The sequence below is a fragment of the Anopheles nili genome, chromosome 2 (genome assembly GCF_943737925.1).
Source record: "Anopheles nili chromosome 2, idAnoNiliSN_F5_01, whole genome shotgun sequence".
Classification (NCBI taxonomy): Eukaryota; Metazoa; Arthropoda; class Insecta; order Diptera; family Culicidae; genus Anopheles; species Anopheles nili.
The window spans coordinates 43698276-43769194 of record NC_071291.1 but is presented as its reverse complement, the minus strand read 5'-3'; the positions used below and the strand labels follow the sequence as shown (position 1 = coordinate 43769194).

The 70919-nt window shown below is 49.6% G+C and overlaps 3 protein-coding genes across 3 annotated transcripts; 1 reads left to right on the top strand and 2 right to left on the bottom strand.

Annotated features, from left to right (window-relative positions):
- Positions 1-44703: 44703 nt before the first annotated feature.
- Positions 44704-45891, bottom strand: LOC128731418 (putative tRNA (cytidine(32)/guanosine(34)-2'-O)-methyltransferase 1). The gene is made up of 3 exons (XM_053824539.1): positions 45771-45891; positions 45054-45712; positions 44704-44978 (listed from the first exon to the last, which is right to left on the bottom strand). The coding sequence occupies exons 1-3, from the start codon at positions 45889-45891 to the stop codon at positions 44835-44837; spliced, it is 924 nt and encodes a 307-aa protein (XP_053680514.1). The 3' UTR covers positions 44704-44834.
- Positions 45892-46322: 431 nt separating this feature from the next.
- Positions 46323-47174, top strand: LOC128723767 (uncharacterized). The gene is made up of 2 exons (XM_053817536.1): positions 46323-46464; positions 46528-47174. The coding sequence occupies exons 1-2, from the start codon at positions 46368-46370 to the stop codon at positions 47172-47174; spliced, it is 744 nt and encodes a 247-aa protein (XP_053673511.1). The 5' UTR covers positions 46323-46367.
- Positions 47175-49650: 2476 nt separating this feature from the next.
- Positions 49651-57592, bottom strand: LOC128720279 (serine-rich adhesin for platelets). The gene is made up of 8 exons (XM_053813941.1): positions 56535-57592; positions 52146-54090; positions 50989-51323; positions 50816-50912; positions 50533-50739; positions 50044-50462; positions 49781-49964; positions 49651-49701 (listed from the first exon to the last, which is right to left on the bottom strand). Exons 1-8 carry the CDS (start codon positions 57590-57592, stop codon positions 49651-49653), a joined length of 4296 nt encoding a protein of 1431 aa, XP_053669916.1.
- Positions 57593-70919: the final 13327 nt, after the last annotated feature.

Here is a 70919-nt window from a genome sequence, read left to right as displayed (position 1 = left end):
GGTTATCGGATTAATCGAGCTGGTTTCGCTGGCACCGCCATCTCAGAAGGGGGCAAGCGCGCGCTCGTTTTTCGACTCCCGGTGTCGTGATCTTTTGTTCTAAAATTCGCCTCGTGCCAAATAATTCAGCAAATCGCACGGCTCACCACCGGTTGTGGTTGTTTTGTTTGTTTGTTTGTTTCATCGTGTTTCCGTCGTTTCCCTCGAGTACGAGATTTTCGATCTCACGCGATCGGGAAAATCAATCGCACGGGTGGAAAATCGATTTGCATGAAAGTTATCCCCGGTTCCGCAGGTGTAGGTGTTTTTTTTTCTTCCGGGCGGCTTTTCACAACCCACCCGAGTGGGTGCGTGTTTCGGGATCGCTGTTTTTCACTAGCGCTGGGTGGAAAATCGCACCACAATTGCCCCACAATGCTTTTCCCAGCCTCGACACCGCGCATGGGGGGATGCAAAATTGATTTTCGCTTTAAAAAGGATCCAGCCGTGGATTTCCCTTTCTCCACCCACAAACACTCAACAGGGGAAGCTGAAAAATGTCGAATGGACAGAGGATTAGTTTACTGGTGGCAGGAAACGAACCGTATGATTGATATGTGGTGCCTTGGTTTCTATTTTTGCTTCTCTTCCGGATCCATTTTATGGTTCCAGTTAAATCTCACCCCCCACGCGTTATCATCCGAGCTCCGGGCCGATAATAGAGCCATAATTTTGTGCCACCTCAACGCGCGTACGCCCGCGTCTCGAATGGGCTCGGATAAATCACTCGCTACGCCTTGTGTGTCATTGTACGTCTGTCTCGTACCCGGGAAAAAAAACTCGGCCGGTTGAAAGGGAGAAAATTCCTTCACAACCCGTCCCCGGGTCGGGGAAACGTCTCAATCCCCGATCGAGTGTGTGTGGAAAGATATGTTTCGTCCATCCAGCCCAGTCCAGTTCAGGACGTTTGGTCGGTCACAAAGAGCCTTTCCAACGGCCGATCGACGGACTCAACACTTTGTCCTTCTTTTTTTCTCTCGTTTGCGTTGGTGTCAGTGTGGGTGTGTGTGCGGAAACGCTCTGGCGCCTGAAATAGCGAGTGAAAAAGGGGAAAACACTTTCACGCGAATCGTCCACCCTTGGGGGGCGGAGGAGTGACGACCCGAAATTGCTTTCCCCGTTTATCGTTTGTTGCTCGATGGTGGAGGTCCTTTTCTTCTTCTTCTTTTTCTTCTTGTTGTCTTCCGCCCATTCCAGAAAGAAAAACAACGAGAAGACACGCGAATGCGCAACATCGATGAATGATTGAAATCGTCCTCACCGAAGCGGAACCTCGAGAGTGGGTGGTTGTTGAAAGAAATAAAGGGCGCGAAAAGAAGGAGAAGGTGGCAAAAATAAAACAAAGCTCACCCACCACCCATTGCCTTTGAACAATGTGCTGCTGCAGGAAAATCCTGAAGGTCAGCAGGACACTCGGTCAAAAACCGGGACGCGTGGAGGAAAAGCGAGTCGAGCTTTCTTTCCTTTTTCCTTTGCTCCGTTTGACACCTTAGGGAGGAAACAAAAAAAAACATAGCCACCCAGCAGTGGAATGCGCCCCCATTTTCCCTTGCGCAGGATGTTGGGTGAGAAAATCGTTTAAGACACCCACCAACCGCCCCCATGAGGGTGGTTGAGATTGTCAAGGACGAATGCTTGCGATGTAACGGGCAATGGTTTCAACAACCCATTTAGGTCTCCCGTCGGCGATCACCGTCCTCGAAAAAGGGCTCGACCATCTCTCCCCGAGTGGCTTGATTGGATCGAAAGTCATTTCCCGGCTTTTCCGCTGGCTGGGGAAACTAAATCTGGATACGCGCCGGGGATCCGAAACATCTCGTCTGAAAGAAACGAAGCGCCTTTCTCACACCGGGAGGTCCTTTTTTGGCCGGAAGAGCAGCCTACACACACACATCGGTTCTCGGACGACGCGTCCAGTAGATGGATTGCTGGACGACGAGTACGAGATGTCCTTTCGCCTCGGAGCGATGATGATGGCTCGGTCAGTTGGTCACCGGGGCAACGAAACGACCGAATTGGTTGCCCTAATGACGAAGCTTCGTACACTCGTGTATATATATATAGAGCACAGGTTTCGTCCTGACAGGATTTTCCTCACCCGGCGTCACGATAGGGTGGCCGCATCCTGTTCGCTTTCCGGTGGTCCTTTTTGCCGAACGGAAATGCTACGAATGTTCAGATGTTCAGAGGCCCCCTCTATTTTTTCCAAAGGGATTCGATTCGGTAATGGTGTTTCAGTTTCGCTCCCTATTCCGGGCGTAAGTGCGTTTTTATTGGACGATCGGCGATGTCGCCCGGAAATTGCTGGAAAGCCTCGTCGGGTCAGTACGATAGGGGGGGGGACGATGTATGCAACGGCATGTCCTGCTCGTTGCATGAAAATTATTAACCACTCGGTGCCGCTTCGAACGCGACAAAAGGACAGCAGGGGTGGACATGGATCGAACAACGCAATTTATGGGGAGGAGAAATACCTCGAGTGAGGAGAGTAAGCCGGGTTTGTAAAAGGCGACCGACACACACGGGTAAACCGTATTGGAAAACTCGCTTTCCCTGTCTGGGCCTGTGTAGGAAAATCTCTCACGTGTATAGGATCGTCGCTTCGGCAGCAATATCCTGTTTTGAGATATCCTTTTTAGCTTTTTCCTCCCATCGTGGAGGCATAAAAAAGGGAGAGAGAGAGAAAGAATGGAAAAAATGATCCAAAAACCTCCGAATGACAACCATCCGAATGGTACTTTTCCATCCACGACTCGCGAAACCAGCATTTTCCACCACCCGATCCAGAACTGAAAAAATCGGCTCGTACCGACGACGCCGCTCTCTAAAAACGGAAGGTTTTCGGCGTCAATTTTTGCTATCCAAAAACCGACTATAATACTAGGAGAACATGACTCAAGGAGGTTGCTTATTGCCTGGTACCCACGCGGCATCAGTACTCTCTCGTTCACACGCATTTGCTAGCTCCCTCGAGCGTTATCGATATCGTCGTTCTTTCTGGCGCGTCAGTATCCTCGTGCTATCTCGTTCGCCCACGATCGCTTATCGTTCTGTGGCGCACTATGAGATCTTGGCGATCAGGAAAGGTGAGATTATCATCAGGCATAAATATCATAACCGTGTGTGATGCGTTTTGAATCCAAAATAAAGAAATAACACATATTTGGCATATGGCTAGTGAATTAAATCAATGCTTTGCAATTGAGTGTCTTTATTGAGCGAAATTATTTGAAATTACAGCAATAAATGCCGCCGGTATCCGCGTGTTTACGTATTGTCCCATAGTGCAGCGATGATCGATTGGCCCTATCACGGCACATGCTGAGCACAAAAGAAAGCATGTTTTATTCACACCTACGACGTATTTGGCGTTTTCTTTCACACCTACGCGTCGGCGACACTATCGATAGGAATTATTGCTCTTTAAATACGTTAAATCCTATCATACGTCATCAGTAGCACTCCACGTGCCCTTCCGTTATGGACGTTTGCAATGTGCTTGGTTATTTCGCAAATACTCTAAAAAGCAACCGCAAAAAGGTAGCGTGCGTTCGAACTCCTCGGTGAGAGGGTTGTCCTGTTCGCTCTCAGTGGTCATTTCGCACCGCCTCTGATAAGCAATGATCGGTATCGGTTGGCTGTGGTATTTCTTTATATTATGCGAAAAAAAAATGGCACCCTGACCCACGGGTTAGTCTACTTTCGATGGCTGCATGCACCTGTAAGAAAGACAAGGAAATATTGAGCATCAGAATGGTTTATGGAATGGAAAATTCGTGTAAATTCGCGTAAGGATTCAATTAAACCAGACACGATGACGATAAGCAAATGATGCTCAAAAAGCCTGTTGAAGGTTAGCTAGTATGGGACAAATGAGATACTCGTTTAGAGCTATTAAGCTGTTTAGCGCCAAAACAGCAAGCAAGTTTTTAATACCTTTGTATGAGCAGTCCCTTTTCATTACTAAATGGATAGGTTTTAAAGTATATATTGACTATGTAGAGTATTTGCTAAAAGAAGCGTTCAAGTCTTAAGCTAAAATCCAAAAGTCCACGAATGTCCCAAGCCACATATGTGCCGAGTTGGTTGGCAAATCGGCTCGCATTCATTCTTCATTTAATAGATCCGATAAAGTAAACCCATCTGACGGGGTGCTCGAGCCACGAGCAATACTTCAACCAATTTTATATCCCCAACCAGCAGGGCTATTTATAGTACGTCGTAACAATCGAGAACGCATGAATTTATCCTAAATGGAGCTCACCGTCTGTACCGGTGTTTATCGACCTGAGTGGTCCCGGAAAAATGCGCTACTGCCGCTTTTCAGACGCGTTTGCCTTTCTTTGGTACCTAAAACCTTCCCCAAAAAAGAAAACCCTTTCGGGTACATCCCGGTAGAAGATGCACGCAGAAAGGACACCAGACCAACCGACCTGTACGCGCTCAAGAACCACGCAGTGAGGCATTACTCCAGCTTGGCCCCGACACCGGACAATGGGATGGATCCTTTTTTCGCCGGCGAAAAGGCAAAACGGTCGCTCTCGAAACAACCGATCCCGAACAAAGCATGCTCTCTCTCTCTGTCTCTCTCTCTCTCGTTGATCGAGACTGTTTGAGCCGGGAAAAGAAAAGCAAAAAAAGACGAATAAATCGAAGCAAAGTGTGCGCTTTTCCTGGCCAGCATATGACATTTTCCCCCCAATCCCCGGTCGTCATTGGATTGCGTTTTCGGGAATTTTTAAGAGCCTCTCCACCCGACAGATCCGATGGTTTGAATATCAATGAGCACGAGGAGCCAACGCGGTGCTGTTGTCCCTGGAATTTTCGTCTACGTACCAGCAGCAAGAACCAGGAAGACCTAGGCGTGTTCCGAGGCTTTGCCATCAATTCGATTAGCCTCCACGGTAACGTATGGCCAATAATTGAAGCCACCGAGACCTGGGTCACACCAGGTCCAGGGGTTTTGACCGAACGTCCTACGGTAATGGGCTTTTCCCGGAAGAACGGGAACCGAAAACTTTCCCTCCCGATGAAAAAAAAAAAGAAAAGCTCCCGTTCTCTCGTCACTCACCAAAAACGGAGGGTGGTTTTTCCGAGAGGGCTAGAGCCGTTTTTTTTTCTTCTTTCAATTTCCCTGATGCTCGAGCTGTTGCAGTTTGGCCCGCAGAAGAAACGTGCTGAATTCGCGCGTCCGCCAGAAACCTCACCAGTTGGCAGTTTCAACCCGGTGTATCGGTGGCGTTTTGGGAAATTTAGCTCCGCGTTGTATGGCGCACAGTTTGGACAAAAGCTTCGCGTTACTGGCGTTGGGTGGACGAATTGACCGACCGAGTTGGCTTCAAAATTCATCGCTTCGACCTCCGTCCTTTCCGGCTGGTGGCCAGAGGCCCCTTTTTTGAGGTTATGCAAATACGCGCGAGCCACTAATCCGAACCGGCGTGAGAAAGTGTGCGAGCGGGTGAGTGAGCAAAAAAAACGAAAAAAAAAGGTACAACACCCCTTCCGGGAAATGTCCAGCTTGCGCGGAAATTCGCTCGCCTGCACGCGAACAAAAAAACCACCCCCTGAAACCGAAAGGACGATCCTTCTTCCCGGAACGATCCTTTCGTCAGGCAGCGCCACTAGCGCCCTCTAGCGTTGGGTTTTTCTCCAGGGAACGTGTTTTTTTTGTGCACGCCAAGGACTGTCCGGCTCGGGACACAAACAAAAAAAAGCCCTCTCCCGACGCCCCGAGAAGCGCGGCAAAAATTGAAAACTAATCCAATCAGCATTTTTCATCCAACCCTCGCGGGTTTTTTTCTTCTTCTTCTTGTCGTTGTCTCCGCGCACTTGGCTCTCGAGCGCGCGCACGCAAGGATTAGTTGGGGCCGTTTTGGGGACACGGGCCTGTTTTGTTTTTTTGGTTTGGTTTGTTCCCCTTTTTTCTCACCCGTCGTGGCTTTGATTTTTTTTTTCATCCTTTTTCGCTCCTCTCACTTCATATTTTCCAACCACGCGGCGCCTTTCGGGATTCATTTCGGAGTAGCTTTTTTCCCCCAACGCTCCCGTTTTTTGTCTCACAGGCGCGTGTCCTTTCGGCGTGTACGCGCGTAGAGTGAAGCAGAGAAAAAAACCTCCCTCTAGAGGGTTAGAAGGACGCCTTTTGTCATGTTCCAACGCCTTCCAACCGCACCCGGGTGGGCTAAGGATTCGACCCCAGGGGAAAAACGTGGGAGCATCCGTTTATCAGTTCAGCTCCATCGCTTCGGCTTCATCCTAGGACTCGTGCATTTTTTTCTTCGCTTTTCTTCCCCAACAGCCGATTCACCCCCTTTTTTTTTGCTGGCAAAAAAAATTCAACCCCTTTTGCCTTATTAGCACGGTTTCAAAATCAATACCAGGCCGGCCGGCCCATTTTTCCTGACGGCCATGTTTTTCTTCACTTTTCTTTCATTTCGCTTTCATCTTCCCTAACCGCTCCTTCCACCCCAGATGACGTACCTTATCATTTTCCGTGCCAAACCCGTTTCGGTTTTATTTGCGTGTGCTTTTGGCTTTGCTTCACCAACCACAAGCCGTCAGGTTGGGCAAAAGCCTGCCGTGCAAAAAAGGCAGACACAAAAGGATTCTGGTTGGGTCAGCAGAAAAGGGTGCAATCTCTCTCTCTCTCTCTCTCTCTCTCTGTTGGTTTCGATCACTCTTGTCCCCACCATCAATCGGGGTCATATTTTTTAAACCACACGGAAACACCTACGCCCTGCCTTTGCGGATAGATATCGGTTACGGCATGCAAATCGAACGGTTGATTAAAACTCAAACACTGGCCTATGGAAAATGCATCCCGGACGTTTAGAAAGCTGTGCCACACCCCGGGCTCGATCGATTCTTACTGACCATTACGCGGTCCGGCACGATTGGTATATCGCTTTTTCGCCAACCAGAACGAAGGATTCTAATGGCCATTTGATGCTACGGTGGTCGGCTCGAGATATCCCTGGTGCGCCATGTAATGAATAGCCCCGAACCTGGTAGCTGGTTCGTGTTTTAGACAACAAACATATCGGATTGCGATATTTTTCCTCGCGAGCAGCAGATCGGAGAACCAAACCCGAACGGGGTTGTTGGGCTTCAGCAAGAGGCTGCTTTTGGAATGGAATTAACACAAACACACACGCACATTGTGCTGCCACTGAGAAAAAAAGGGTTCGTGTTGTTCAGCCCACTCCCAACAAAAAGCAGAGTTCTAACGAAAAATGAATCCAGTTCGAGCACGGTACACCGAACGCAACCAGCATCCAGGTGGAACGTCAGCATCATTAGACGGTGGTCAAGGATTACGGCAGGATCCTTGAGGTTGAAGGGAAAGGGTTTGCTTTCTCGACCACAAGTCTTATGCCTGCTCTGTGTGTGTGTGTTTTTTTGTTCTAATTTTTGGCTGTTGCTTGCACAAATCTCTCCTGCTAGGCTCCCCGTTCGGTCGGAAAAACCTTGGGCTCTAATTTCCAAATCGACCCTACCGACATCTCCGGCACTGACCGACCAACCGTGTGGTAACCGAAGTGAAACGTACACGCGTTGGATTTATTTGTATCCACTGCTTCCCTTGGCTGCCTGGGGGAATTTTGTTGAGGATCGAATAATCGACGCTCACCGACGTCGGAGCGGGCAAACCTGGCCACCGTACGAGGCACGCAAAAAAAAGGATAACCAGAGCTACACCATTTCCCACCACGCTCGAGAGTTTCGGGGGCCGTCTGTGGGTGGGAGTGGGAGGACAGGCAACAGGAGCAATCGGTGGGAGCAGTCGGCATACAACAAAGAAATAAGGAGGACATACATGGGGCACGATCACCATGGCAATGATGCCGGCATCGGAGTCCCGGTGTGCCAATTTCCACGTCCATTTCCATTTCCATCTGGCGTGTGATGGTGGCGAGTCTGTGGCTTCGTTTTTCGGTGCTGATGTTTTTCCGTTTTTTTCGTTTTTTTTCGTTTTTTTTTGCGCCGAGTAAGTTTTCCCAACCCAAAGTTTCGCCGAAGAGTAGGCACGAGTCGCAGTAGGCCGAGACAAAGAAAAAAGAGGCTCCCCTTTTGAAGAGGGAATGAGAGATGAGGGAAGAAAAAGCGAGAAAAAAGAAGAAACCCAAAAAAAAAGATGGCTTCCCGATGGAAGTCCCAGTGGATCGATAGGGAGATTGATACCACCGGTTCTAGGACGCTCGACCACACTCGCCCTTAATGCTCCTTTCCCTCCGCTCCAACCCCCTCCCAAAACACCCCACAATCCGATACCATCCGATCTCGGCGTGCAAAACTTAGGGGGGGGGGGATTTTCCTCTCTCGGGAAAAGCTCCGGAACTCGAACCGGCGGCAGCTTTCCGGCCGCTTGGCTTGGCTTGTAATGATATGGGTCAACCGCCGGTGGGTGGCATCGTCCTTTCCCCCCCCCCTCCCCCTCTCCACCTTTTCCCCTTTCCCAGCAAACGTATCCTCGGTTGGAGTAAGATTTGGAGATCGAGCTGGCGATTGTGCAGGACGCTGGGACGCCGGGAAGAAGATGGACCGATGCGAGATAAACCGATCCGGACCCGCAGGATTTCACGTTGCCAGGATGCCCCCCCTCCCCTCTCTCCCTTTGGCCACCGTTCCCAAGATCGTTGGGTTGGCTTTGTGCAGCAGCTTCCCGAATGGGCAGAGTGAAGTCATGACGCTCGTTCGGTGGTGATTATTGTTACAAGCACACCCACCCTTTTGGCCGGGAAAAGAGGAAAGGGCCGGGCTGGTTCCGGTTTCCGGTTCGTGTTGCGACGGTTCGATAGTGCGCTTTGTGCGCTTGTCCGAGCGACCTCCGATGTTTGCCCGATCGAGCGTAACATTTATACACATGATTTAACTAATTACGATCGAAAATTTGTCACCTCCCTCACCCCCAATGGATTGCCGACTGGCGGCCTCGGTAACTGGGCTGTTGGCCACACCCGGCGAACGAGGTCACTAGGCCCTAGGAAGAACGAGCGCCAAAAAGGACGAAACGTGGCGCTCCTCTAAAACGAAGGGAAAACTCATCCCCGGGCCCAACCGGGCTGGGTTTTGTGCGAATTTGTGCACGAATTGCTGGAAATGCGTCCTCAGAGTGGCACTCTGAAGGCCGGGTTTGCCGGTTCGTCCTGTCCCGCGAAAACTCAAGCACCCGCAACTGAAGCAACACGATAATGCTATCACACGAGGCGCGTGTTTACGAACGGCATTTAGAGAGAGAGAGAGAGAGTGAGTGCGAATGTGTACAATGGCGAAAGCATTGGTACCATTATCCTTATTCAAGGATAACGAAGAACTTTATCTACCACGCTGCAGACGACAAACGGCCGTCGGATGATGGGACGAGAGAAAGAGACAGAGAGAGAAAGAGAGGATGCTGGTGGGACCTTTGTGGTGGGACCTTTTGCGCCAAGGACGCGCACAATGTTGATCGACAGGCACAGGGAGCATAGCAAAAGGAAGGTCCTTGCAAGGACATGAGCTGCAGAGGCCGGTTTACAGACAGGACGTACACACGCACGCACACGTCCTACTATATCGCGGGTGTTTCTTTGCGCGTGTGTGTGTGTGTGTGTGTTTATGCTTTGCTGCATTAAAGCGCCCCATACAAAGCCCCATTGGGAAAGCAGTGGAACAAAAGGGCGGTTGGAGCAGAGCAGGACCAGGACGGGGTGGGGCATTGCTGGTTGTTTTGGGGGGAAAGCTTGCGGAAGGGCGTGTGTGTGTGTGTGCACACTCCCCGGTTTCGCTCCCGGGTAGACTAATATTATTCCAAACACCTTTACAACGCCGCCTCCATCGCACCACACCGAAAACCCCGGCAAGGATACCAGGCGCCTGCATTAAGCGAAGAGTTTAAGTTCGCTCGCAAGATCCCGTGTGTGTGTGTGTGCCTTTATTGTGTGTGCTTTTGAAGAGGGGAGGAAGCATCCCATGCTAAGGGATGTTGTGGGTGGAGAAGCGAACATAACATGCTCGGGGCAGCACATCCGAGCATATCCATCGTTCCGGTTGGCCGATCACACAAGGACTCGCTGGTGAGGGTGGTCCCGAGCCTCGAGAGTTCGTGCATGTGCATCCTTTTGCGCATCCTTTTCGAACGTTTGCCAAACCCGCAAGCGTGGGGGGGGGGGGTGGGGGGCTTTGAAACAGACCGTGCTGCTTTCGTCTTATCCACCCAGTCGCAAGGACACCCGGTTCCTGTTGGTTCCTCTCAAGGGCGCTGCAATTCGGCCGGCGTAATTGTGTTACCGAACCGAACCGGAGCCCTTTGTGTGATCCGGGTGTTGGTGTTTGTGGTGCGCTGTATGCGTACGGCTTTGCGTGTATTGGCTTTTCCCCCCGAAGGGAGCAACTCAATAGCGACCATCATGAACCATGAACGCCCCGAGATGGCTCCTGGAGGGAGTTATTTTTAGGGGTTTGATTGTTTCTTTTTTACCCCTTTCAATATTGGAGAAAAAAAAACCCATCCATTGACCGGCCCTGAACAAATAGCAACACACAAACGCCCACCAGCGAACGGTGCGTTGGTTGAAAAGTAAAAACCAACCAGGAAGCAGAACCCGAGAAATGCCGGTATTCGAGAACCCTTTTCCAAAGCGCGAGGTGAGGGATACTTTTCCCCCAATTTTAAAGAAATAAAGCAAACACAGTGCCCTTTCTCGGGTTTCGCATGGAGCACGAGCTCCGGTTTCGAAAGGACGTTCCACCAAAAAGGAGGAGACGTCAGGATCTGCAGGATAGGGGAAAAAAAGAGCGGGATAAATGCCATCCCTGAAACGCACGAAATTACACGAAAAACGCTGCTCACCCCCATTCCACAGGGAGCACAGGGAATACCAGAAATGAAGACGTTATGCGTCGGCGGGCGGGAAATGGATTTACAAAAAAGAAGAGCAAAAAAAAAAGGCAAAATAAAAAAGCAAGTAAACAGTGCCACCCTTCCTGGCTGCCCCCGAAACGAAAGCCGATCGGTGACGGAGGGATGCCACCCACACGGAGGAAGATAAAACACGAAGCAGAAGCAAAAGTGGCGACCCTTTGGACAAGGACAAGGGCGATGGCCGCGGGCGTATCTCCTGCGCCGTTTGTGGCCGAGGTGAAAAACTTTTTCCCATAAACGTCCGCGAGGCTGGATAAATTATGATGCGTCGGTTGGTCAGTGGGCGAGCGGTGGTGGTGGTGGTAGGGGGTGGGGGGAGGGTGCGGGGCGAGAACGTGCCGCAAGGGTTGATTCTCGCAGCTGATTGCTTAATTTCCTGCCCGTGTACATCTCCATAAGCCACTCGGTTACAATTTAGGGGCACGTTGTTTTGTTTTTTTTTTTTTGGTGGCTTTATCAATCCTACCCTGCTCGCGCATTACGTTAAATGGTGCGTAGATAAATTATTCACTTACCGCGGTGGTGCGTTGAAATGATTTCGTTTTGGTTGCTAAGCAACAACTAGACGGTGTTGAGGGCGATCGCAGCAAGCGTGCAACGTTTTGAAGATGCCACGTGGTGGATTAGGTGCGTTATATTTCCGTCATTTCGTTGACGGAACATCTGTATCCGGGGCCAAAAGGTTGCTACTTCAATCGTATCGTTCACAATTGGGGATTTCTTGTCCATTTAGTTCGGCGATTTGAGCATCTGGAATGATAAAACCATTTATTAGGTTCTATTTCAAGGGGATGAGAGTTTTTTTCATTCACCAAAAAACAATATCCTATTTGATATTTCACATTGTTTTAGTGTTAAGAATTGTTTCTGTTTTATGCTATGATATAGCGGGCTGACACGCGTGTATTTACAAACATGACTGACACGAGGGAGTGATTAGAACAGCAAGGTGTTTTCTTTTGTTCTGAGTGAGTGACGTGATTGGACTAATCGATCATCGCTGCACTATGGGGCAATGAGTGACAAACCAAGACGCTGTTCATTTATCGGTGGAATACCATTTGGATTCGCTCAATAAAGACACTCAATGCTATCGAGAACATTGATTTACGCAACAAAAATCTATCCCACTCAGCTCTCTACTTTATTTTGTGTTTAAAATGTGACTTGCTTATGTGGGGAAATAATTTCATCTCGTTTATAATCGCCTGATTTATAGCCACCAAGATTCCACAGTGCGTTTTACCGCCTGGTAAGCGATCGTGGGGGAAAGAGATGGAATGCGAATAATCACACGCCGGAAAGTGCGCCGATATCGATTGATAACGCCAGAAGGAGCTAGCACTCGAAAGTTGGCGAATGCGTGGGAGTGAGAGCACTGATTGCGCAATACTTTCGAGGAGGATGCAGCCTCATGATCGCCTGGTATTACTTTTGATTTTTGGTTCATTCGCCCGATTAATGACGTCATTGGGTCTTCCATTCCTTTTACTCGGACGAGGTAAAGAAATTTGGCTTCGTGAGTCGTGGATAACACGTACTACACGGATGCTGCTAAAATTTGAACTTTAAAGAGAGCAATAATGCAATTTTATGCGAATTTTATGGTTTGATTCATTTCAAGCGGCACGATAATAACTCAAACCGCCAGGGTTCGTTGGTAGTATGGGTTTTCGTAAATTGCCAGAAACATAAAATAAAGAAGTAACTAGTGATAGTAAATACTTTACGCATAGATTATTTAACCTTTTTTCTTTTCAATAATAAAGGTTTAAGTTTTACTCCCGTCTGTATTACATTCTCAACATTTACAAGGCTATAAAAAGGACTATAAAAGGACACCACGGAAGACGGCACGGTTCAATAGCGATTGAGATTATTTGCCGCAATTAGAAGCATCATCAAAACTCAAGCAAAAGCACACAAAAACCCAACCGTACGCAATTGCGTAATTAATCGACGCTTTCTCGTCAGACTGTTTCGCTGTCTCTTGGTATCGAAAAAGCTGCTTTATCTTAACTCCACAGTGCTCCTGCTATGGACGCGAAAGCATGGGGTTTGTTTTGCGTTTCTCTGCTGAAACCAAGCATTCTCGTTAAAATGTTGCCCGCTTTGTTATTCCCGCTCGGTTGAGCGCTCAAACACTCGTGCATCACTCGAATCGATTGGCAAAGTTGGCCAGAATGGAGTGGCACCTCCCACTTCAACCCCACGGCACCTAAGAAAACTCCCAACGCCAGGAGTCCACCCAAACCTTCTTCCGAGAGTCGCCGGAAGTCAGTGTTTTGTCATTGCCATTTCCGTTTGTTTCGGGGCTCGAAAGTTTTACATTGTACGAAACTTGGAGCCCGCCGTACCCTTCTACGTTCGTCTCGTTCCAACGCCCAGTTTGGCACTTCCGGTAGCCTCCGTAGCCCTTCGGCGACGCGCCACCATTCACGCTGACGAGTTTTCACGATAAAGCACCGCACCATGGAGCTTGTTTTTCCGACGAAAACTCACTCACTGCCGGGTTGGGGGATGATGCTGGAACGGATGGCAAGAATGCGCAAGGTTTGGGCCAAAGAAGCAGAAACAGCAGCAGCAGAGGAAGAAGAAGAAGAAGAAAGCACGGAAAACCTTCCTTTTGGTCGAACCCGACCGGACGAAGGGATTGATTTATGTTCGCGCGACGAGCGCACCACCGGGAACGCGTTTCGGTAAAACAAATGGCGCACGGCGATGCGCCCGTTGCCACTTTTCCCGATCGCCCGTTCGCACTTACAGGACCAAGGTGGTATGGAAAAATGGCCGTCCAATGCGGGAGAAAAATGGCGCGCCACTGACGGAGAAGGAGTGCAAAAAAAAAGAGAAAAAAGAAACACAGTAAGCCATGACTCAAGCGCCTCGTGTACAAATGTTCACGCGAAATCTCGTCGCTGGCGAGGTGCATTGGCGTGTTACCTTGTGTGTGTGTGTGTGTTCCTTTGGAAGGGAAACAAACTTACTCCCGATGGTGCAGATTTTTGTTCGTTCCCTTTTTCCGGTGCAACCCAACACAAAGGTCTGCCCGCAAGCGACTCCTGCTGATGGATCCTTGGAGCTTGAGAAATGGCACCGCGAACGCGCAGTTCTGCAGGACGAATGCAACCACGGCGGTCACCACGGAATGCAATGCTCTTGGGTCCGGTCGTTTCAAAAGAGGGTGTCCAACGCGTGGGTGGCAAGAAAAATGTCCACCACACCAAGAAACCGCCAGGACGACGTAAGAACGTAGACCCACGAATGGAAACACGAGTTCGCGCATTTCAGGTGCTTGGGAAGCGAGGGAACTCAAAAAAAAAAAAAAAACACCGGAGCAAAAGAAAAATGGCGATCGCTTCGAAAGGAGCTTCGATGTGAGCGCACCTTTGGGCAGGCAGACTTCAAGCGGACCGGACGTGAAGTGACTTTTACGCTTACCGAAGTACCACATCACGATCAGGGGCGCGTAAAACATCATCAGCACGCCGCGCATAAATTAGCCAATTCAAAAGGTGACCCTCCCCCCTCCCACCACTACTCCCCCATGGCCCCCGGGTGGAAGTGATTCTCATTAAAATGGAATTCAATTTATCGTCCGAGATGCAAATCAGCGCGGCACCGAAAGGCGACACTGGCCGAAAGGTGGATGGTGGAGAAAATGGCCATACGGAGCGGAAGCGGAATCGGAAACCGTTTGAAGCTGTCCCGCCTGGGAAAACGAAGTGGAAAATGAAGGAAGCACACGGGCCGAATGCGAGAATGTCCTTTGGGCAGCTCGTCCGGGTGATGGGTCGTCGCGGAGAGCATTCGATTTGATTGAATTTTTCCCCCACACCGGAACTCTTGCTCCTGAAGGACGACGGTAAAAGCGTCACCCCACCACGCTCGGTCCGTTTCATGTTTCTGCCCGGATTTTTTCGGGCTATTTTTTCAATTTTTCCTCCACGGCTTTCTTTTTCGGTCGTCCCGAACGCCACTCGGCCGGATATCGCTGGCGTGCCGCGTTGGGAATTTGACCACCCACGATGGGGGGAGAGATGGTCGCAGCATGCCAAAAGAGAGGATCCTCCCCCACCCCCCCAATACGGATTTTCCCTCCCCCAAAAACGGGGGGTGCGAAACGGCGCACCGGGACATAAAAATAATGTTTGATTATTTGCTGCCCATCGGCTCCGGGACCGATGGAAATCGAAATCGATGGGCCCTTGCAACCCCCACTGCCACTTCCCTCTTCCCGCACATCACTCGCAGTGTGTGGGGGGAGGTGGGGTGCAAAAAAAAAGCGAAAGTGTAATTCACAACATATTTGCTAAATCTGTTTTTGAGTAGCGTAAAATTGTTGTTTACCTTCTTCATTCGCATCCGTGCGGGTGGACGGGTGGGAGGGGTGCGAGGGGGGATTGGCGGAAGCGGGAAGGCTCCTCGTCGAGGGTCGTCGACTTTGCACCGTACCTTGCGCCACAATATATGGCTCCCAACACTCCCGCGCCCCACCGAGCCGCGATTTGCCATTGTGTTGTGGTTATGTTGGCGCGAAGAGTTTCCTTTTCCCAGGCAAAAGGGCATGTGGAAGGACCGGAGACGACAGGGGGACCTGATGGGCTGTGCGTGAGAAGTCAGTTTTCCGGGGTTTTCCACCCCCACTGCAAAGCCCAATGGTTGGAATATTTATTTCCCTACCCCCAAATAGCGCCACCATCGCCACGCGTCACGCTCGTCAAACCGCCCAAGGATCTGGGTTGGAGGTCGACTTTACGGTGACCTTTGTTGGCCCAGGAAAGGTGGGTGGGTGTGGGTGGTTCAAAATGGAGAATCGTTCAACAGCAAACACATTTGGGGCGACTGGGGGATTTTTTTTTCTCGTCGAGGAAGAACAACGCACAACGCTCGAGATGCCAGGACTTTTCTTCTTTCCATTCTCTCTCTCTCTCTCTCTATCTCTCCTATCTCCATCTCGTTTTCTCTCTCTCCCACTGAGTGAGGAGGCGCATTGTCAATAAATCAAACAAATGATTTAACACCACCCCCTTTGTCGGGCCCGCGCCCATCGCTCCCAGCGATTGATTATCGATTGCAAGGATAACGGTTACGGCGGGCTTTGCCAGCGCGGAAGAAAAAAGGAAGCGAGCGAGCAGAAAAGCAGGAAAAATCGGCGCTCATCATTATCATTTGCCGATCGGTATCGCTTCCCACGGTGGCGCGTGCCACCGCGTGACTTTCAACTCAGGCAAGAATGGAAAGCCACAAACAAATGAATGTAGGCAACAACGAAGAAAAAAACAAACGAAAACACACACACTGATGCCTTCGTGCAGAGTGGGGGAAAAATCACCACCGTGAAGTTTATCATCGTCATAATCATCAGCAGCAGCAGCATCATCGCCGCCACCGGCAGAGTGCTTTTCTTTTCGCTCACCGGGAAACTGATTGGAAAAGCCGCCTCCCCTGGCTGCATCACCCCTTTTTTTCTTGCGCCCACGCAACCGTCGACCAGATCCCTCGGCTAACGCGATTGGAAATGATCGATTTCCTTCCATGGTGGTAGACTCGGGCAGCGCTCTAAAAGAATGTAGGAGAGAACTTCCGGTTTCGCGTTTCCCCGTTTCAGGCTGGCAAATGGCAGCCGCCTTCCTGGGGGTAAAGAAGGATGGCCACGAACGCGGGGCCGAGTTTTGATTGATGAGAAGCTTCCTTGGGGCTTGCCGCTTCATCACGGCTGGGTTTGGAATCTTATCCTGCTGGTTCTTCGATCGCTATCGACGCGATAAGACTCACCCTGGGGTGGGTGGCAATGAAGATGCTGTCGATAGGGCTTTCGCCATTCTATCTCTCTCTCCCTCTCTTCTAAAGGGAAGCCCTCCTGGCGAGTCCTTGCGGATTGCCTTTCACGCGCCGATGGTTCCGAACAACCACGACGGCGAGATCGACGCTGCAGGATAAGAAAGCCAATCAGCGGAACAACTCGAAACCCGACGTCTGCGAGGGTGTGTTAGTGTTTTTGGGGTGGGGGGAGGGGGTCGGTTGGGAAAATAGTTTTCCCTGCCCACCCACCCACGTGATTGAGAGATGATGATCTACCGAAGCGAAAGGGTGGCAAGTTTTGCGCCTGTCTTGCCTTCGTCGTTTACAGCTGAAAGTAAATCGCTAGGCGTATGTGTGGGTGTGTGGGGGGATGTGCTCCGGGCAGGGGGGGGGGAGAAGCTTATCCGGGTTTCGTCACCCTTGCCATATCCTTCCATCACCCACTCGGAAGTGGTACCCGTTTTGCAAGGTCGAAGTAGAGTGAAATTGGATGTCAAATTAGCTGTCAAAGTTTGACGTTTCTGGTGTGACGTGGGAAAGGTGTGAAACTTTGTTTACCTGCGTACAGTGGGCCGGAAGATGATCCTTGAAAGGACAACGGTAGGGATGAGCCTTCGCCCCACCCGTCGCCGACGGTGGGCGTTGGTTTTGCAAATTTTAACACGTCCAAACTCAACCAACGACCTTGACGAGCTCTGTCATCGTGTCCCACTACGTAGGGTTTAATTTAAATAACTCATCCAATGCATCACCTTCTTTCCATTGCAGCACACAATGTATGCGTGTGCAGTTGTACCGGAGGGGTTTTAATTAACAGTGCACCCCCAGCAGGGTTATCAAAATGCCAATGCCAAGCAAATAAATTCACGTGCCGCTGCTCGAGCAAGACGTTCCACGCCCAATGTGACTCCCTTCGGCGATTAAACGAGGAATTGAAAACGAAAAAAAAATGCGAGGAAGTCGATCGGACACGAAAAATGCACGCCCGTTCACAAGTGCAGCAACATGCATTCGCCGCATGAAATTCCATTCCCAAAAGTGCAGTGCGTTCGGCTGGCTGGAAGCGGCTTTTCGATTCCCTTTCGCACTCGGCCCTAAACGAGCGACAGATCCCGCAATACCGCAATGCGCCCGTTCCCGTTGGAATGGGGCTATGCTGGACACAAAGGAGGGTTTTCACTCGAATTTAGAGTACCTCATTAGCGTTCGGCATTTATGATCGCGATCGCGTTGCCGGCAAATTCATCTCATTAAATTGATTTCCCGTAGCCCCCGGGCAAGGACTCATCCGTTCGCGCACTCGAACCCCGCTCGGTGGCGAACCCAAACGGTTTTTAGGATTTTAAAATCAGACAAGGCAAGAAGAATAAAAATTGTTGCTAAAATCCACCCCTCGACGAGGGCGACCGATGGGGGTAGGTTAACATTTGCATACCCACCAGGGGCGCGCGCGAGTTTTCCGGCGGCACTTTTCGGGGTTTGGTGAATGGCGAAACCACCGCCGTTGGGGGGGTTTTCCACCCGAGTTTGACCGGGAAAGCGAATCGATGGCAACAACCACGAACGTGCTCGGATCGGGCGGAGGTCGAACGGTGGCCCCAAGTTGACTAGATTTCGTGGTTCATTCGCAAACACACACACACAACCTGCGAGGGACGCGGTTTTTCCCGGTAGCGACGGGTGAGCTCAGGCGGGAAAAACCCGCCGGAAGCAAGACGCGCGCGAGCGCTTACTCAATGATCAAAGGGATTGGGACGGTTGGTTCGTTGGTGTTCTGCTTTTCCCAGACCGCTGATTGGTGGGAGTGTGAGAGCGAGGGAGGGGGGGGGGGGGGTTGGGAGAAGGAGCAAAAGAAAAAAGGAAATGCGACCTAATGCGAGGGATGTGGTTGAGTGTGGTGGGTTGATTTTTTTCCCGCACCCCGAAAAAAAAGGGAATAAAAACTCAACTGAACGGGAAAAATATCTTCCAAAAACCCACCAAAACTAATGCACTCCGTGGCCCCAAGCGAACCATTTGCGTGCGGCTCGCATGGAAACGGGCGAGCTTTTCCGTGCGACCGAAGCGTGGTGTGGTGGTGTAGCCGTGTAGGCCAAGGCACAAAAAACACCACGCGTCTCCATCGAGCCGGGTGGTCGACGAATTCGAGCTGCATTTTAATCGATCCACACGCTTTTGTGTTGACGCGTTAGAGCGGCTTGGGACCAGCGGGTTGTGTCAACACTCCCACCCAACACCCTCCCGATCCTCCCCGTGCTGCATTAGAACGCATCGCAGGACATCATCGCACCGATGAGGCTATCCTTTGAAGTGCTGCATTATCAAACTGCACCGATCCCGGTTGCTTGGTTGGGGACTAAGTGAATAAGTGAAACCATGGCAACGAAACCACGGGACGGCTCGGCACCTGCCCACCCATTGGGGTGGGGTGAAAAGGGTTGGAAAAGCACACCCCCCACCATACAGTGGGTGACGAAATTAATGGTGCGGTTGCGTGCATTGAAATAGGTGAAATATTAAATTATCACACGAGAGAGAGAGAGAGAGAGAGAGAGAGAGAGCATAAAAAAAACTTTTTGCCGTTTGCAAAATGAAAATTTCAAAATGCGTTCCATCGGAAAACAAATCAAAGCGTTAGCAAAACGCAACCAAACGAACAATCCACCTCGCGAACGTCACGACGATGGGGATTTGTAATGCCGCATTACAACAGCACCCAAAGCCTGGTCCAGGCCCTTGGGTTAGGGCGTGTAATGACACCGACACCCCCACACGCGCGCTCGTTTGCGGGTGTGGAAAATTTGCCGGCGCGTGAAAACACAATCCCTTTGAGCAATCAACCGCGTGTTCAGCCCCACGGCATTGATTACAGGCCACGTGGAACCGGTGCTGTAATGGAGAACGGACCAGTTTTACAACACACGCTCGAATCCCATGCCCGCAAGGAGACAAAGCACCAGTAGGTACATCATAACGCGAATCCTGCCCGTAAATCGGCAGATCCCAGTGCAAATGCTTGTTTATTTCGGCGCGCGAGTGGAACTAACTACCAACTTCGGGGGTGGATTATTATTACCGATGTCTTTTTTTCCCACTCGCTCGCTCGCTCTCTCTCTCTTTCGTGCCTTGCGCCAAAAAGGACACGCTTTCCGGTGACCGAGAAACAAAAAAAACCAGGAGAACCTCCGTGACACTCCGAGGAAGGATGCATTCCATCGGTGCATGGGAATGCTTCGGTTGGTGGAAAATAAAAACTGCACTGTCGCGGCTGCCACAAACAGGTGGTCCACCGATTCCTAGCTGTGTTTTTTTCGTCCTTCCCGCGGATGGAACCGTATCACCGAGACCAGGGAACCGAACGATAATGGTACAGAATGCTTTCACCGGCAAACCGAGGGGTCGAAATTCATTCTCGTGGGAGGACGGCGGTTGCAATGGGTGAAGGCGAAAAGAAATTAAAGAAAGGATTGTGAAAAAAATACTCCCTCACTCACATGCAGCTTATGCCACAAAATCCTCCACCCCGAAATGGCGAGGTGGGAGTAGAATACGTTGGTTAGGGTAGAAGAATTGCATCTCTAGCTGCAGTGGGAACTCTAGATAAAGAGAGAGATAGAGAGCGAGAAAGAGAGAATGTGTGGTTGCATTTCCTCCCCAGGTTCATGTTTCTATATTTGCGTATTTTAACAAGAAAATGCTATCCTCGTTTTTTTTTATTCTGTTTTTTTTCCCCATCCATCCCGACTCTTGGGTGGATGTAACGAAGAAGAAAAAAAAACGCACCTCCCACACGGATTGCAGCTTGGCTCGGGGGATGTTCGTGTTCCGGTTGCGACCACAAGCATGCCACGGAACAAGCGAGCGTGGCAAAAATAAAATAAAAATAGGTTCCCTCATAAAAAACCACGCACTCCTTCCGTTCTCCGTGCATTCTCTTCATTAGGGCCGCGAGCTGCGGCGCAAAGCTTGAATTCTCAAAGGATGCAGGCCATCCCACAGCTCGCGCGAGCTTTGAAATATTACGGTTGGCATAATTTCGTTTTCCCGCTTTTCCCGTCCACCTAAATGCATTTCCGTGCTGCCATGCTTTTCATTGTACGACGACGGTGCATGAAGGTCATAACGCACGGAGGGAAAGTTTTCGTTGCGGTTGTAGTTTTTTTTTCTTGCTCCTCCTCCTTCAGATGCACTTTTTAACTCGCCGGTGCAACACGCTTCGCAAAAGGACGCATTCTGGTGCATTGTTTGCCAGCAGAACACTTGCATTGTACCGATTCGGTGGTGTTGGTGCATTGGTTTTTGTTTTTCCTTCCCGCTTGCTAGTGAACTAGTTGTTATTGTTTTGTTTTTGTTTCATTAAATTTTCTCCTTTTCAAACCCGTTTCCTGGACCCGTTTGGTTTTTTTTTTTCGTTTGCGTTTGCCGCTGAACATCCCGCCGAAAAAAACAAAACTTTTGTTTTACTTCTTGTTTTCCGTTCACATGAATGCGCCTTAACATGGTGTCTCCTACCGGTACTACTTCGCTTTACTTGAACACTGTTAGAGAAAGCTATTCACATTTTCATCCGTACAACTGACTCGAAACAAACCAAAGACTTAGTTGGGCTTCCACAAGAATGGGGGTGTCGTCTGTTTGGGTTCCTTTTATTCGTACAATCATTATGTCAATAATATTAGTTCATGTCGGGGACCTTATGGCAACCAGTAGACAATTATGGTGCTCTGATTTTAGTAGTAGCTAACTGTTAAAGCCCCTTTGCAGATCCTTCTCTTAATATATTGGAAGAGTGGTGCATTAAACGAGTTTTCTTCCAAGAAAACGAACCTTAGCAAATATTCATTGGCAACCTAGGTGTGCCTAAGATTATCCAAAACTGGACAATTGTGTCAGTCACTACTTTGCACAGTATCTTAGGACGGGATTTAATTTCACTCCAGGTGCATCCATACGTATCTGAAGGTGTTAATAATGTCAGCTTGCCCTCCAGCTCTCCCTTTCGTATAGATACCACACAGAGCTTTTAAATTACTACTATCCCTGTTAGCCTTCGCTGGCCAACGGATTCTAGCATTTCCGTGAAAACCCAGATTCATCCTAGCAACTATCCCGCTTCAGTGTTTATAACAATAATCACGTTCACGTAGTATTGTAGTTCTGTGTGATAAAGTTTCACAAATGCACAAACAAATTCTCTTTCAAAGGAACGAAAGAGCTTATCAGTGTGCTTTTCTTTTTCATAGAACTTCCCTGTTTCGTTTCAGTCAAGCACCCTGCAAGCTGCAGCCCAGGAAACCCGAGCGACGAGCTGACCGAATCATATCGTATCAACAGAATAGCTGAAGCACCGAAAACCGACACCGTAGGTTCCTTTTTTACTTGCGTGCGATTTCCCATCGCACCGAGCATTACGCCCTAGCTGTAGATAGTCGAGAGCGAGTGAAATTAATTAAAACACTGACGGGATGCTGCCCAGGCTGGATGGTCGGATCGGAACAGATGCATTGTGTGTTTAATTTGAAATGTAATGCCACTGCTTTGCTGAAGTGGAAGGGTCGTGAGGCTCGGGATTCCCGATTCCCATACCACTCAAAGGACCACACATACACACACACACACACACACATACATACGAACACAAGGGGCGGTCAAATCAACGTGCCATGCGCGGTTTTCGAGTCGCTCATTTGGCTCAAAGAAATTCTGACCCGAGACTTCGCCGCCGTCAGGTGGTAGAGGTTTAAAAAATCGCAACGAAATAAAGCAAAATGAAAATGAAAAAAAAATACACACCCAAAACATAGACGCAAAGCTTCCGCCCGAATGTTGATTGCCGTTTGGATAATTTCGGCATCGCGCGGATGCTTCCCGAGATGCTTTCTCGCGATCGATCGCAGGGAGGACAAGGGAAAAATGCCACATTTTTTTTTCTCGCTCTCGATTGCTCCTTGTGCGTTCTTAATTTGCAATTACAGCCGTTCGCTTGCGCTTCCGCAGTGGCATTCGGGGAACTGCAATTAGATAACCGGCCGAGGCCGTTCGCCGCGTTAATCCGCGTCCCATTGATCATCGATACAATTCGTGGAATTGCTTAAACGGGCGCATGAAACAAAGAGTTACCCTCTGTAAAACGATCGCATGGAGGGCAAGCTGAAATTGTTTGGAAGAAAAAATGCACCCTAAGAACATGGCCCCGCGGGCCGGAATAATTTCTTTTTTGGGCTTCGAGAGTGCCAACCTAAAGGAGCGCCTTTTCTCTACCCATTGGAGCCCGAACCGTCGCTGTCGCTGCCCTTTGCGGTGAGATTTTGGGGTCGTATTTATGACAGGACGGAGAAGAAAATCGCGGTGCAATGGCTTCATCGATGCACCTGCTTCCCGGGATGGGCTCTCACGACCTGCTTCGACACGGTTTGTAGGGTTGAAAAGGGCACCAAAAAAGGGAGCCACAGAAAGAAGGAAGCGCACACACAAAAAAAAAAACAGCGCAATAGTCGCTTCATTCCAGTGCGTCGGTTTGCACAACTCCTGGCCATCGTGTTCCGCTCATTAGCGGGCTCTGTCCGGCGCCAAATGGCGCCAAACACGTTGGCAACGCGAATTCCCTCCGGTGGGACGCTAATGATAATTCTTCGATAAATTAGGCATCAACTTGAAACGCGTCCGTAACGAGCCTGTCGTCGAATGGCGAAAGGAGCGAGGGAACTTTTCCACGGTTGCATTCACATTTCGGGACGGGAAGCGGCAAACAAACCGAACGCAAGAAAAAGAAAAGAGGAAATGCTACATTCGCGTGCGTAAGGAAGCGTTTTGCCAAACTTAATCCCAACGTACGCTTCGCGCACGGACGACACCGGGAGGCTTAAATACGCCAGGATAATCACCGCACAAGGAATCGCGCGACATTAGACGATGCTCGCAGGACGAAATGAAGCGAGTCACGAGCTCTTGTCCCACCACCACCACCACCACCACGCTACACGCTATCCTTAAAAAAAAAAAGGAGTTCAACAAAAAGTATCGCGGATGAATTCACAAGGAAGGATAATTTTATTTTTCCACCACCACGACGACCGCCAACCCCCCCGACGTTGGCTTAAAATGCTGCTTTTCTACCCTCGTTAAGACACATTCAGCTTTCTTCCCCTCGCGTCCTGGCTCGCGTGACTCCCACCCACCCATCCACCCACACGTGCTCATGTCCCGTTCGCAGGATGGGCTCCTTTCCGGGGGCTGACTTTCGCGGGCGCAGCCACCGTGGCGTGGCTTAAAGCCGTGATTAATTGTGCCCTCGGTGCGGTGGGGTGGTGAGGTGGGGAGGGGTGGGTTGGGGAGTGGGGTGTGTGCGGGGGTTGGTACAACCGAGACACGACTCCCTCTTGATGGATGGAACTGAAAATGAGGAATGTGGGCGGTTTTTTTTCTGCAGCCCACTTGTTTTTTTTTGTGTATGTGTCTCTTTCTCTCTCTCTCTCTCGCTCTCTTTCCCTTCGTCACGTGGAGCCCCCGGGGAGAGATGTGGGTTGTGGGGGGATTAAGAAAACGAAAAGAAAAAAAAAGCTCATTCGATCATCTTTTCTCCGCCGCGCGATGCGCCAATCGTGGGAAAAACGATTTTCGGAAGGAAATTTATTTATCTTTCTTTTTTTTTGTTCTTCTTCGTTCCGCTCCCCCCAAGCTCTCCTTTCGCTCCTTGTGTGCTTCCTCTTTTCAGGAGCACTAAGAAACGTGTGTGTGTGTCGGGTTCTGGTGGGGAAGATTCTGTTTTTTTTCGTCGCCGAAAGTGAAAGTGATAGGGTGAGAGAGAAATGAGGCGGATGGAGCAGGAACACACACACACATACAAAAACACCCGCACATGTACGTACAAAACGAAGAGCGCACAAAAGTTCGAGCATAAGCGTAAAATAAATTACATCCTATTCATCGCAGAAAAATTGTGGGATATAGAAATAATAATACGCCGGCGTGATGGGTAGCTCGTTTCCCTTCGAGCGGCTGATAAGGCATGTGGCGCTCGATAACGGGCTGTGGGGGAGCGATCGGTGGGCGGGGTGGGGGTGGGGGAGCATCCCCCACTGGGCCCCTCCATTTTCGCGCCGAGTGCGTGGAAAATCCGAAGAGAAAAGCGCACACCAAAACGAATTAAATCGTCCGGGAAAGTGTGCAGACATCCGGGAAAAAGGAAAAACAGCTCGCGCTCGTCTCCTTAAAACCACCCACCCACCAACCCATTTCGTACTTCCGGCAAAGGGAAGCTGCTGTTTAAACGGTCGAATGATCGCAACGAAGGGTGCGATCCAAAAAATGGGGGAGCAAAATGGGAACGAAATCTGTAACCGATCGGGCGGACGAAGTCGGAATATGGATTTGCAATTTAGCGATTTGTAAACGAGCAGGAAAAGCGAAAAAGAAAATCCCTACTCCCCGCAAAATCGTAACTTTGCGTCGGGTGGTGACGAAAGCAGCATAATATTCTGCATGCGAATGGAGCTGGCCGGGAAATGGCACGGAAACGGTTTCATCATCGGCATCATAATCCATTTACGGCGGAGCATGCCAAGATAGAAGCAATAGAAGCGCTTCGATTGAGATTTAATCAGCACTGGTGTGGCGTACCTTTCGTCTGGGGGATATAAAAAGAGAGCCAACCAACAAAGGCAGGTGCTGAAAACAAACACGATCGAGGCGGATCTTTATTAACGAAACGGTGCGGGAAGAAAAATTCCAGCACGCGCAAGAAAAACGGTCTTCATTGGGCAACAGTTCAAAGGCAGTAATCGCGTTCGATCGAAGCCGAACAAACAAACAAACGCCGGTCGAGTGAAACCTTCTGGTGTCTTTTAGGAAGAAGAAAAAAATATCATCCTCTTGAATGCCGAAGGGTGGGGCTGGGAAAAAAAAGTGTAAAGAAAATACTTCTAAACTCGCCTCGACCAACGACTTTGAGTTCGTTAGGATGGCTACTACAAACAGAAATAGCTCCCTGCTCGATTGGTTGCTGCAGTGGAATAAATAAATAGTCGCTTTAAAGTGCGTGCAAAAACCGAGGCTGATTGCACCGTACGGATTCTTTTGGTCGCGCGAACGTGGGCAAACAAAAAAAAACCCGTCGGAACGATAACTGCTTCAACGCACCACCGATAGATGGCGCTTTCGCATGCGATCGCACTGTGGATTGCTGCGCGGCATGGAAAATGTGCGCCTTTCGCTTAAATCGCCACTCAAGCGCGGAGGCGACTACCCTGAGGGAAAAGAAATAGAAACCCCCTCGTAAGGGCTTGTCCTTTGATTCGTAAATCGATCCCACCACGGTCCCGTGCTGTGGCGCAATGCGAACTTCGGCACCTTTGGAATGCACTCGGCGGGCCCTAAAGAATTTTTCATTTGCTCGTAACAAAGAGCGAGGAGACGGAAAAAAGCAAAACGAAGTGGAAACAGAGCGTAAGGCGTGCTCACACACACACACACAGAATGCCCACGATACCCGCGAGAAGGTCGCAAGAATTTTCTGATTTACAAACTTTACCCGTAATCGCGCCGTCGATCGTGCGCCATGGATTTTTCGCGATCTAATTGAGTGCGGAAGAAGAGGCGACCGATGGCGAAGGAAATGCACGCTTTTCTTTGGCTAGTGGAAGAAAAACCTGCGCATCGGTGAGGCTTCTCAGGAACTGTTCACCAATGGTCCGGTTGGTGGAATTCAGCGAATGCAGTTGAATTCGCGACCGGCAGGTTGGAAAATATTTATTGAGTGAAAAATGGCAGGAAAAACTCGACTTGAAAGGTACTTTTGAAGTGCTGCATTACGTCTAGTTGCTGCACGTGGCAGCACAGGAATTCTGTTTTTAAATCACGCTCTCAAAGCGGTTAGCAAAATATACATTCCCGATGCGAAATTGATCGGTTCTTCGCCTATTGGTAATGTTCGCAAATTACGTTAAACATACTTAAGATAACTTACAACTGTGGGAGTGTTTGTAAAGATTCGATCAACAACAACAAAAAAACACTCTCTGTCCGAAGCCAAGTAGGCCATGAAACGCATCTCGTTAGCGACATCAAAAGAAGGACTATTCGACAACACACGGCTAACTGTACTTTTACCCTGGGCTACCTTTACGGGGCACGTTCGATTCAATTCTTCGCACAAAATTCGAACGCATCCTTCGGACGCAGACGGGTCGTGCCTTTGACAGGGATACGCGAACAATGGCCCGAGTGGCAACAGAATCGAGCCGCCAATCCTCGAGCGCACACAACTGGGTCACCATCCGTCGATTGAAGCTTCAGATGATGCGCCCTTAAATCGGCCCTAGTGACTTATTGTGATTTTTTAGTTCGGTGGGCATTTTTCCCACCCAACCCGCTCATGTGAAACAGGCCAATTCCTCGCCATGGCCAGGGAAACGTTGACGGTGCCGTCAGAATCCGTACCGATGAATAACCATGCCGACCACTGCCAGGGGGTTTGGGCCGGAATAATCGAGATATTCTTAAGGAACGGAAGGTACCTAAGGAACGGAAAAGAGAAGATGATGGAGAAGGCGCACTTGAAGCGGGAAAGTTCCAGTTCCTGTCGCATTCCGTCGGGTGACATGCAAACTCGCACCAATTCCGTTCGCCACCGGGGAAGTTTCGCTTTATCTGCTTTGGTTTATTCGTTCCGCGGACCTCGAAAGCTTTGTGATCCCGCCTGTGAACCACGGCCAACACCCGCATGGTGATAGTATCGTCCCTTCGCGAAGGGAAAACGCGGCATCCTTCATCCCGCTTTCGGTGAGCCTTCAACCTTGGCGACGGGAGAATTTTCGCGAGAAAAGTTTCTCGGCCCCAGACGGTCGGCTTCTGATGGCCAAACTACGGTCCAACTACGACCTAACTATGGTTTAACTGATAGCGCGAAAGAGACGGAAAGAGAGAGAGAGAGAGAAATGATGACCCCGACGGTTGGAGACAAACGGCACAAAACTCGAGCGTCCCGGAAAACCAGAGCCGTCCCTTTTGCGACCGGTTCGGATTTCAAGTTATTTCTTCTGCCATTCGTACTTGCCAGGTTCCATTTGGTGCGCTTCTTTCGCGTACATCTTTTTTTTTGTGTATTACTGGCCCCCTTTAGCTCCCATCTCTCTCACTCTCTCTCTCTCTCTCTCTCGCGTGTTCTCTCGAGAAGCTTTTGTTTTTGTCTCTCAATGCGCCCCCACCCGGGGGCTGAAAGTGTCACCCCTCTACGGCCCACCGTCCACCATTTGTCCAGCCCCCAAGTGTCCATTTTCCCCCTCCCAGTAACGTCACTTCCGCCCGTCCGCCGGTGACTCTCCCGACCGCGGCAACATCCAGAGCTTTTGTTTTATTTTTCTCCACCCTGTCGAGCCTCGGAGTGCTGCTTTTTCGATTGTTTCTTGGTTGCGTTGGTTTTTTCCTCTTCCTTCCCATTCGCTCCTTCTTCATTTGCTTTCTTCATTCTGTTTTGGCACTACTCTTCTCCCCCCCTCCCTCTGCCACCTTCACCAACCCCCCGTTGTGAGTGTGCAATTTATTTCCGCTTCGATTCTTTTATTGCGAGCCTCCAACGCGACTCCACGAAAACGAGGCGCAATGGGCGGACATCATGGAGGAGTTACAGTGCCGGTTTCGTTGCTCGAACTGCACTTTTTCGCCACCTCCCACAGCCTTGACTCTTCGAGTTCTCGAGTTCTGTGTCTCCGTTCGCGTTTTATCGCATCGCTTCTTTTGGGAAGTTGCTTTCCGTTTGGCGTTTTCGTGGTGCCACTCCGGTTTTCCGTCGTGGGGACTTTAAGTTTTATTATTTCGCTGCATTTCTTTTGCGCTTTCCGTTTTCGCGGCTGCCCCTTAGCAGAAGGCTTCTTTGGAGGTTATCTTTCGATATATGTGTTTTTTTTGTTTCATTTCATTACACTCAGCTGCGTGTTTTTCTTTTTGCGCTCGGCCCGTTTTAATGCACACTTTCTCTCTTTCTTTCCGCCATCGGCCGAATGGTGTGGCTTGGTAAAAAAAAAAAAATACACCCCAAGATGCAGCCCGATCTCCCACGGCTATAGTGTGTGGCGACGCTTTCATTCCGACGCTCTTAATTTCGTTTTTATGGTGCATTTTTACTGCGTCCATCCCAAGCGCCAGCCACGGCGGCCCGATGGATTGACAGTGCCAGAATTAGGTCCTCGTTGGCAACGGTTTTTCGCTTCGATTTGCAGCCACCAACGAGCTGGAGAGACCCGAGATGGGGAGCCTATTTGTACCTTCTTCCTTCTTGCGTAAGCCGTCATTTGCGAACGCCACCTCAATTGCCCATTCGCTCGGTTGCAAGCCATCGCAAGAGTAATTTACCGTCGTCCTGTTGTTCCTGTTTGTAGTTTGTGACGGGGTGCATGTGAGTAACTGACTCGGCTTCAGATCATCCCAAAGTTTAATCCTAGTTCCAGTTACAGCTCAGGCACTTCTCACTTACACGCAGAACACGCAATTTCGGTACGTTCCAATAACGCTTCCGTGCGACAATATTGACCTACGTACGTCGAACCGGGCCCGACAAACACGGGATTTTCCGGGACTCGCTAATGAAGCACCCGGCCCGAGTGTCCGTTGCAATGCGTGCACGGAAATAGCACTGCCAAGTGGTAATTGAGAGCGACATCAGAACGAGCCACCATCACTGGCCTGGTCCTTTTGCGAATATCCGCGTAGAGTGTAAAAAGCACATCAAAACGTGGAAAAAAATCAGGACCCTGTGAAACCGAGGAGCGCTAGCGAACTCGCCAATTTCATTCCGCGTAGAGAAGTGGACGAAAAACGGATCCCTCCTATCGGCAGTACGGCTTTACGGTCGAGAAGTGTACAAACGAAAAAAAACAGGCTTGATGCTGCATTTATGGATTTTATGAGATTCGCATCCTGACTCGCAACGAGCAATAGCATAAATGAAGTCTCGAAGCAAACGCTCGCAGAGTTCCTGTTTTCAAATATTCGTCTTTTGCGGGGCGAAACAAAACTCTCCGTCTACGCATCGATTTTGGGATCTGAGTTTGTGCACGAGTAAGGTCATGGGAAAAAGCGTACAGCTCAGTGCAAAGGACGAACTTGCCCGGGTACTAGCATCCAAACACGGTGGCACGTGCGTTCGAAAACCCGGAACCCAATTCTGACGAGAATTCCCCGAATCGTGCGCAAAAGGGAAGCAGTTTTAATTGCATTTCGCATTTCCTGCCCTGTTGGGTAAAAATTTAATAACCCATTCGTAGAACCAAGCTACACAGCACTGTATTACTGCAAGGTGCAAGGTATTGTTTGCTGTTCCGGCTCGCGCAGGTATCCCCTTTTTCGTTACTGTTTTACTAAATTTGAATCCAATTTTTCGGAAGGTTTTTTTATGCCATTTTATTTCGTGTGGGGTGTTTCCCTCGCACGGCCGGCTGCGATGAATCATAGTAGTGTACGGCTGGAGCACTAAACACACGCACACACACACTCACAAACACACCTGTCATCATCGGCGCCTGTCGCTGACGGGTGGACTGTCAAACAGTGGTCCTAGTTTTTCCACGATGGAGACGCACGAGTCAAGTTATTCGCGACTGTAATTGATTTAACTATTTTTTTTTCAACACACCTAGCTGTGCGTGTGTTTACACTTGCTCTCGCGCCCTTTTTGCTGTACCTGTTTGTTGTTTTTTTTTTCCCCAACCACCCATGAATAGCGAAAACAGAAAACACCCCGGCGCCGAATGGACAAGCTCCCCCGGGTTGGCACAAGAGCCATTTGGCCCGTTTGGCCAATCAAAAACAATAAACCGGCTAACATATCGCGAGGAAAATTTTTCATCGCGCACGCCATCGCACCCAACCGGAAAGCGCGCTAGCGAGAACGTAGTTTTCCGTCGCTCCCTGTGTATCTTCAGCGACCGCCAGACAACGGATAGAGGCACAGGATTAGCTCGCGTGTGGAAGGGTTGCGCGTCCACCACCCAGAATTTCCCTCCCAAGGCTTAACCGAACCCACCCGCTTAAGGCACGTGAACAAGAGAAAATGGAATCATCAACCGAAACCGAAGCACAATCGACCGCGTGGCTCGATGGTGTTGTGAGAGTGCTGTGGGAGCGAAATCAACGAAAAATTAGACCAAACTTGATTGCGAAAAGCAAAAGGAATGCCACACATACTCACCCGCAGGCAAATAATCTCCGCCGGAAGGATCGCTGCTCGGTGGCTCGGTGGCCCCCTGTACACCCGGTCGGATTGGTGTGGAAACGCCCGAAGGCATTGTCAAGGGAAAAGCGTGCGTGCTGCACGCACGACCGAACGCGGCACAAAAGCGCAAAGCCCCTAGCGCCAGGTGGTCGGAGAGACAAAAGGACACCTTTATCGTCTGTCGTGCTACCGTGGGGGTGCGGTGCGGGTTGAGAAAGGACGTGCAAGAAGACGGGGCCGGAGTTGTTGATTCGCTGATTTGCCTCCACCTCGGGTGCGCCGGGTTTGAGCGCGCAAAATATTTGCCCGTGGTAAAACAAAGTCCGCACACTCCGTGTGGCGGGGCCTGTTCGTGGGGACCGAAAAGGACACGAGGGAGGCGGGGTTTCCCGCTAATCGGGGACGATTTTTCCTCGACAACGTACGGGCTTCTTTCGGTGGTTTCTTACCCCCATGCGTTCGCCTTCGCAACGAGTCATCGCGTTTTCGTCCTTGCGTCCTTCGATGCTTTCTTTTTCTTTTTGTTCCTTTTGCTCGATGCCCAAAACCGAAGGGTTCCGGATCCGTAACGATCCCTTCCAGCGCAAGGGGTTGCGGAAATTGCGAAGGGAAATGAACACACATGATGTTGCGTCCCAGCGCTGGGACGACGTACCGTGTGCGAAGGCGCGATTTCCAAAGGACTCGCTTGTCGCTTGGCGTCTGTGTGTTTGAAGGGATTTCTTTTCCCTGTTTTTGCTGCCCGTTTCCACACCGAGCATCGGGTGCCTTCTCGGAGCCCAATCACGTCTCATCGATGCCCGGGTGTGTGTGTACACCGATTTCAATTTCGCTTTAATATCTCCCACGGGAATTGGGCGCTCGCAATGGCGTCCGGGACACACGTTGCCCTTGTAAGCGGCGGCCAAGCCCTTCGAAGGGCATTATGTTGCGGTGCGATTGGAAAATGGAGCCCACGATTGGACGACGAGTGGAGCAGACGAGATACCGGACCGGATACCGTCGTAGTGTCACCCACGACGAGGTGCAGCACTTCGTCGTCATCGTCATCATCATCATCATCGTTCTCGTTATGATCGTTAGGAGGCCCTTTGCCGGTAGCCAGCACTAGTGCCAGTGGTATTATACCTTTTCATGGGCGTCTTTTCGCGTTTACGTAAGGCTCTCGTCGAAGGATATCACTGGCTAGACGGCAAAAGCATCATGACCGTCCATCATCGGATGCATTAGAATGCGCTGGTTCTGTTTTTTCTTTTTACTACATAATTGGGATTTTTACCATCAATCCATGTCTGTGTAACGTTACGAGATCGAAGAATTTTCATTATATACCTTATGGCTGCTGGAGGTCATTTTCCATTCACAGCGTCCCTATCCCTCGTGCCTCGTGCGAAAACCCCACCCAAATGACATTTCCGTCGAAGGATTTCCCGCAGGAGTTTCGTTACAGTGCAGCTGCGAAAGGAAATTGTACATCAAATCCATCCCATTCTCGCGCATCCGGCAAACCCACCACCACACCAAATCAACATCCCGGAGGCCGGTTTAATGGCACCGGTAGCGGGCATAAAACTGCACCCCCTTTTTTTCCCCACTCACCGGGCGCATTTTCCAACCGCCAGAACTGTCGGAAGTTGCGAGGCAAACGATACCGGAACAATGTGCTCCGGCGTCGTCGCACACGGCATCGACCGCTGTAAAACACTGCACGTGGCGTGGGAAAGCACCCACGCCCGAAGATGGACTGCGGAAGGAGCAGGAAAAATTATTATCCCGTCCACGTCCTGTTTTCTCCGTCGCGCGTGTATTAAACCCCTTTCTTTTTGCGGTGGGTTGCCGTTTTGCGGCATGTTGGAAGCATGATGAGGGAAAAAAAACCCCGACTGGGCGTCGGGAAAAGCGTCGTTTTTCCTATACGGCTTGCCATAAGCGTGCTACACTTTTTTTTTCGCTTCTTTTTCTTGTGTTCATCTCTCATCTCTTAAGCCCGCCCCGGATTAGCGGCCTTCTCGAAATCGTGTGAAACAAGCAATGGCAGAAAAAAAAAAATCTGCCCCCTGGACGCCCAGCTGAGGCGGGATTTGGAAAGATTTTCCCATTTTCCTTTAGGTTTAGTCTCCGCTCCCACCCAAACCATTACCGTTTCGTCCTTAGCCAGCGGCACTGTGTCTGAAGTTCTGTTCATTCAATTTTCCACCCAACCCAAGGAGATGCGGTATTAATCGATGGATCAGGAGTGAATCCTTGCTGTGAGGACCGAACTCTCCGTATGTGTGTGTGTGTGTGTGTGTTGCCATCGTACGGACACAAAGAATCCCCCAAACCCACTGCTCCAGTCAGCCCGGCCAGAAGCAGTGTTGTGGATGAATTTTTCCTCCCTATCCACCCAGCGCCCAGGACTATTTATGACCGGTGCATGATTAAGCCACATTGATTCACCAGCATCGTTTCCGTTCCATGTCGCGACCACGACGGGCACACACGGACCCTGCAAATCAGTTAACTGTGTTAGCTGATACCCCGCCAGCAGAACCACCATTGTCTATCGCGTTCCACCCTCACGGGGATTACTGCGAATCGCCGGAGAGAAGCCTCGCAACTCGCCAGGACTCGCAACTCGTGCCCGGTGTGTCCATCAAGGGCTCGTGTGTGCGTCCGTTCCAGGACGCACCGTGTCTACCGGGACGCGCTACGTACGTGGAATTATTAGGGCGATAATAACGAGAAAAAGCAATTAAAAGCGTCCGGCAACAAGCGACGGAACTGTTCGGTAAGCCGACGCTCGCTTGTTCGAGCGGCTGGGGTTTAGGGAAAAAGAAAGCACTAAGAGAAGAAAAGCGTGGCATGAGGGACAGACCAGCGATGGGATGGAAGAAAAGCTGCATTGGAAGCAACAGCAAAAAATGCATCACTGGAAATGCCCGTTGTTTGAGAATCGGTTCTGGTATTAAAAACCGCGGGCTCCGTTCTGTGCTAAGCCCCATCTCTCGCTGGGAAGGGCATTGAAATTAAATCGATTGATGCAGCGATGTTTGCTCTCTCCACTCGCTTTCTGAATGGTGGCGAGTTTTTAAAACGCTTCTCTCCAGGAATGCGCTCGTCCGTCGAGGACCCACGAGTCCTTCCGGTTTTCGCAGGAACCAACCACGAACCGATGCAACAAGCGGTTATACTCAGCCTACCCAGCAGGGCCTAACGTGTGGTCACATAAAAAAGGGATGTTAACCGAGCGCGCCCATCTCGACCGTTAAAAACGGCACGCGTGCCATAATTCGCCCATTTCACATTAATCACATGAGGGTGATAAAATTTAAACGTCACTCAAATTTACTTCATTTACAACCGAATGTGTGTTTGCGGAGGTAACAGTGCGGTGCTTGCTTCTTTCTTTTTTTTCTTTTTTCTTCTTCTTTTATTCCATTTTTTTTTCTCCACCTCCACCAACACACACACACACAGACGTCGAGACCGTCGAGCAGCGAAAAGAACGTTAAATCGCACACAAACAATGGACCCGGCGAAACGGGGGTAATCTGCGCCACTGAAGTGCTTGTAATTGTTTTTTAGCCTTGTTCTGTAACCTTTTTTTGTTTTTGCACTCCCGCTCACAGTCCTTTCTTTGGCTCCGTGGCTTTTTTTACTAGTCGTGGAGGGATGTCCTCGCGAATGTGGCTGAGTAGGCGAGGTTTTAAACCGCGGCTCTATCCGGGCTCCTAATCTTCGCCTACTGCCTTGCGCCGTTGTGGGCAAAGCCTGCTTAAAAGTGCGGCTTCTCGTTCGGTGCTAGGTTGTTGGTTCATTTTTTTCTTTCGTTTTTTTTGTTACACCATTGTGCTTACCCAAGTGCCGCCACACAGGGATGAACCTGTGGGACAGTTTCGCAACACGCGACCAGACGCAAGGTCCTTGATGGGTTCCCGCTCGCGACGTTGGGTGGAGTTTCGCTTTTATAGTCTCCCTAGAATGTCCTTGTTATCCTTTTTCATGTTTCTTACACATTCTCTCTCTCTCTTTCTTGCTCTCTCGTTTGCTCTATCGCAATCCTAAACCTTCCCGCACCTTGCCAAAACGTGCGCGTTTTACACGTAAAGTTGTTTTTTCCCTTCTTTTTTCACTCTCTCTCTCTCTCTCTCTTTCTCTCCGCAGGATGCGAATACATGACTATCAAGCGAGCTTCCTCGCATCCTGGCCGCCCTCCTTTTATATCCTATCCCGCACCCTTCTAGATGTGTGTGTGTTTTTTTACGATCGCCCATTGAGCTGCGTACAATAAAAAATGCATTCGGCTCACATTTCCATCATTTACGCCCTTCCGTGTGGGAAATTGTTCCTCGCGCGCGCGCACGTGTGTGTGTGTGTGTGGCTGTGGGTTTGTTTCTTTTTTTCCTTCTTCACTACGTGATCAGTAGCGCTCAACGCGTGCCTACCCATTACGAGTGCCGGGGCGAAACGGGCCGCTTTTGGTGCATTTTATGCATTTATTAAGATATTCGTATGCGAGCGTTTCACTGCTGTCCTTCTTTAAGTTGTCCTTTTTTTATTGTTGTTATCTCCTTAGCGCACCTCGAGTGGTTAGCAACGACTGGCAACGGGGATTGCTATTCAAACGTACAGAACAGAATACGTCTCCGTGTGGCAAGCAACCCTGAGCTGGAAGCTCGCGTAAGTGGTGGAAATGGTGGACGAGATTACAAAAAAAAAAGAATAATCCACACCGACGGATAGACATCGATGGAGCGGATTGGCGAGCGCAAGATGCCTGACGAAAATTGTTTCACACTGGCATTGGACTTTTCTTTTCCCTCCGAGGCTTTGGCCTAGTTTTGTCGCGTCGCTCGGAGGCACGGAAAAGGCACTGGGTGATGACGGCGAGCCGATGGAAATTCAGTTTTTAATCATCGCCATCATCGTTAATTGACACTCCACACCGAAGCGAACGGCCGGAGCTGGCGGGCGTGGAAAGCGTTCTTGGCGCATTCGCACAAAAACAAAAACCAAAGCAAAAAAAATACGCGAAAAAAAGGAAAATGGTGTTCGAAACAGTGTTGCAAGTGCAGCGCCTTTCTCCGGTGGATAAGAAATTTGCGCGAGAAGGAAACAGCGTTGCATCGCAACCAAACTGCAGGCAACTTTCGAGTGCCTTAAAAGGACACGCTTCCTGGGGGTTGCAATTAAACGCGCGCGGAAAAACGAGCCCGAAGCGCGTCGGAAAATCCGTCTCGAACGAGAACGAAAAATCCCTTGGGTCCCTTGGGTGGGGGATTCACAATAAGACGATCGCTTATTGGCGTCCGGGAAAGTACGCGAAAATGGTGAGCGAAGAAAAACTAGCCCGATGGGCTGAGAACGGCACGATCGGTACGGTCCTCGGGGCCGATTAGAGAGGAAATTAAAGCACGAAAACAAAGTGAAACGACACGGTAACGGCGAATGACCCACTTCCCGATGCGAAGGACTAAAGGGAAGCCGTCCCGAGGCGCGACAAAGTTGGCGGTGAAATGATCCTTCCGTGTGCCGTTCGTGCGTTGCATTTCCTGCAGCTCGGATTGGTGCCACCGAGCGAGCGTGGATGGGAAATTGAAAAGAAATCCGATTCGGATCCCACTCCAGGATGTTCTGCCCTTCTTGCAACCTTCCCCACCCCGTCCAGTGCACATCAACTTTGTCGTCCTTCCTCGCAGGATGAAATGACGGAATTGAGCGCAAACTCGCTCGGAACAAAATCTGGGATGGAAAAGCCGGACGGGAAAATCCCAATCCTCCACCCGGCTGAAGGGCGTGGAAAAAGGGACATGCAGCTCAAACGAGCCAACGTGGAGGAGCATTTTCTTCCAACGTTGTCGCAGAAACAACAAACCCGAACACAAGCGGCAATGCAATCCAGCACGGGTTCGGTTCGAGGTTCTTATTAGCGCATTAATGCCACCGGTCGGTCTCGGGCTTAATTTCATCTACCATCTCCTCCCCACTCGGGTAGGATGAAAAAGCTTCGGAAAAGCAGCAAAAACACCTCCCGGGACAACCGGAATTGGAGAAACGCTGAAGCTCACCGCCCCCGGGGATGTGTTCTGTTCGCGTGCCGTGCCGTCCGGTAAATTGGGATCCTTTTCGCAAATTTGGGGTGAACTTTAAAGTGGCAATAATTGCGAATGCAACTACTCACCTTGGGGCCTTTTTGTATGCCGAAGGTCGCGAGTTTCCGTTTTCCTCTTCATTACGTCCTGTCCGGCAACTCGGTGTTGGTTTGTTTCGTTCAAAATTCCGCTTCCAAAATGTGGGGCCCCTTCGCGTCGATTCACCATGGCAACCGTGTTCGGTGCGTTCGGTTGCTACGGTTGCTCTGTTGCCAAGCATCCTTGCAGGTCAACTCATCGGGAACATCAGGGGGTGACTGCTTTGTTTCGACTTCCAGCGAAGTTAAACATTTCAGTTCTCCCCATCCCAGACCGGGGATTCGATGGCGATTCGATGGAATAACTTTCATCATCTGCTTTTCTTTTTTTTTCGTTTTATTTTTGGTAGACGGTAGCGGACGATAAACTGGACAGCTTGGAGGATAAACTAAAACGCAAATCAGCCCGGTAGTGGAAAATCGAATGAAAGTCAGATTCAGATTTTTTTTCCGTTGCTTACCTCCCGTCCCTGGCACTGCAGTTGCTCGAGGGGACAATTTATTTCCCAGACACGGGCCACTTTACAGTAAGCGAATCACTTCAAAACTGGGAAAGCGCGTTGAAATGGAATTCAGCAATCGTTCAGGTGTAGGGTAGACTAGGTAAGCCCACAAGTTTCCACGTGCCCGCGTGTATGTGGGTGTGGTGCTTGTGCGTATGTATTTTATTTTACTGCCAGTATTATATTGGCCCGTTTTTCTCTTGAATTCGTTTTTTATCGGGAAATCGATGATGCGAAAGTGAGTAATTTCTCTTCCCCATTTCTGCCCACGCTGACCATTTGTGGCAATGAGATTCAAAAGAATGTCAAACGGGGAATTAACATGTCTTTTTTTTTTGGAGCGAAAAGGAGAACAAACCAAAACTCACGCACAAAAAAAACCTCTCTGGTGTTGGGGAAGGTGCGGGTGGCAGCAATCGACCCGCTGGGGTGGGCTGTAAAAAGGATTAAAAAAAGGACATTGCTGCATTACAAAGGAGAGAAATGATGAAACAAAAACAAATAATATACGAAAAAAACCCCAATGAAATATGGCACAAAGAAGCTCTGGCACGCGGGAATTAATTGAACGCTTGTCAAACACATCAGCAAAACAGACGCAATGAAACGCAAGGGCGAATGCCAGCGAGGATGATCAATTTAAAGCCTTTTCACACACTCACGCGCGCGCACGCACACACACACCCACACACAGGGCAAATAAAATAGGGGAAAAAACACAAAGTGATTAATATGAGCGATCCGCATAAATTATGTAAACACGCGTGATGGAAGCAATCGAATCGGTATGTTAAAAATGCACGTCCGAGAGAGAGTGAAGGAAGAAACAAAACGCAACAACAACAACCAAAAAAAAACCACACCAGTAGAGAAAACAAAAGCCCCAAACATGTAAATGAGCGTAAACTATCATGTCCTTGGGGGTTGCTTTTTGTTGAATTTTGTGTCTGTTTTTTGTTCTCGTCCGTGGTTCAATCGAAGAGCATATGCCACAATAATTGAGCCACTTGATAGGACGCCGCATTTAGTCGATCCATTCTGTCGAAATCCTTCCAGCAGGAGGAGGTATGAACTACACAATACCTGAAATGTATCATAATTGTTAGAGAACACAGGTTTAAGCTATCATTTAAAAAGGTGTATTACAAGTGCAATTGAAGTTGTACGTTAACTTGAGCTTAGTAACGAACCACAATCAGTGCACGCTGTTCTAAATGGAAGATGGCCACAAGGTCAAGAACGCAATTAAAATAAAACAAAGGACATGTCATGAGCACGGCCCACACGACGCTAACGGACAGAAAAGCGCATATGTTTTCGGTGCTTTTTGACAGCTTTCCATGGGTTGCGTTTTTCGTTCTACCTTATGCGTTCGAACGTGAAACCGATCCATTGGCCGTATCCCAACATGCACAGCCGCACGCAAATCGCAAACCGGGAAGGAGAATACGTCGACGAGCTTTCCACCGCACGGGTGGGTCGTCCGTTACCGATCATATCGGGCTCGCCGTTTTGAAGCCTTCCGTCCGGAGGATAATCAACGGCGACATGATCGAACGGGTGGCGGCAGATGCTTTTGAGCATCGGGAGTCCATTGCGAATCCCTGGGTTGAAAAAAAAAAAGGGATTAGCGTGCAAAAAAAAGGGCAAAACGCCAAAGGCCCGGGAACGGGTTCTTTCGCGAGCGAGTGAAAAGCTCCCGGCATGGTCGGGAAAGACGCAAAGGTGCTGTTTTCGATCTCGTTTTTATGCGAGTTCTTGCGCTTATCGCACACCGACCGCAAGAAGAGGAGTCTTAAAGCCTGTGGAAAAGAATCCACCATCGTGTGTGAGAGAGAGCGAGAGATCGCATAAAACATTGGGGCGACTATTCGGAGCGATTCGTCACCGTGTCCTGTACCGCGGCCACGGATATGGCAGAAAACCGAAGAACGGACCGATGTGATCAGACCGGTGCGATTTCCAGGAAGCCTGTGGCTCTCGCGGGCTTCGCTTACGGGGAGCCTCCGTGTGCGGCGTGCGTGCGCTAATGTGTGTGGAAAATACAGCCCCCAAGGCGTACGCCGATACTCCAAACCGAGAATCGAGCAGCGGGACGAGTGAGAACGGCGCACAGCCCCAAAATGGCAGCTTCGCCGAGCCCGAGAACCGGTTACACCGAGGGCAATGCAGCCAGGCTTGGTTGGTGGGAAGGTGGAGTGTGGAGTGAGAGAGAGAGAGGAAAGAGAGGTCAATCCATGGGTCAGAAACCCAGAACGGTGTTAGGCAATGGTCTGATTGTATCACTTAATCGCACGAGCTAGGACGGTCCACTTCAGAGGACATATTTGATCAAAGCTTTCTGGTGATGGGGATTCGAACCATAATAGCTTGCATAATGTGGTGCAGCTAATGCATCTGCTCCCTGATAGTGCAGCGCAAAATGCATTGTATGAAATCTCGTATCACGAGACCGTAGCCTAAGCGTAGCTAATGCATACACAGGTGAGATGACACACAGGTGAGTTGTCGATGGTGAGTTGGCGATGGTGAGTCAATACAGTGAGCAAACGCGCTGAGTTGACGTAGTGAATCTCACCATGCCATGAGCGGTGAGTTTCTTCTCGCAATCGAGTGCGATCGAGACGCTCACTCACTCGACTGCATCGACTCTCACAATCGTCCACGCGTGTGTCCTTCCTCCGGACCGAAACTGCCCTAGTTCACCAGCTTAAACCAGTTACACGGATCGCCAAAGCAACCAAGCCGATTCTTGCCCCCAAGGGAAGTCGCTGTTTTCAGGCGATGGCAGAATGGAAGGAAATAGCAGGGCCAAGGGAATTGCAAATGCACCCTCTTCGATGGATGCAACGGATGGGCGCATCAGGGTGCACCCGGGGAAGGTGCTTTTGCATTTCCTCCGTCGGTCTGTGTGTGTGTGTGTGTGTGTGTGTGCTGCATTATGTTGCCGTCTTTAACCGCCCAACCAAGGGAGGAGGGATCAGAAAGGGCTCCATGCGTCCACGACGGCACCGAATGCGTGCTGGAGGCGCACGCGGCATTAGCCCTGAAAGGCCCGCCCGCCTGGAGTGAACTATCAGTGGTCATTAGGGGCTGAGTAGGGGAATAATTTCTCGTTTTGTCTTTCGCGCTTTCTCTCTCACTCTCTCGATCTTTCTTGCCCCATCGCGTTATTCGTTCTCTCGCATCTTCACGCTTGTGAGCCAACCTTCAGAGATGTTCTCGGGAATTCGGAAAAGTTTCCGGAGGGTTGGAGACGCGACGCGCATGACGACAATTCCTGCCTCCCCACCCGGTGGGTTGGCCAAGTTTTCTTACTTCGATCCGATCGGAGTTTGGTCTTTGCTTTTTGTTCTTTCACTACACTCTCCCCCTTTTTCGCATCCCATCTCCCAATTCCGTTTTCCTCACACGCGACTCACCTTTTTTCAAGCCTCGCAGTGGGCAGAGCGATTCAATGAACCCAATGGCACGGACAGCAGACAGAGGCTGGGATGGGATCGATCTGGCCAGCCGGCAGATTCGTTCTAAAAGAATGGAACAGGGATGATCGCTTGCGCCAATACATCTGCATCTGCTTCGCCCACCCGCTGGGGGTTCGTTTTTGCGCGATGCATCAATTAATTAGCCGCATCTCGAGTTTTCGGGGAAGCATGAGCTACGTAATGGAGCAATGAAGAAGAAGAAAAAAGAAAACGGCACGATATAATCCACCCCCGGGCGGAGTGAAGGAAAAAAAACGCTATTTGGCCGGCAAATGGAATCTGTGAACAAACAGAAAAGCGAGTAGCTGATGAGAAACGCAATTAATTGCACATAGAGACAAAACTTAAGGAAATAAAATAAGAAACCATTCAATGAAAGGGTCGCGTGATTGCTATTAGGAAATAGGATATTAAATTTAAACAAAAAAAAACAAAACGAAAGAATAAACACAATACAAACGACCCTCTCCCCCATTGCTCTCTGTGTACGTGAGTAGATACATTAGGTTATAGGTCAAGCTGTGGCGTTTTGTAACATAGCGATCGGTGCAAAAACTGCGGCACAATTGAAGTGGCAGCACATGTAACAGGGTGGTGATTTTGATGTTGAGAAGACAACCCACTTCTGCAATGGAAACGCCTGCAGAATCGCATGTAAATCGGTGTTTGTGTCCCACCCACCGGCGAGCGCTTGGCGAGCTTTGAGGGTTGCAATAAAAGCGAATGATAAACAAAATGTCAAATACCAAAAAGCACGATACAATCCAATCACATCTGAACCGATAAACGAACGCCAAGCTGTTTCATGGGGTAATATGACCCAAGCACCAGGGTGGAGATTCTTCGCACCCCTCCCTGTGAAGCCGGAGAAGCTGCAACGCAATAATAATAAGGATGTAATCTAGATAAGCACCGCGGATTCGCAAACTTTACCCTTAGAGGATGGGTGAGTGTGTGAAAGCGAGAAAGAGCAAGAGAGAGTGAATAAAAGCACAAATGAATGGGTGGGGTGGCCGGGAATGTGTGTGAAAAAGTTAAATCCTTTTTATTTTGGCTCAACTCCGCGTCTGCCTGCCGTTTTCCGCCAGACCGTTCATACCCAAATGGCTGTTTTAAACGTACATTTCCATGTAGGTGTGTGTGTGTGTATCTGTGCATGCATATGACTGTGTATAGTGTGATAGATAATGTAGGGATCGGGGAAAAAAGCCCCAAAATCAAGCAGAAAAAGTAAGGAAAGGAATGTGTATAGCGAAAAAGGCACAAACGGAGCAAAAGGCGAGCTAAAGGGTCCGAAATCAAAAGGATCGCTCTGGCGTTGGTAGGAAGCACCCGGTGGGCGACGGGAGAAGGTTAAATGATCTGGAATCGCAAGAAAAAGCTCAAGGCGCCCAGAGGTGGGTAGAAGACACCAGGCATCGCCAGATGAAAACAACTGTTAAGGGTAATTAGCACCACGTTCCTGGTGGTTTCTTCGTTCCTTGCGGGCGCCTCAGACATCCAGGAAAGAGGCACACTACAAAAAAAAACAAGATGAAAACGGCTCTCTGATGGCATCATAGTAAGCGCAGAGCCGAAAATCGTTACCACGTAGATGTTGAAATTGTGACACGAAAGTTTTCCTAAGAAGGTACCCGAAATGGGTGAACTATGAAACGCCCGAGTGAACGAGCGTCTATCATGGATGCTGCGAATTTAATTGCAAACGAGATGAAGTATTTAACTAATAGAGAGAACACAATAAAAATAGAGCAAAAGAAAACACGGAAAAATATGGAAAAAACATGATGAAATCCTGGATGATGTAGTAAAGATAGGAATCAAATGGGCGCAAGACCTCCGGGCCAAAGCGCCCGGGGCAGTAGTTTATATACATATAAAAATGAATGATTTATTATGTAACGTAGGGCAATAAGGGTCATTTTAATATGAATCATTATTTTATTGATTATCGTTATTATTTCTGAGAATGCAGAATGCGATGAACGAAACGCCACGCCACGGGATGGGTGGAAAATAAAGCGAAGCGCAAAAGAGAAACGCCACCGTGTGTATGAAATGTTATATTCTCGGCTTACCGCCTTTCGATCATTATTGCCTCGTGTTTCGCTCTTAGTTGGTGTGCTTTTATTTTATTTTGCACTTTTTTTTTGTTTTCAACGTTTCGTTTACCCCACCAACGGGATTTTCACCTGTTTCTTTTTTTTTGTTTATTATGATTTTTGCTTTTCACCTGTATCATGTTAATCGGGATGATGGCATTCGCGTACTGGAAACAGAGGAATATTTTCACATTCACAGTATCTTTGCACTAATTTATGCACTTTTATTTTGGCCGGTATAGTATCCGAAACGATTTTTTTTCGAGCCATCCATCCTTTCTCTCCACTTTGTTCACTGTCGTGCACGTAGCATTTGCTTAAAATTACCATTCGCACGCATGCTGTGAGCCAAATTTGCCCGCTCGTCCTGCTGCCTGGGAAGTTTGCATTTTCCCTTACATCAAAACCCATTAACCACGCATCAAATCACTTGCGAAATTTTGCATAACGAGCAAACGCCCGGGCCGGCTCGGGCTCGGGTGGCGTATGCCTTCTGGTGCGGCGATTGGAATGTCGTGTTTTATAGGTGTTAATTGGTTGTTTTTATCACGAGACTGCCTGCCGAGTGATCCTTCGCAACCAGGAGTGTCAGTTACAACAACGGTGGAAGGGGACCAACATCCCGTGCAACAGTCGCTGTCCATGAGGAAAGGGACGAACGAAAGAAAAAAAAACATATCAAATAAAGGATATATCATTCCCATGAACGTGGGGTAAATGTGGCTGCAACCGATGGACAATTGCAGGCAAACGGAAACATTATCTCCCACAGAAAAACTAGCCAATTAAATTGGCTGGGTGGCAAAAAAAATCGTTACACGTGACCATAGGGTATGTACTTTAATTATGATACAAAAGGAATGTATACCGTTGTTCGATCGTTTCGAATATTAAAACGTTTCTTCCGCTGATGCGTATTTTATGTGTGCTGTAGGTAAACAATATTTGCTGGTTTCCAAGGGGTTTTCGAATCATTTCATGACATCAGATTGCTCGCGTGAAACTCATTATTGGTTTCAAACGGGTTTTCTGGTAAAATACAGCAAAAATTAAACGGACCCCTTCGAGAACGTAACATTGAGCGCAATTATGCAAATATAATCGTTCGAGCGCCCTAAAGTTAATCGAAAACGTATGTAAATAGTGTGAAATAACGAGCGCAATTAGCCATCAAGCGCATTTCGGTACGTTTAACGCGTTCGGGTGCTATGATTCTTGTCAATCGCAGTTCCTATCAATCCATCGGTAACAATCAAGTTAATCATGTGAACACAATTGGTATCCCACCCTCATTTACAACAACTAGCAGTTAACCGATTGGCTCGCCTAGTAATGATTATTTGAATGCATTATTTAAATGGTTTAATTCACAATACTTGAGCACGAATCGTGTAGACTAGCATGGAGAAGTTTTTTTTTTTCATCGTTTTATGAAAACTTGATCACTATTCGGATGAAAGCATCTGTTAAAGAACTTTTTTACCCGGTTATGTGAAAGTTAGCTTCACTTCGGCGTGACTGCCAGTTTATTCATTTATATTCGGGTGAAGTATCTGTTATAGAATTTTATAAGCGTTTATGTGAAAATTAGCTTCGCTTCGACGTTCCTCAAAGTTTTTTTAGTCCTTCTTTTTGTCAGCTTCCACCTTGATACTGCCGTGCTTTAGAGAAGTCGTCTTCAGGCGCTCCAGCACTTCACTGTAGGCTGGTGCAAGCGGTTTTTGCATTACGTCTCGGTACTCATAGTCTCTTTCGGGATCAATCTGTACAGAACGTAAAAAACGAAAGATTTAACGGAAAATCCCACGAAATGAATGCTATATGTTTGGTGAACTAACGTTCAAGCTGTACGACATATCCGAATCGAACTCACGCAGATCCCCACAGACCACGAAAGGAATGATTGCCCGATTAACTGGCGAATCCGTTGCACGTGCGATCGTCTGCACGTCGTCCAGCATTGGATTGATATGCTGCGGCACGTAGCCTTCCGGAGGCATGTAGTTCTGACACACCACAAACGCCTCGATGCTGGAGTTTCTCGAGCTGGGTGGTTTGGCAATCGAAACGCTTTGATAAAATATTCGCAACTGCGAATACAACAGCGAAGTGTCTTTTCCGCGGAAAATTTTTGCCACAAACGTGCCACCCAGGGCGAGTACGTGTGTGGTGATGTTTAGCGCAGCCAACAGCAGCTGCGATTGGATGTATTCGTCGATATCGTGCAATCCGGTAACGTCCGGAGCACCGTCACATATGACGAGCTGAGCCTTCTGTTGATCGCCAAAGTGCTGAATGATAGCTTCGGCCGTGCTGAGCATGGTTATGTCGCCCTGCAGTTGAATAATACCCGGAAGAGGCCCCATGGCCTGGAGATCTACGGCGATGATTTTCACCTCATCGCGGTCTTTAGGATCACGGCTTTCGTACAGGCGCTTGGACAATACCTGGCTCCAGCTCCCTGGAGCCGCGCAAAGATCGACAGCCCGGGTTACCCCTGAAATCGTTACATGTCAGTGAACTGTGTTTACAACAATTACATACGGCACAACTACCTTCGAAAATGTTGTACACCTCGTCGATTTGTATCAGCTTGAAAGCACTCCTAGCACGCCATCCTTCTTCCTTGGCTAAACGGTAATAGATGTCGCGCTTATCTTTGCTAGTTTTACCCATTTCACACGGATTTAATATACCACAAGCTCTCGGTAACCAATCGCAAACAAAATGAACGCTGCAATAGTCAATTACCTTGAGTAACGTCAAACTGACGTTTTATTCGCGAATGCTTGGGCCGTGTACACACCGAGCATGTTTTGTTTGTAGAGATTGTTTTCGATCTCTCGGAAAGTTAGTGAGACGTAGAAAAATAATTTGTTATCCAAATTGAAAATTTGTTGTATATTCCAAGGTTTATAAATATTATCGGAAGGATTTTGATCCATTGATTTATTTCAAGATTTGATTCGTGCTCGTGTATACATGACTTTGGCTTCCAATGACTTCTTTGTTTTGCCGGTTGCAGAAGATAAGGCCAACTGCACCGCGTAGAAGAACAGCTGATTCTTTGTTATTGTTCTTTAGCAAAGCATTACCGATGCATCATCCGTGTGGAATAGTGACATTCTTGGATTGAAACAGACTCTCCAAATATGGACCAAAGTGTACCATTTTCCAAACAATTACGTGTGGCAACACGGGACATCCACAGTGTAAGCGATGCGCTCGTCAACGCTAAGCTTGCATTCGGTAAGTAAGATATGTTAACCTCACTGGCTTGTGTTTGGATTACTCATTCCACCTTTGTTTTAGCTCTCTACGACAGCCACGTGTGGGCCGAAGGTTTGCTGATATTCTACGACGTCTTTAAATACCTCGAACAGCGTGTTCCACATGATTTTCTGCCACCCGAACTACATCGGACAGCGCACTTTGAGCGAGATCTACTGTTCTACCTTGGCGATGGGTGGCAAGACCGGCACACCCCCAAGCCGGAAGTTCGTGCTTATCTCGATCACCTGCGTAAAATCGAACAGGAGAATGCCAACCTTCTGCTAGCTTACGTGTACCATCTCTACATGGGTCTGCTGTCTGGTGGGCAAATTCTCCAGAAAAGGCGAGCACTGGGCCAACAAATGAATTTATTCCGTCCCCGGACCGATGGGCAGCAGGAAGGCGCTGCTCTGACAACGTTCGAAGATCACAGCATCTACGAGCTGAAGCAGCGTTTGCGCAAAATTGTGGACGATTTCGGGGCCCGGTTGGACGATGAGACGCGCCAACGGATGTTAGATGAAAGTAGAAAGGTATTTGAGCTTAACAACACCATCATTCGTACGGTGAAAGGTGTTGGAACAGCAAACCTGCGCGTTCTCAAGTACATTGCTATGGCAATTGCAGCGATCGTTCTAATGCAAGTTTTAATTAAAAGTCGTGTAGATACCCAACAGGAACCATAGTATTAGAAATGCTTTGTTGTTACATTATAAACTGATTTTATTTTTCGGATATTAAATATAACTGATTCGAGCATAATGTTAAATGGAATAAATACACAAGAGTAACCTTTTTTACTTTCCGAATAATATTTTTCTTCTAATATTGCGTTTCCTATCTAGCCGATAGGCTCGGTAATTATAACAATGAAATAGACTCAGAAGAGGTACCCAAACGGTGCAGGCCCTTACAAAATGTCGCGTTTATCAACACGATCATTTTATTCTTTTTGAAGTAATAGCACCCAAACGTTAGCGAATATAATAGTAGTTTCGTAACCCCTCATCCTTACAGCATTGAAACAAGATCTCTGCTCCAATCTAAACATAATAGTCTCCATCCAAATACAATACCGCCGATGAGAGCGAGGAAAGAAATCTCTTCAATTGCTTTCGATTATTTTAGCCCCGTTTCAGCGGGAGATTGGGATTTGTGCATTGGCTTGAGCATGTTCCTCACCGTGTTGTGCATCGAACAGGAATGATTTTTTTTTCTCTGTGAAAACCCGAAAATCGTGTTCGGTGTAGTTCAAAACGGTTGCTAAATGAAAGGAAAACAACATAGTATAGAATTATGGTTGCACACGGAGCAGTGTACCAATGCACGAAGCAAAATAACATTAACTCAAATATCAGGTATTGGGTGTATTGTATAAATACGTAACACGCGATCGTGATAATGTACAAATCGAAAAACGAACCTATTTACCATAGCCTTTGAAATCGGTACCCATTTTTCCTATCCTTGCGATATGCGTTTGAGTGCGAATAATTCATTTTGCGTACACGCGCACTTCAGACGAAACTGCGTGACATGCTGCAGTTCTCGCTGTTGCACCGCCCTCCAATTCGCATCCTTTTCTCATTCGCAAGCGATGTACATAGCATTTCTTTACGTTGTAATATCTATAAATCGTCCTATAACCTATCCGTGTATATAGTAAGTGTGTCTCTCATTCGGTGTAAATATCGCCGTTTGCTAAAGTATCACATTTCTAATCAAATCTTTCTGTCAGTTAGTTCAACTCATTTCGATTTTAGACTGTAGGAAGGGCGAGCGCACTTCAGCTCTTGGGCCGAGAATTCCGCGAAAAGGCCTGAAATCTTCGAACCAAAGCACAAACCACACAGCGGGTGTTTCCGAGCGGAGGGACGGTGGGGCTTTTCCTATTCCTAAGACCTTACGTAGCTAACAGTGTCATAAAGATGATAAATGTATGAGTTCAACCGCTCCTTTACGTCCTATATTGCAACAAAACAAAGTCCCTGCCCGGTCCACTCTGCTCGGGGATCTCCCGGTGCGGTTACGGCTTCATCTAGGCTTTGCCAGTTCCTCATCCATCGCAAGACCATCGTATCGTCTTCTTCTCACACTGCCTTCTACGACCTCCCGGAGAAACGTGAGATCGTTTGACGATCTACTTATACTGTTCGCATTTTGTTTCTTTCCCTTTCTCTTTAAGCTGTACAAGCTAACACTAATTCAAACGGAACAACGGACGACAAAACCATCCTCCGCATATCGTTCGTATTGATCTCACAAGACACAAACAAACAAAAGGATAACGATACACCGTGGATCTAAGCATGTGCCACAAACCCGCAGCCGCGTTCAGTGGACACAGTGGAAAAAAGAGGAAGTGCTGCTAAGTATGATGAGATTTTGATAGGAATCCGATTGCGCCAAACCAGCGCCAGATCGAACGTCTACCATCCGATCGACAGCGCACGTGTTTTGGAAGTAAAACTATCTGCTGGTTGCTTCCTTTCGCTAGGAATGCTGTCAAGGAATTGTCGCGATGTCCTCTAGGCCCTGCTAGAGCTTAAAATCAAGTATTATGAGTAATCCCGACACCGTGGTGCAAGGTGGGCGGGATGGTCGTGCTGGCTGGCTGGCTGGTCGGTGCCGGATCTGGATGCACCCGAGTCATCGCGACAGTCAGCGCCACCATTCCGGGCAACCACCCAAGGGGGTGTTCCGGGCCAGTGTCGATCCGCAATCCCAAATACGTGACGGGGAGAGATGTTAGGGGAAGAGACAGACAGACGAGAGGACCTTCAGGACCTTCGTGCAGTGAAAAACGCATCCACAAACGGATGGTCGATAGGTAGATCCAACACTGTCACAAGTTCCTAGGTGTCTATTGAGCATGTTGAACGACTGTAAGCTTCTTCCGTTGTCAAGTGGGACTGACAGGGTCTCGTTTCATTCTGCTCCCAAGCTGGACACTTGCAAGATGTAGCTGAGTTCAGGTTCCACTTTTATCCGCGGATCTCATGAAGGGCACGGATTACAGGACGCAACTAGCCCTCCCCGGATCAAAAGCAGATCGAGTCGCCAAAGGATCGAGCACGGGAAAGAGTGACTCATGCCCTTTTAGGGATGAGTGTATATGTGTGTCGAACGTACTCACAATACTTGATTTTAAATGAGTCTTTCCTATGTTTCTATGGTCGGTCCCGTCAGCTTGGTGGCGTACACGTTGGCTACCTATAATAAGGACGAAGGATCAACGATTTAGTTGCTGTCTTTATGCCTCAAATCTAGCCATAATGTAATGTCCGCTTACCCTGTAAACCAGCTCGTACTGTTCCCGTGTTCGGACAGCACTGGCACGGCCTCGTCGCACGTAGTACACGATCTGCGGTAGGTCCACCGTCCGTGGAGGAACCTCAAGCAGGCGTAGTGCGATATCGCATGCCACCAGTGTCCCGGTGCGGCCGGTTCCCGGTGAGCAATGTACGGTGAGCGGTCTGCAAAAAAGACGATTACGCGAGAATTACCCACCATCCGGATCGTTGAAGGGCCCTTAATAATCCCAAAGACTCTTACCCCTGAGTTCGCTGCAACGACTTGTGCTTGTCCATCGTGTTCGTGCCACCATTGCTGACGATACTAATCGGTTCCTTACCCGCACCGGCCGTACCATTGGCGGTGTTGTTGTTATTATTGTTGTTATTGTTAGCGCCATTTTCGGCTCCACCTGGCGCGGTCTGCGGCTCGGCTTTGGGCGATTCTTCCGGTTCCTCCGCGATGGTGGCGAATTCGGCCAACTCCGAGGGAGACAGCTTGAGGTAGGTGCGTGCCTCTAACAGCATGCCAATGATAGAAGACTCGTCGATCGGGACACCCGTGTCCGGCCACTGATACCAGAAGTGCATGATCTCCCGCAGATTGTTGCTAGGCGTGTGGCGCATGTGCACCGTCGAGATTGTGTACTTCTCCTTGTTTTCGCGATTTTTCAATGTGAGCTGGAATCAATCGGAAGCGTTTTGGTTAGAAAGATTGCCGGTGACCTTCATTCTCCGATAGACGGCTCACCTGGAAATCACCAAACGTACGGCTGTTGTCCAGAACCACCGACGGAGGCAGATATTCCGCGCACTTCTCAACACCGTTCTCGCTCAGATCCGTCGCCATGATGATCACCTTCGAGTTCTGCTCCCAGATCAAGCGCCAGAAGTCGTTGATCGTGTTCTCCATCGGCGCCTGGCAGGCGATGTAGTAGTTGGCAGAATCCTTCGGGCCCTGTCATCAAGAAAGGGACCAAATGGAGTGTCTTAGTACCGTGTGAATCACAGGATCGTGTGGTTCATGAGCTTACCTTTACGAAGTTGGCATTGATGTACTCCGTCTTTTCGTCGTCGTTTAAACGCTTCAGGTGAACACGCGTTTCCGGTAGTGGAACCACATTGGCATACCTTAAAAGTGACAAACGATCGAACAATGTACTCGACCAGCACTTAGCTTTGAGCATCCTCTCTGTGCCATCCTTACCTATTCTTGTCCTCGCAACCTTCCGGCACCTCATCGGCACGGGCCGTCACGTTGGGGATCTCCTTGAACTCGTCGTAGATGGCCGTTTTGTTGTGGATGATGTTGGCCAACTCGGCCACCGTCAGCGGGTTTGTCTTGAAGTTCGGATCCTCAAATGCGGAGTTGCCATACGAGCGCTTGGACATCCGTGCCGTGTTGCCCTTCCGGCGTACACTGTTATACACGGACACATTGTCGAGACTGTACGCGTCCAACCCGACCGGGCGGCACCTCTGGCCGTACGAAACCTGGTTCTGGCGCTTACGGAACACGATCTGCAACGGCGGATAGTACATCTAGATCAGCGCAAGCGTGCACCTGTCTGCTCACGGATCGGCGGGGTTAGGAACCGGTATTTACACTATGTGCACTCGTTCATACACGCGCTCGCACAACACTCAAACCTCGAAACCACGGAGGAACCCCCAGTTAGAACCCAATGCCATGGAAAACACACGTTTAGGAAAATAATTAGTCATAAGGTCTTGTTGGGACGCTGGGTTGGTATTCGATTACGAGAAAATCAGATTGATAGTAAAGTGTGAAAACTATTTGATGGTTTAAAATGTTGCTAGTGATGTAACGTCAATCACCTAAAGTCAATGTCTGCAGTGTTGTTGTGCAATGTGTGTTGTTTGTGGGTAGATTGAAGATTTGGTAGATTTTTACATGGTTGATGTTGTTAGTATTATCATAATAGCATAGCTTTGATGCATTTGAGAAAACTTGGCAAATATTTAATTAGGAAAATGTTTAAGTTTATAAAAAGTATATAGATTTATCCATTTTTCTAAAAAAAAGGATTCAATTTTCTAAACATAGCAAAACTGTTATCCACTCATAACATGTGTATAGCTATTCTAAATCTAAAACAGGCTGTACAAGGACAATTTAGATGAAGGAATAGCGACACTTCTCGTTAGAGCCCCGCAACATCTTTCTGAGGATCCCAAAACAACTCAAACATAGAAAGATGAATAACAGGATAGAAGAAATAGCATCATTCGCTCACACACACACACACACACACGATCTCGATCATTCTTCTGCGCCCTCAAAGACGCAGTTTCCAACATTAAATGGTTCCACGGTAGCACACACCACCCCGGGCTACTTACGAAAGCCGCAATCAACAGCAGCACCACGATCACGCTCACGATACTGGCCACCACGGCTACAACGACACTGTTGTCCTCTTCAGCGGCAGGTTCTCCCTGCGACTGCTCCGTCGTTCCGTTGGTCTGTCGTGGCACTTCTTGCTCCGTGCGACCGGTCTGATTTTGGTCGCCCTGTCCACTGGAAGATCCGGGTGCGTTGTTCAGCTCGATGTAGTCCTCCTCGGTGACCGACTCTTCCTCCGACAGCTCCGTCGTTGTCATTGACCGATCGATCGTCCGGCGAGTGGTAAACGCCTCTGACATTGCTCCAGCGATTGACCCAGCGTTGAAGGTGGTCTGTGCTTGCGTGCTAGTTGTCACCATCCGCGTAGTCGTCGGTGTAGGAACCGTTGTCGTGGTTGTCTCGAAGACGCGCTTGTCTTCCATCACAATCGGTACCCTGGCATCTTCGGTGTTCTCCTCGGTGGTTGTCTGATCCGAACGATCCGTAGTGACACTGGCCTGTCCTATCAGGTTCTCACCAGGAGAGGAGTCACCACTATCCACCGAGTTCGTCAGTGTCACGCTCGATGACAGGTGGTTCGGTACCATCGTTGTCACACTTGCTCCCGGAGCAACAGTCGTCACCGGAAGCGGTCTTTCGTCGGTCCGGTTCAACAGATTGCGGTTCACTTCGGACGAATCTGTGGATTCCTCCAGATCCAACGCCTTCGTGGCTACATCCTCTCGGAGTGCCGCACCGGCAGTCGTCGTTGGTGAAAGCGTCGTAGTGATGTCCCTCATCGGAACGTCCGTTGTGGTCACGAGACGTCTCACAAAAGGCACCATAGTGGTAAGAGGCACAGGTCGGGTCGTCTGCTCAGTTCTCCGCAAGATCCCGGATGCCGCGGGTGAGTACGTCGTCACCGGAACGTCCTCGAAGATGCCAGTGTTCACGTCCGATCGCTGAGTAGTGGTCGTCGACGTGACACGCAACTCCGGTGTGTTCCGGATCCGAGTTCCACCTGCCGTTAGTTCACTCTCGTCGACGTTCTCGCTCACTGCGTACGTGCGTCGAGTCGTGGTAGCCAACATATTTGACCCAACGTTTTCTCTGGTGGCAGTTCCAGCAGAAGGACGATCCTCAAACTTGAAGTCCTCCAGCTCCAAACTGCCCCGGCCCGGTTGTTCAGTCGATGGCACAAACGTCGTATCGAGAACGTTCGCATCTTCCGCCTCAGTAACTGGAGCGGCTTCTTCTCCAATTCGAGGTACCTCCGTCGCCACGCCCGGCAGCCGGTTCTCCTCACCTAGACCATCCTCAGCATCGGCCATCCCTGATGGGGCCTTGTTGGCGTACGTACGCCTATCCTTCGCCGTGCCAGGCTCATCTGACGCCACCGTCGATCGCACGAACGTGCTGTTGGCGAAGTCTGCCTCCTGCATGATCATGGCCCAGTCCATCAGCTGCTTGAGCGTGTTGTTTGCGACCACGTTCTCGCTGTCGTCACGCGTCACCGACTCAGCCGTCACTTCCGTAGCGTCGGGTTGCTTCCGGTCAACCATGCGCATACCGGCCAGAGCCCAAGCCGCACCGTTTGGCAGGTTGATGTCGTTGTCTTCGGTCGTTTCCTCGTTAAACTGGTCCAGGAACTTGCCCTTCTTGGTACGGCTCACCAGCGTACCGGCGTTGGTTGCGTTGACGGCACGTTGTGTTTGGTTGCGTTCGAGCTCGTTTGAGGCCACTTCGAAGGTGTTAATTTCAAGTTGTGACCGTTCAGCAGATCGCTCGGGTGCGATTCCATTGGAAGCATCTTCTGATTCGGCAACAACCGCTGGTATTGTCACGCCCGTCGATGAAACGTCCTCCGTAGTGAGATCCTTAGCGGACAACGAGTCCTTGGCAGCGGAGGCATCGATCGAGGAATCTGCGCCATCCTCGGAAGTGTTTGCTGGTGCCGTGTACCTAGCGTCGTAAAGAAAATTGTAAAACGCACAAAATGGGGTTACAAACACGATCACATGTTGGCGATATGTTTATAAAGGTGGTTACGGTGGAGTCGATGTTATTAAAAGCTACAGCTCTTCCAGCGCAACGTAACGATCGATCATAAATGGTAATGTCTTTTGATGAGCGACCGGTTAAAAAGACGAGAGAAAGCGAACCCATTCCAACAGGGGATATCGTGTGCATATCTGTTCCGTGATTAACAGTTTGTTTTCTATACTTCGTGCTATACGGAGAGGGCCGAATCCGTTAACAAGGAGGGCATCAGACACAAAAGCTTAAAGCAACCTGCAATAGCTTCGTAATGTGCAATATTTTTTTAAGATATTCGTAATGGCATATTACTTAGCCCTTTTCTATTCTCATCGGTTCAAAACTAATCCAATTAGGCAGATAATAACGCACACGCTTCGTATCTGCCCCGAATCAAGGGCAGATCGATAATTGCTGGCCCACATTGGTGGCCAAGTGCGTCAATCACAGCATTGGAAAGCCACAAAAAAAAAAGATGAATGCCCCAACTAAAATCTAGTTCAGTGAGCCACCGAAAAAAAAACAACAACAGGCTAATGCTTGTGAAATAAAAACTAACGCGTCAATCCTCTCTCCGCACGATATCGGTGCGATTGATCGACCGATCGATATAAAACAAATCGCGCTTTTCCCCTCAAAAAAAAAAAAGGCACAACTCACGGTCGCCAGTGGAAAGTTCCGCGGGCTCTTTTTGGAGGCTTTTCCCACTCGTTGCTGCCCAAACGCAGCCGGACCCGCCCAGAACGAAAAGCACAGTGTGAAGTGTGCCACAAAACGAGCGACGAAACAACTAACAAACCCCAAACACACACGCAGATTGGAACGGGAACACAAAGAAGCGAAGGAAAACGCACGCGGGCAGATGCTCCCGGGTCCAGGCGCGCAGACTCCTGTACGTTGTGCGCTAAATTTTAACATCTTTCCTATTCAATTACAGCCCACATTAGTGGCCGAGTGGAAGCAGCGAGGCAACATGCACCACATGCATGTGCTGATCATGGCGCGAACCGGTGTTGATTGCACGCGTGCACCATCAGATCGAACGTCCGGTGTTGTTGAAGTGGTTAGAGGAGAGAAACAAAATAAGTGAAGAAAAAAATTAAACAAAAAACCAAATCCAAAGGAGAAGGAATCGGCGCCTCCCGCCACACCGTCACGAACCGCAAACAATAGCGACGCAATGGGGCGGGCAAAACAACACAAGAAGCGAAAAAGAAAGAAACAGTGAAAAATTGAGATCGAACCGATCTCACCTCGAACCGATCATCGATCGAGGGAAAATGGAAACAACGACGCAAAAACAACACACTCGAATGCGCGCACATACACACACACACACCCGTCGATCACATAAAAAGCTCTTCCTTCCATTCGGCGCGAAAAAACACTTCACGATCGCCCTCAAAAGAAAGCTCCAGCTCGAGGCCCCACAGGAGCAGCAAAAGAAAAAAAAAAAGGAGAGCGTGTGGTGAAAATTGGTTTGGAAAATCGGCGCGTGATTGAGAAATTGGGTGCCAGATAACGCACGTGGGAGGGGGTGGGCAGGGGGCTTTTGCCTGCATTAGGGGGTTGATCGGAAAGCACTCCCCACAAATCGTAGACCTTGGCGGGTTGCGGCCCAAAGAAAGGGGTGAGTAAATTTGGGGGTACCGTAAATTTCGAGCCCCGGTTGGTTAGGTCCGGACGCGCGGGTTCCAAGCGGAACGGCACACAACAGCAAGGGAAAATTGAAAAGCCCAACGTACGCCCCAGTTCCACCACGGTGGCCAACAGATGGTTCGTCTGGAGCGGCGCCAGAGCAGACACCTGTACTCCCGCGTACACGGTGGCGCTCATTTTGGGAGGTGTTAGTTTTCCTCCACAGTGCCACGCCAATCATGGGAGGGTGTGAGAGCCCGACGAGGTGGAGGAGGTTTATTTTTCCAACCACACGTGAAACAAAATAGGCAAAAGGGATGATCTATCGATGATACAGAGAGAAAGAGAGAAAGAGAGAGAGAGATCAAGTAATGGTGATCGGTTTCGGGAAGGAAATGAAATTAGACGATCATTGTTGTTGCCCGCGATCAAGCCAGGATCGGGTCCATCAGCACGCAGGTTGCTGCGCCCGAAAGTTGAAGCCTGGAGTGGAGTTAATAACGGTGGTCGGTGTTTAATCGCGAACCGTAAGTGCCGCTGCAAGCCCACACGAGGCCTACCGAAAACGAGGCCGCACTGAATTAGTGAGCCATCTGGCGGTGGTTAAGAGAAACCCCATCCACACACACACACACACACACGGTCTCTTGCCTGCCCGATCATTAGCGGAGCCGACCAAACGAGGCCTTATTGTTATCTCCCGGTACCGGGCCGCATCATGCTGCACTTACCTACTTAAGCCTAAAGGCTCGCGGTCGGGACGTTCCGGATCCGATGGACCACTGTTGGAATCGCTGGGAGCTGATGTGTCGGTTTCGGGTTCGGCCTGGGCACTGGCAGGAACCGTTGTGGGTTCGTCCGCATCTCCAGTGGCTGTAGCAATGGCCGTAGCATCTTCATCAGCAACTCTGACCTCAGGGTTAGTTTTTTCTGGCTCCGGTGCTCCATCCTGCTCGGCTGTGGAGCTACTTTCACTCTGTTCCTGCGCACTGCTGACGGATGAGGACGACAGTTGAGATTCGTCCGACGAGCGCAGCTCAGAAGATGAGCTTAGATTTCCACTTCCAGAATCGGACACTTGATCCGGAGGGGCAACCGTTGGTGCTGGCGTCGTAATGGCACTAGCAACGACGATGGAAGGCTCCGACGAAGCTACACCATTTCCGACGGGTGTCTCCGTGGAGTCCTCGCTGGTGGCCGATTCGTCCGGTTCCGATTGTTGCCTGCTAGCGGAGATTTCCGATTCGTTCGTACTCAACGACGAGCCACTTAGGGCCGCACTGCTGTCTTCGTCCGTGCTGGACGTGTCTCGCGACATTGATTCTTCGCCAGATGGCGCCACCGTCGTTACTGAGGCGCTATCATCTTCGTCCACACTGCCGCTTGATTGCCGTTCGGCGGTGTCTAAAAGGGACGAACCGGAACTGACGTCACTTTCGTCGGCAGATGTGGATCCCGCGGAAAGAAGCGAACCATCGGAACCGTCTGAGGCCAATCCGTCAGCTGGAAACTGTTCGAAGCGATCATTCGGTCGAGGTGGAGTCGTCGCCACCTTGTTGTTTGCATTCTCATCCGCACTCGGGATGATGGTTGTCAGATCATCCACCGGATCCACTGTTGCCGTTGGTAAAACCTCCGTGGCATCCTCCACGGCCTGTCGCCTGACGATTACGCGTGCCTGCACCAGGTATGACTGTCCAAGGAAGGTTAAACACGCGGCTAGCGCAAAGAGCGCTACCATACGAGCCATTCTTGGCGTTCTACGACGAGTAGTCTTTAGCTCTAACATTGATTTATTCTATCACAGCCTCCCACGAGAGGCCTCACGCACAGGTGACGCGGGCTGTTGCGCTTACTGAAACACTAATCTACAGGTCGATCCGGTAGCACTCGCTGTGAGGTGCTAGACATTCTTCTACGGCTTTGCGAAGACTCCCTCGTGCTGGGCGGTGTACTGTTCGAGGCAAGAAGCTGTCGAAACCTGCAAGAAAAGGCAAACAAAAACCCACAATTAGTTCTACATCCACTAAGCAACGTAATCGCGCAGTAATCGAACGTAAACGTGACAACACATTCACTCCCCACACGCGATCGTCAGCCATTTTCTCTTATGTCAATTTCCTGCTCCCATGACGATCGTTTCGTTTGGCTGTTTCACATCACCATCGCCATAACTAGGCGGCTCGGTGCGAAAGTAAAAACCCACCCCGTCAGGAAACCCATCCACGGTACCTTCGCCTTGGCGCATCTCATCATCGAGATCGACATGGCATGGTAATGGATCCTCGAGTTCACCAGCACTGGCTACTCACTTTCACTATCATCTTCGTTGGGGTAGTCATCAGCTTGCGACCAGGCGACAATAATGGTCAACAACGATTCGATCACCACCAACAGCGTGGTACCGCTCTCGTACGTCAACTGAGACCAGACCATCAGCGAGACCGTTGGCCGGATCATTGCCGTAACGGTCATCCGGTAACCGGTTACGAGATGCGCACCCTGATTAGGGCGTGCCCAGGGTTTGTGAGCTCGCAAGGGTGTCTGGTCCGGATGTTGGACCTGTGAAGATCACGGACGTCCGGGCAAGTGTTCGTCTACGTGCACTGGCGCTACATTCATTGAACTCAGATCGTGTCAGTCTCCTTTAAGAGAGCGCTGGCCTTGTCGTTGGAACACAGGAGTGTCCTCGTCGTGTTTCGACGACTTCATGCACACTAACTGCGGGTGGTGTTAAACCCGGCGACAAACGACAAAGTAATTGAGGCCACACGCATACACGCTCCGCTACCCAGTCCAACGGAAAAAAGAGGTGTTGAAATCTCTCCCGAGCGGAAAATCAAAGCCCCAGCGCGGTTGATGAAGAGGGAAAAAATAAAGGCAACAACGAAAAATTTGCACCACCCGAAAAAATTCGCGCCACCGCTGCATTATTCCATCTCCGATTCGGTGGATGTGTGTTTTTTTTTATTGTGTGTGTTCATTGTGGTGGTTTTTTTTGTTACTTTTCCATGCGTTGTGGAAAATGGTGCCCATTTTGTCGTTCTATTATTCGGCTTTCAGCGCTCGCTTTTCTCGCTTTCCTCCCACTATGAATTTAGCAGCAGGTGAAATTTCAGTCGACACCAATTTCGCTTCCTTTGCACTCAAGCCTCCTTTCGCACATTAGTATCGTGGTGTAATGGGTAACGTTTCCCCTCTCCCGGTCAAGGATGGAAGTAAAAATGTCACATGCTCGAGATCATCCACCCAAGAACGTGCAGGTCCCAAATCCACCTACGTAGCCGAAGGGTGATTCACGCCACGACGTGCTTTAATTCGGAGTATTTGGTGACGGTGCAGATCAGCTCGTACGACCGGCAGGCCCCTTTTTTGATGAGTTGGCCTGTTTCTTGGTCGATCTCGTTGCGTGCTGGCTTTACCATGGGTACCAAAGCCACCAGCTCGTCAAGGCAGCTCGGCAAAGAAAAAAAGGTGTCCCATTAGACAGGTGGCTGCGACTGCGGCAAAAGCGATTCCTAAGACGACGCGTGTGCTTGCAGACGATAGAAGCATCCACCATCAGCGGCTCAGCTCGTAGATCATTATCGTTGCGTGGCGGGAAAAGCTGGTCGCATTTTTCCGGGATGACAAATGGCTCACAAGTAGGGTATCGCGTGCCACGCGAATCACAGAAACCACTTAAACCTGCTCTAGACTCAGCCTCAGTCCGATGGCTTCCAAATAGCTCTAAGCCACCCTTCCCAGGGATGTTCGTACTCGCCACGGAGAAGCCATTGAATGGAAGAGCTGTGAAATTGCGATGATCGTTCAATTTCCCTCCCACCGTGGGTTGCAATTGAAATCGCGTTCCAACGTATGGGTGGCTTTTCTTACCACACCCCGAAAAAGGAAAAGAAAATACCTCCCGGGTGGGCATTAAATCGATCGTCCAACCCTCACTCGATCGCGGTTGCGTCAACTTCATTCGGGGGCTCCACCGGCCGGTTACTAATTATAAATCCATTTGGCATTTGCCGTACATTTCGCGCAAATGGTTCCCGTGTGTGTGTGCGCGAGAAAAGCCCCCGGAACCAGCCAGGGGTGAGACAGATTGCGCCACGGTAATGCTTTCTCCGCGAAATGGGAATGGATTGATTTGCTATCGGGGTGGTTATTTATATTTTTTTTTCTCTCTCGCACTCCATCCCTTGCTAATGGGGGATGGGGTGTCGTTGAATTTTTCAACCCTACCGACAGTCCGGCGTAAGGCGAATTAAATGTATGCTCTCGTTTTTCGTTTTATCTCGCCACACCTAGCTATTGGAGTTTCCGTTTCGCTCTTCCGGCACGCCTGGTTGGGTGGATTTTCCCGCCAAGCAATCGGGCAGAAGAAACCAAGCGAAGGACCCGGGGGGGCAAAGGGAGCCACAACACGAGGCCCCCGAAAATGTGCCGAAAATTAAAAGGTAAAAGTGAAAACTCAATCTAGCGGCGGCGTGGAGAAGTAATTTCATTTTTGGCATTGGGTTCGTAAAGTGGGTGATTTGTTCTTCACCAAGCGGACCAAGGCGGAGGTCTCCGTTTGGAGGTTGTCCCGTACTCAGGTGCTGCTGCTGTTGTTGTGGCGCAGTTCCTTCAAGAACGTTCGTCTCAACAGCGAACGAGACCGTCCCTTGGACGATCACGAGCGACTAATTTACGGAGCTCGAGCAATGAGTAAGCCGAGCCGAACAAAAACGGTTAAATTATTCAACGTTCAAGATCACCCATTCGATTCACAATCACCGAATAAATATTGGGAAAAAAAACAACGCGTGAAGAAACAATGAACGGAGAACGAAATGATCGCGAGCTACGCGGGCCAATGATCTTGATCTGTCCAACACAGATTGACCGAAATGAAAATCAGGGTCCTCACGGTGGCTCGAAACCAACGTCGAAGTCAGGAAAATCGACGATTTTAAACAGTTTCGATCGCTGCTCGGTTGCATCGTGAAGTGAGGTGAAACTCGATGCCCCGCTATCGAATAACGCACCTGCAACTAATAGCATATTTATGACACCAAAGTAACGGACTGAAATAACATCCCCGTTTCCGGTGCTGCCGAGTGGTCGCTGCATCCACCCGTTGGCCAGTCTGGGGTTGGGTTGGGTTTATTTTTTTATTTTTTAACGGTTTCAATGGCGTGTTCGGTAATAGATACCTTGCAACCGCACAACCTGAGCAGTGCGGGTACACCCGTTCGCTAATAATGCTCCAGCAAAAGGGCCATCGATGGAAGGCGATTATGCAGGGCGCGTTGATCGGTTGACCAAAGAGTTTGCTGCGTGCATCGATGACACACTTTGGGGCGTTATTAGTATTTTTTTCGTTTCGTGAAAACCCACCCAGTCCCTTTGTTTCGCGTGCTAGCGGGTTGCCGGCACAAAGCACACCAGACAATGTTTCCAGATGAGTAATAAATACGCGATGAGGCGAATGAACGAAACGAAGAAAAAAAAAGCGAGACATTTTTTCCCTTGTTCACGCGGGTGTGTTTGCTCAAACGGGATTTATTTTCCCACGTCCTATGTGGCAAAGTGAATCATTTTCACCCGTTTTCGGCAAGAAAGAAGACAACAACAGAAAAAGGCCTTTTGGGGAAAAGGTGGTATATCGATCGAATCCATTGAAGTGGAGCGCGGGAGCTAACAGCTCACATTGAAATTACCATCGAATTACAGAAGCAACATAATGGTACATAACCACCGCAAGGTGCTTATGAAACTGGGCATACATTAGTGTCTCACGGATCCGGCTGGGAGTGCAGCGAAAAAAGTGGGCTGGCTTTCAGGTGAAATGGTCGACCTTTCAGCATTCAAACCCTGTATTTATTCGTCGATTTTGATTATTACAACAACAAAAAAAAAACGCTTGATTTAAATAGCAACGTTCCTGCATAGTGCATTTCTTCTGTCCGTTGCTGAAGCGTACCTCTAATTCACCTTTTCGGGTGTGTTGATTTACATGAAGCCTTTACTAACGGAAACAGTATGCTACGGATTCACGCGATTCAAACTTCTATCGATTGCACACTGCACAACAACTAAACTCTCACTATTAAAATCAATATTAATTCTAAACTTCACCCAACCCGTGCCGCATATGACTCACGAGCAGTCGTCCAGTTCGATCGCGTTCTTTTTTTGCGGCAAAAACGAATCACCGAACAACAAAAACTCGCCTTCCTTCACCCAGGCTGGCCAGTCGCTCGTTCACCAGAAAGGTACCCTTGAACTTTCAACGGCACAGCACGCGTCCCGAATAGCAACGGTGCGATAAACAGCGCATGCAAATGCACAACGGACGCGGTCGATACGCCAAGACCAGGTTGTTCAGGTACTACCCAGCAAACTGTACCGCTGCGAGTCGCAACGGACTACGGCAACACTTTCAATGTCATCAAACGGACCATCCGCTGGTCTTCGGGGGTGAGTTCATATTTTTTTTCGTATCATCATTATCGCACCCCAGCGCCATCGATCCGGTTCGAGCGATCGCGGTTCGCGGGAAAAGCACAGAAAGAAACCCTCACGAACCAGGTGGATAAGCGGGTTTTAGTTTTTGCGAGCCCTTGCTCTTGCGCAGAGCAAGACCCTCGGCAGCTGATTACCTCGAGCGGGTTCATTAGCTGGGGTCTGCTTTCCGTTCCGTTCGTTTCGCGGATGCTTGAACGTCACAACGAGCGTCAATGAACGGAAGACAGCGCGTCAACGAACGAACGTCAAAGCGCGCGCGCGACATTGACATTGACAGTTCGGAAGTGGTTTTTGGTCGCAAGGAACCCCTTAGGGAGTTGTAAGCGAGTTCACTCACGACGGGAAAAAGGATCCCGTTGGTCGATGCGGCCGCGTGATCCGCAACGTGGTTCACGAGCTCGGTAACGTTTAAGGAAAGCCACCGAGGACGTCAGGTGGTACACCACGCGTGGTAGAGCTGTTGTTAGAAAACACTCTTCTAAGTAAGCCTACTCCATGCGGCGTATGGTGGCACTGATTGGTGACGAAATAAGCGCGGATCGTGCCATGTGCTCCACATATGGTTGAAATCGAGCTCGCGTAAAGCTCGCGTGACGCAGGACGACCTAACGTGTTCGTCTCCGCGTGCCTTCGCAGTCGGTTCTGGCGCGTTGTTGGAGGCGGCAAAAAAACCGGGGAGTGAAAGTAGCCCAATTATTAATAATGCACCGTGGACACCCCCGATACTTCCGGCGTACGGCGTATGGGACACGTCGCCGGTGGACACGCACACACGGTAGAAAGAGAAAGCACCAGCCTTAGTCGGTCACGTGAATCGATATCTCGCGTAGGCACGCGTTCGCTGAAGCGAAAGCACCTCCGAAGGAAACGCACCCCACTCGAACACGTTGCGGTCAGCGAGTTTATTGATAATTTTTTTCTTTTTGCATTTATGTGACCCACCAAAAACGGATCCGTTCCACGGTGTTTCCGTGGGGAGTTTGCTCAGACGTGCATAAATGTTGGGTTGGGGAAATTCCGCTCCTTGTAGTTGGTTCTCAAAAATTCCACGTTCGTGGCTTTGAATTCGTAGCCACAGGCAAGGCAACGATGACAAGAGCGTCGTCTGAGCTGTTTAGTCGATAACGGTAGCGAAACCTTCTGTTGTTCTGACACTCTGTCGTCATGGTAACGACCTTCAATCGTCAATGCCAGTGCTACTACGCCGAATGGATGGAAATGCTCGACAGCCAAATGGTGAACAGAAAATTATTGTTTACTCCAAAAAATTCATAGCTCGATGCTCGCGTAATTGAGGCGATTTAAGTATACTTAATTGTGTGATTATTAACAATTCATAGCGAAAGATCAAAAAACATTCGTTCATGGGAAAGAACAATTCGTTAATAGATTTTAATAGTTCCATCCAATAACGCCACCTTTTGCCCTATGTTCATGAAGAAGATATAAAGAAACCCGTAACAATGTGATACACTAGCATACTAGAGATACACAAACAGTCTAACACGTGCACTTCTAAATTCCATCATCTAGCGGCGCCAGTCCCACTGGAAATCCCGCATCTGTGATGTTGGACAAAAAAGTGTCTGAACAAAAAACGTGACCATCGCGTATGCAAACAAGTACAGCTTTGCACAAGCTTACGTTCGACAATCTCAACAGCTTCGAGAACAAACCTGACCTGCGCCTGGTGTGAATAATAATCAATCAAATGGCATTTATTAGCACGTTCAAACGTATGCATCGTGCATGAGATAGTCAAGATCCATTTCGCAAGTTTGCACACGAGTGTGCCGCTAACGTTTGTGGTGGGTAAATGTTACATGCTGATCGGTATCAGCGTCGACTAATGAGCGTCGTTCTTAATCGACTTGCTCTTCTAAAACGACGTGCAATACTTTTCTTTGCTGCAAGGTCTCAAAATTCATCGCCCTATCTGGCGTTCATTATATCGCTTAGATCTTGAACCAGCTCCGAATTCATTGATCCTTCGATCCAATCAACGATCCAAAGCTCCACCGGCAAAAGGGACTAAAAAACCATCATTAAAGTGCGCGATCTACGGGCGACTCGATCGTCTAGATCGCATCAGAAACGACCGTGCGGTAATTAACTGCAACACGAACCCGTACACCGAAGACCCGCATCGGAGCCGGTCTCGCAACGTGGTGCGGCCAACATTGCACCGGATCTGCGTACGCAGCGACTCGCACACGCAATTGCACGCACAATTACAACCACTGACCCTGATTAGATGCCTCCCAAGAGGGTTCCCTTTGATGGGCCGAACTGAGCGCATCGAGGGGCTAAGGCCACGCCATCTGCCTGCGTACGATAGAATGCAGAAACAGCCCTTCTGACCTTCGACTAACTACACGCAGAGCTGCTGGGCGTGTAAGTAACCCGGGCTCATCACGCACTAAGCACCACGTGGTCGACCAGGGCGTCAGCGGAATGGGCAGGTCATGGCGCTTCAACATCTTTTGCCCAAGCATTGAGCATTGAACGTTTGGGAACGCTCATTAGCGCAATTGTTCACTGGCTTCGGTGTCAATACCGACGTTCTGGGGGAAGATAGAGCTTTTGTTTTTGCGAGTGTCTTTCACTTTTACCCGTTTGTGCGACGTGGCACATCCCACACTCAAGGTGTGAGGAAGAGCAGTAAATTGCAACTAAAAAAAAGCAGATAAATATTGCTTGCCGTACACTAACGAGGCAACATGTACTTAAAGAGGTTAAGGCACCGTGAAGCATCGACCCGGTGAGGAGCCTATTAATGGCTGTTTAGTAAAGATTATGCGCGAGTCATGCGACTCCACGCCACCGAGGTGGGTTATCGGAAGGGTGAAGGAGGGTTTGGAAGCGCCATCTCGTTGGAGGTATACCGCCTTCGACTCGTCACAAAACTGCATCCAGAGCTTGAAGATGGCACATGGCGCATGGAGACGCACTCCATCACGGCCCGGATGGCAGCTAGCTGGCGCTTTCGGGATGGGATTGGAGGTCTGTGGGTCAATTTTTCAAATCGCTTAATTTCGAGGTCACCGCACAAACGGAGCACGGAATATCATTCCCCATTGCCACTCGGGCGAGTGTGTGAGGCACGAGAAAAGAGCGAGAAGCAAAACGGGCACTGACGGTTTTACGATGCGCGTCGGTTATTAAGATGTTTTATGCCGCGGCGGTAGAGATTTACCGGCATGGAAAAACCGGTAGTGAGAGAGAGAGAGAGAGAGTGGCGATAAACACCACTCGAACGGACACGGAAGAGCAGCCGACCAAGTTGTAAGTGGTTGCACGAGGACAAACGGATTGCCACAGATGTCACGTTCGATCCTAGTGCACATGACAACGGAAGCGTAGGGAGTGTATTTTTAGTATATTTGTAAAAGTACGTTTACTCTCTCATGGCTGACGACTCGAGAGACATGCCATGGACCTTTCCCACACGATTGCACGCCTTTTTCGGAGGTCAATTCGTGTGATCGGTACATTCCCGTTCCCGATTGCATATCATTTGAACTACAATTGATCGATGCGGGACCTTGCGACGATCGAACGGAATAATAACCCGCCCGACGGATTGATGACCCAACCGCCAATCGTCCCAATCGGTCCGTCCCCCCAAAACCGTGGAAGTAAACAAATAAATGTCACCCGAACAAAACGAATCACACGTCACCGGTGGCGCGTAGCGAACACAATCGATGACATTGACGTTCGGTCGCATTCCAATCAGCGAACGGTGGCCAAACGCGAGTTTTGCGACGCTTTTGCCGTCACCTAATGAGACCGAGAGGGACCAAATCGAGTCTACATTTTCCCGCCCGCCGTAATGAATCACCGTCGCGCGAAGCTCAGCTGTCAGCGAGACTAATGGAGTATGCGCTTGCGGACGTGCGTGTTTCATTATATTTCACTTTTTGTGCCGCGTGTCATTTGCTTTCATTTCCGTTCGGTTTTGCGAACGGACCTGCTGGGTGGATGCTCACGCTTTGATGCTGATTTTGTCCTCTCTTTTGATGCGCTTTAATCCACCACGCTATGAATCGTTACAGTGCGCCGTTTATTGATCAACTTGCGATCGCGATTGCTCTTGATCGGAGTTGATCGGATGGAATGAGACGTTTCCGGGACATTTTCCCAGCTTCGTCAGTTTGATCCAGTTTCGCTGCCATTTTTGCGGCCGGATTTATGAGTACCACACACGCACACACACGTCACCCATGCGCAGATGTCACAGAACTTGCTCAAGCGTTCGCGTAACCCGCGCACTCAGGTTACGCGTCAGCGAAGCGTCAAATTAGTCCGCACGGCTCGCGAGTAACGTCGTTTCACTTTTGCGCCCCCTTCACATTCCCTTAGCGATCGCAGTTGAGGTTTTTGATATTTATGCGTAATGCTAAGCTTCGTTTACCTCAGCAAATTGGACAAATCGATCCGGCTACCGGTCGTCGTTCGTGTGTGTTTGCGACTCACCTGGAATGAAAAAAAAAACACATGTAGAGAACATTATAACGTATGCCTTCTTGAAATGGGGCTCTCCACGAACAACAAACGCCTTGGCACCTCTTGGAAACTCAAAGTAAAAACCAGTGTGTCGGCTGGACAACCCTTCAGCGGATGTTGTGTTTGGTGTTCCGCAGTTGCGCTCGTTGACTAATTAAAATCCTGCGCCACCATAAAGGCGCACGATTTATTGTAGAGACGTTTTTCCCGCTTCACCAAAGCCCTGACCTTAGCCAAACCAGCAGCGGGACAGCTTTTGTGTTAAACTACCAGCCGAGAAGAAACCGGAATCTCACAGGAGGTGGAGAGTTCCAACACGTGCGTTTTCCGCGTATTCACACACAAACCGGTTTTTTGGCGACGCTACGAGTGTGCATTTCTTTTCCTACAAGCATCCAAACGGCGTCCGTCATTCACAACTCTTCCAACTCTGCCAGTTGAACCGTCGCACGAAGGGTTCAATTTTTCAGACGCAATTTAAATGCCGAGGGTGGGTGGAATGCAAATAATTCCGCAAAGCCAACGAAGACGCCTCATAGGCAGTACGCGTACTTTGGCACTCTGAAGCATAACGGCATGCGACAGTCAACTTGACACCTGGCCAAACCATACCAGTCCAATCCAGTCGTCTTTAAACCGTTTGTCAATCCGCGTGTCTATCGGAGCCACCTCAATTGGACTCACGCATGGGCCGCCACCGAAGGGGTGACCTCAAAAATTCGTTAGCAAAACCGGGCGAGCGAACTGAGATGTCTCGATGCCGGAATTGGGAGAAATCATGCAACGACACCGACGACGAACCGGAAACCAGAAACCACTCCAAACGGGGACGGCACGCTAAAAATAACAAAATCTTCGCCACAATTGGGCTCGCTCGGACCACAAATGGGTCTCTTTGGTGCGTTACGGTCAACGAGTTGAAGGTGCCCCGGGTTGGAAGAGGATCATGTTTGATTAGACAAAATTAGGTAACGAGCGTGATGGAGTACGCACGCTGATGGGCGGCCCAGTCTCAAGTGGATAAGCCTCTACGGTGCACTTCCGCGTAGACTCCCGGGCGTATCGTATTACGCAGCTTTGTGGATGGTTATGCTGCAAAAGTGACTTACTGCGGCACAGCATAACATCACCCGATGTTAGATGGATCTGTTTCTGGAAGACGCTACGCTGACGCCCTGCTTACGACGAGTTGTATTCTAGCAAGTGATCGACAAATAACGCCCCCTTCGCAATCATCGTAATTGTATGTGGAAGCACCCGCAAGGTGCTCTAATTAAAATGTCGAATAAAATCCACGCTCCACAGCTCCACGTTATGTAGCACCCACCCAGTGTGCACCATTTCCATTAGGTAATGCAAGTGAAGAGTGCATTCGCTTCGTGCCATTCCCAAAAATAACACCCAATATCTCGAGGAATAGGCGGCCGCCTCTATTCCAACCCCAAAGTAATGGCTGCGATGGCAAGCGACAACATCTCTGAGCTCTGGTTTGAGCTTTTTATCCGATCAACGACGGCGTGCGACTTTCATCCATCACTCGTGGTACTCTTACATCTCTATAGCAACACCATAGGAGGCCGCCTTCAAACATGACGCGTGTTGAAGATGGTTCCCATGAGATTGCTGGTTCGTTGCTGCTTGTTTTGGGCTATTTGTTTTTGAGCTGTGTGCGTTGTGAAATGTGGAAACGTTCGCCGGCCGTGTTCAACCCCAATCTCATCCCTCACAAACCGTCGAAGACGCTGGGGGATGAATTTGAAAGGGCGCTTTCGAAGGAGCGTTTTTTTTTAATCACCACGGCGGTCCATTCGTTAGTGGTCAGATACTTTGATCGTCTGCAAACGCCCGCTACTGTACACTGGCTGATAAATACCAAGTCGCGCACATGCCACTCACGAGGCTGGAAAAGCTCCGTTTTTCCAACAACGGCTAGGGGAAAACTCTGCTCTCAGTAACGGTCAGTTCGTTCGCGCCAATGCACACCAAATGCAACACCCAACGGTTGGTTGCTGGTGCTTTCGGTTTAATTAACCCACATTCGTCCGACGCCATTCTTCGGTGTCGGTGCAAGAATTTTCCACCACACAAACAAACACACGTGAGAGCGGAACCGTTTAGGAGGAACTCCCGTTTGCAGACAAACTTTCACTTACTGCGCGATCGCGTTCTTAACCAACCTTAAGCAACCGTACAGGGTTAGTTGCTTCAGCAAACTCGCTTGCCTGTAGTATACACCCCCTACCGATACCCTTTCGTAGGGCTCGTAAGCTCGTCTTGCTCACCCAATCGAACCCAACAGCCCTTCGGGAGCGTGAGTTTATCCGCGTGTGCGCGCGCTTCGATTTCGTCCGCGCAACTGCTCGCGATCAGCGCGATCGCGCTCCTTCACGGTCTGGTCAAATCAACGGACCACCCGAAGGTGGGTGGAAAGGGACACGTGTAGCCGCGTGTGGGACCCCCGAACCACGGTTCTTCACGCTACACCGCGGATCGGATCGGTTGGGCTGCACGTCGAAGGAAAAACGGCCAGGCGTGTGCGCGCGTGTGCTTGGTCGGGCGTGGAAAATAAACAGGAAACCGAACCGGCTTCTGACTGGCCAGTCTACTAGGGGGTGGGGGGGTGTGGTGGATGACGAGGAATGTGGCCCCACACCTCACAGACCAAAATCCTGCCCGTTCGGATTATGCATGCGCCCGTTCTCCGACGGGGGCCATTGAACCCGGCCAGGAGCCTTCCTTGAGGAGGTTTTTAGCACTTTTAGTTTTCGTCGCAACCAGCTGGTGAATGGCGGAAGAATGGCCCAAAAAGCACCACCCTCGTTTCTAATGAGGCTCGAGACGGGGCATGCCAATTTGGAGCGCAATGTTGGCCATTTGGCACCACCCGAGCGTGCCGGTTTCAAGCGTGCCTGTTGTCAGGATAGCAGCTGTGGAGCAAACTTCACCAAACGCGATAGACATAGTGCATTATTCAACCATACTGTGGACTGTGGGCAAGAACGGTGACGGCAATCGTAATGTTACGTAAAAACGCGACTCCAAAGCAAGCTCCCACAGGTGCATACCTCGCGGCAAACACGTATGGCATCGGTAGTATCTTGGTCACTTGGGGCTGTTAAAATCACCCGATTCCAGCCCGAAAAACAACCCCATCCTATCGCGGTATCGGGCCAGTAAAGAGGGAGGTCTTTTTTTTTCACGGCCATTCCGTGAGTCGTTGATAGTCTTCTGGTGGTTCCTAACATTGACCGACAAAGCGCCTAAATCGTGCCTACCTCCAAGGACGCCGCTCGTCCAGGATAGCGCAGCTAATCGGGGTGTTTCCTAAAACATCTGCTCCACACGTACAAGAAAACGCGCCGTGTTGTGGCAACAGCTGTAGAGGAGGTTCTTCCCTGAGTCAGTTCACCAGCAACTTCCCTAATCTCGCTCTCGGACACGCACTCACTCGTCCATCGTGCTTATCTCCCCGGACCGGTTTCCTTTCAGTTACAGGAGGGCTTCGATGTAAGCACTGATACCGGGTAGAAGCAGCACTTGTTCACGAGTTGCGGAGGAAAGGGAACTAAACACAACCCGCGATCGTGTCGTTGGGCTCTTATCAGTGAGATAACTCTGTCAAGTGCACCAACCCGCAATCACTGGTTCGTGGTGACGCAAGGGCGCTGACGGAGAAACCTGCCGAGGCGCCAGATGAAAATCACTGGCTGCAGGGTGGATCTCCAAAATTTGGAGCATCAGAAAAGTTCCCTTTTTTTGTTATGCGTTCGACACGCTAACCTGCTTGCACGCCAGGGGCTGAGAACTTGGTGACCGAAATGAGGCTGGAATCGGGCGTGGAACAGTAGCACGATTGTATTCGATTAGCAGCACCAAAAGATACCGAGAAACGGTCATCAGCTAGCTAGTAGTTCGTGGTTCGGGAACCATCTGTTCAGGCACAAGCAAAATGATTAATTCATCAACACAAAACCCTCCCCATGGGGTTGCTGGGAAAACGAACTGGGGAGGTCCAAATCAACACCCAGTGCTGGATTGCCGCCTGCTATGTTCGTTGCATTGGTTGGGAAATTTTACGACCAGATATAAAACACGCGCTTTTGTGT

What these genes read in the sequence shown, in the direction of transcription:
- LOC128731418 (XM_053824539.1), bottom strand. Translation starts at nt 45,891, where the DNA reads ATGGGTAAAACTAGCAAAGATAAGCGCGACATCTATTACCGTTTAGCC. An exon ending in GGTGTACAACATTTTCGAAG is followed by an intron (nt 45,713 to 45,770) that starts GTAGTTGTGCCG and finishes TAACGATTTCAG; the next exon opens with GGGTAACCCGGGCTGTCGAT. An exon ending in ATATGTCGTACAGCTTGAAC is followed by an intron (nt 44,979 to 45,053) that starts GTTAGTTCACCA and finishes CGTTCTGTACAG; the next exon opens with ATTGATCCCGAAAGAGACTA.
- LOC128723767 (XM_053817536.1), top strand. Translation starts at nt 46,368, where the DNA reads ATGGACCAAAGTGTACCATTTTCCAAACAATTACGTGTGGCAACACGG. An exon ending in CAACGCTAAGCTTGCATTCG is followed by an intron (nt 46,465 to 46,527) that starts GTAAGTAAGATA and finishes CCTTTGTTTTAG; the next exon opens with CTCTCTACGACAGCCACGTG.
- LOC128720279 (XM_053813941.1), bottom strand. Translation starts at nt 57,592, where the DNA reads ATGTTAGAGCTAAAGACTACTCGTCGTAGAACGCCAAGAATGGCTCGT. An exon ending in TCAATGCCAACTTCGTAAAG is followed by an intron (nt 50,740 to 50,815) that starts GTAAGCTCATGA and finishes TCTTGATGACAG; the next exon opens with GGCCCGAAGGATTCTGCCAA. An exon ending in AGTACGAGCTGGTTTACAGG is followed by an intron (nt 49,702 to 49,780) that starts GTAAGCGGACAT and finishes TCCTTATTATAG; the next exon opens with GTAGCCAACGTGTACGCCAC.